General features: G+C 39.8%; 1 protein-coding gene across 1 annotated transcript; it reads right to left on the reverse strand.

Annotated features, from left to right (window-relative positions):
* Window positions 1-48,520: 48,520 nt before the first annotated feature.
* Window positions 48,521-49,515, reverse strand: LOC119248300 (receptor of activated protein C kinase 1-like). The gene is given in 2 exon segments (XM_037515261.2): window positions 48,521-49,403; window positions 49,405-49,515. Coding segments are annotated over 2 exon segments (933 nt in total). The 5' UTR covers window positions 49,494-49,515; the 3' UTR covers window positions 48,521-48,559.
* Window positions 49,516-72,089: the final 22,574 nt, after the last annotated feature.

Genomic DNA, 72,089 nt, shown 5'->3' on the forward strand with positions numbered 1-72,089 from the left:
TCCCTGGCCAGGGAGCTGACCCACATGGCGCAACAGACCTCTCCTGTCTCGCCTGCTGCTCCCCTCAGCAGTGGATTTCAGTTAGTCTGCCTGTTCTGCTCCCCACTCTGTCTCTGGTGAGTCTTCTCACCTCCTGCACCTCTGGCCTGCATCCTCATTCTACGCAAAAACAAAAATAAAAACTTAGGAAAAGTGGAAGTAAGGAGTGAAACAAATAATAAGCATGTTAGAGGAAAGACTTCAGTTTATAATTTCCAGTAATTGTGTTGAACAACCTTCTCTGAACCTCAAGTTTTCCTTCCATTTCACTCCACAGGCCACTGGAGGGTCAGGCTGTCTGATCTGGCTAGCTCTCTGTGGCTGACAGGGCTGTGAGAGCCACTGATTAGAGGGCAACTGATTTCTGCAGCTCATGCTTGAGAAGAGCAGCAAGAGCAGACTGGATTTACGACCTAGGAGGGCAGTAAAGGCCTCCTAAAAAGAGCTCCTCTTTTTATTGCAAGGTCTTTCTTCCATTTAGATCTAACAGAAGATGCTCCTGTGAGAAATATTTTAAACTTGATAATCTATATTTATTTGTTTAAATCATTTACAACCATGTTCTAAAAGGCATTGCCAAGTGCAGATGGATATCTGCTTTGTTTAACATCAAGATTTATTTTCCTAAGAAGTTCCAGAGATATTGATTAGAATGAGGCTGTGATGCTTGAGTCATCTTAGTGCTTTAAAAACTTCTGCATAAAAACCTGCAGGAACTCCCTGTTGAATACTGCGATAGACTGAGGCATCTTTGACTTTATAGACTTCTGGTGCCAGTTTAGCTATCTAACCTTTTCCCTCCCATCAAACACCTACATAAATTTTATTATAAAAAATATTCCTACCTCCGTTCTCACCCTGTAATACACCATTGTTTCCATTGTCCTTGCTTATGTTGGTTTCCCAACCCATTTTCTTTCTTTTTTTTTTAGACTTATTTTTTGTGTAGAAAAACTGGGGTGCAGGCCACAGGCATGGGGGGGGTAAAGAGGATTCCCCAGAGACAGAGTGGGGAGCAGAACAGGTGGATCTAGTGAAATCCATTGCTTAGGGGAGCAGCAGGGGAGACAGGAGTGGTCTGCTGCACCATGTTGGTCAGCTCCCTGGCCAGGGATTGAACTCATGCCAGACCGAACTCATGCCGCAGTGGCTGGTGATAGCTTGAGAGTGCTGAGCCTTTAACCCCTGTGCCACCAGGGAGACCTCAAACATTGGATTTAGATGCCCTTGTGCTCAAAACTTAGCATAGCTATTTATTGAATTTTTGTTTACCTTTCCTCATTTATTTTTTGCCTGTAAAGTGAGAGTGGTAATTGTAGTAGATAGACCTTTAATGTGTTGCTCAAGATCCATGCTGCTTGTGTTCACACTCATGTGTCATTCCCTTCCTCTGCTTGTGGCCAGGAGACCTGTGCCTTAGCCAAAAGAATAGAGCAAGGTTATAGAATAAACTAGGTCACATTTGACTATGTCACATATACATGACTATGTCACATATGATCGAAACATCTGTCTTGCTAAGAAACACTCTTCCTTGGTGTCTCTGCAGAGCCAGAATGCCATTTGTGAGTCGCCATATGGAAAAGGCCATGTAGCAAGGGGCTGACAGCCAGCAAAAAACTGAAGCCCTCAGTTGACAGCTGGGAGGGACAGAATGTTGCCAACAGTCATTGACCTTGGAAGCTGATCCATTCTCTATCAAACCGCAGACAAAAACCCAGTGTTGGCCCACATCTTGATTGCAGCAGACTTGGCTAAACTATGCCGGAACTCCTGACCCATAAAACTATGAGTTAATACATGTGTGTTGCTTTAGGCTGTCATGTTTGTGGTAATACTGGTGTACAGCAGTAGATAAAGCACAAACTCTCTGAGGCCTGCAAGGCCAGATCTACACCCCATTCATCTGATTTAGCCCTTCTCAAAAATATCTGTGAGAGCTTTATTACAAAGGAGGACAGCCAATGTGTGTTTAAAAAGGTGTTCCATAAAACAAGTCATGAAGAAATTGCAAATTAAAGCTTTATACCTCACCAGTATAGGTGCAATGAAAAGACTACCAATATTCAATATTGGCAAATAGGCAGGGCATGCAAAACTTCATCTTAGGTGTGCAGGGTGATTGGTACAGTCTCTCAAAAAACTGCTGTTAGAGCAGATACCTACTTAGCAATTCCACACTTTTGGTATATGCCAACAGAAATGTATGCTCATGTCCACCAAAGATATGTACAAGAATGTTGACAATAGTTTTATTCATATTACTGTAAAACTGGAAAAAATCCCACAAGTTGATCAAAGGAGAGCAGATAAAGTATGGTATATTCACATACTGAAATATTATACTGCAATGAAAAAGAACAAGCTCCTGCTACATGCAATATGGATGACTCTCACAGACATAATCTTGAGTGAAAGAAGCCAGATTTTTCAAGATTAGAATACTCTATGACTTCATTTATAAGAAGTACAGAAACAGCCAAAAGAATCTGTTGTGATAAAAACAGAATACTGGTCACCTTTGGGGTAGTATTGATTGGGGGAAGCATTCTGGAATGCAACAAATTTTTATACTGTTACTTGTCTGGTGATTATGCAGGTATATAGCATTCATATTCATTAAATTCATGAACTATACACCATTAAAATTGGTGTACCTTAAAATAAGTTATACTTCAATAAAACAGTTTAAAAAAACAGTTCTAAAATAGTGTCTATTAAGTTCTAAGCATCTATTTTTCCATCTACCCATATGAAAAACAGAAGATTAATAGGAATTTTGTGGGGACAACACCTGAAAGGAGAAAGCATGCTTTGCACAAAAAAGAACGATGTAAAAAAATATATATATTATATATAATGTTATGTATAATATATAGCCTTTACTTATATAACATATATAAATAAAAAATAAAAATAAATAAATTAAAAAGAATAAAGGAAGTTAGAAAAATCTGTGAAATCAATGAATTAGTTTTCAGTATGCAGATCTTTGACTTTTACATTCTATTCTCCTGTATGTCCTTCACTACTTCATGCCTATTTTATTTTCTACCAAGGTAAAAAGTTAGGGGCCATGCGAAAAGCCCTTGTATAGCCCAAAGCACCTCATAAAAAGCAGGACACATGTATATTCTCAATGACTATTTCCTGAGAGCACCACTAATGACAGGCAAATTATGGTTGCCAGAGTTCTGACGGTCAGCAATCCCTTGTGGAATACAGTAATCTTTATTGCTCTTTAAAAGCACTTTTTTGGGGGCATAATTTTCCCTTAAAATTGACTTAATGTAAACTGAGGTTCTATTTATTTACTCTCCAGTTATCTCTGCCTGACTATCAAAGTGTTGTTTATTTAAATGTCACCAGAGAGATAAGAGAAAATAGATAAAGTCAGATTCCTTTTAAGGCAACTTGGAATATTTTATCTTGGAGACCCTCTCAGAAACAGATGAAGGTAGAACAAAAACAAAACACACAACCCAATAAGAAGAAACTAGAGTCAGATATCAGTTTGATACCCCACGTCAGTTTGTTACTATTCACTGAAGGCTCTTTGGTTGTTTTGATTCCTTAGATACATCTTTGATCCTGGAGGCACATGTCACCCAAAGAACACGTGGATGCAGGTGACCCTGACAGACACAGCTGGTCCCACTCTACTCCCTTTGCAGACATCTCAACTGGGGTTTGAACTTCTGCCCTCACCAAGCATCTTTTATTAACATGGAAAAATAAACGATAACTATTCTTAATTAAAAAATTTTTTTTTTTTTTGCATAGAAGAACTGGGGTGTAGGCCAGAGGTGCAAAGGGTGAGAGGATTCACCAGAGACAGAGAAGGGAACAGAATAGGTGAATTGACTGAAATCCACTGCTGAGGGAAGCAGCGGGTGAGACTGGAGAGGTCTGCTGTGTCCTCTGTGGGTCAGCTCCCTGGCCGAGGATTGAACTGGTAGTCATGATATTAGTGCTGAAACTTAATCTGTAGGCCACCAGGGAGGCCCCGATTATCTCTATTCTTATAGCTATGTGCAAATCCATCAGGGACTCCTTTAGAATAATATGAGCCTTTGAGTATCAACTTTCATACCATCTTCAAGGACCGCAATAGGAATATCTAATGAATAAAGGGACTTTCTCTCTTTTCAACCAAGCAGTAAGTAGGAATGAGAGCAGAAACACTCGTTGGTTCCTCAGGGATGGAATTCCTTTTCCTGCTGTTACTGTTGGCTTCCTAATTCCCCGATTTACTGCCAGTGTCGATTCAGAAGCCTCTGGTGCCTGATGTCACTGTTCCATTAGCATGTTTTGCACATTTTATTGCTAAGCAACAATTAGCAGTGTGAATCCTGCCTCCTGTGATTTCAATTTGGGCTGCACACATGGAATGTTGCTTTCATCTTTGCAACACAGCTATGGTGTTCAGCGATCAGCTGAAATTGCTTTAGGAGGACCTGAGAGAAAAGATTGAGGAGCTGACAGTCGGCTTTTCAGTAGTAGAGTTTTGAAATGTTATGAAAAAACAAAACAAAACAAAACAGTCCCCTCTAGTTAGATACCCTACAATTTGAAAGTAATACTAAAGGTTGGAGATAAACTCAAAGCAATTTGATTTGGCCTTAAGGGAGAACTGATAATGGTGGGGTAATTATGAAAATCCTGAAAGAGAGCAAACTGAAGATCCACAGGATGAAGACAAAAAACTTTTGCCAATTTTTTTCCTCATAATAATGAATGAAAATGCTTTCTTTCCAACCTTGACACTATGCAGAATTATTTTCATTGGATTCATGGAATTTTATGAAAATTTAATGGGAACATATCTTAAAGAAGTAAGAGTAGACAAATGTGGAGGGAGGAGGAACAGACATTGAATTAAGTATAAAATGGTTCTTTTCTACACATAAAGGAAGACAAATGGCCATGTTTTAGCTTAAATATAGCTTTTTTGAAAGTGCATTTTTCTTGGGAAATACTGTTAGAAAAACAAAATTATTGACATTTAAGTATTGGGTAATCACCAAAGCCTGATTTTTCTACATATACAAGAATAACGTTAAAAGAATTCTGCTGATTTCTTCGTACTAGGAAAGTAGGATCTATACATTTTACTCTCTTTATAGTAAGAGGTATAGTTTCTAGTCTCTTCTTGGAGTCTTGAAGAAAGACCTAGGGAGAATCATGAGAGAAGAGCCATAACTGAGTGAAGAGAACAGTAGATTTTGGATTTTCTTATGCTTTTTGAAAAATGCAAAAAAATTTTCTTAAGTGGAACAAGGATTTATAGGGGGTAAAAATTTTCGAGTTAAGAGGACTTAGTCATGGGCATCCAAATTCCCTTAGATGTTATACACTCTGAAAAAACCCACTGAACTCTAAATGTGATTCATCAGCAGTTGATTTTATTTTGAATAGCAATTATGTAAATCTTTAATTTCACTTCCATGTGTTACAGGGCAGGGAAGAGGGGTACCTCAGAACCCCCAAATCTGCCTGCTCTAAATAGGTTCTGCCATCTGCCAAATCAAGACAAAACATATAAGACCTTTAACGGAAAGGAACACTAATAAAATTAGTGTGCAATACAGAAAATACAGAAAATATAGTTCTTAAATCAAGCACCCAAAATTACCCATCCCTTGGTGGGTAAATGTCCAGCCAAACAGGGTTGGCTCAATGCAAGGCCTGAAAGCCTACCACACGTCTAAAGCACCTTCCAGTGGGAAACCATAGAAAAGGATCAGAAATAGTCAAACAAGTCTGAGAAGAAGAGAACAAAATCAAGATAAAAGCTGCCAATGATAACATCCCCATGGGTCTCTCACCCACATCTGTTTCTACCAGTCCAGGACCAAGAAGCGAGCAATTAGTTTCTTCACATGTCTCTCTGCTCCTTGTGCTTCCTCCAGGTCTTGCTCTCCATCTTGCTTCCTTGCCACTCCAATCATCTCTCTAGTTTCTTCTCCTCCCTGCTCAGCTCACTCACCCTTGGGTGGGGCAGGGAACCTGGAACCTCCCCTTTTCCTGGGGACCACCCTGGTACACATTCAGTCTGACATTTATTGAACTTACTATGTTGTTCCGTGTATTTGTGCAGATAAATAAAGGGCTCTCATCCTCAGAGAACTCCAGTGGAAAATCAGACCTTTGTTTAAGTCAAAGATAGAGAATTGGAGCTATGATAGTACGAGAGGAATTTTCTTAGCCCATTCTGAGGGCAGAAGGTCAAGGAAGGAATCCTGGAAGCCATGACATTTGAACTGATGAATTCTGTATGAAACTACAAATTCTGAATCCCGGATGGACACCTAGAGGTGTCCGCATGCATAAATCTGAAGGAGGGGACCCAGCAGGACAGAAAAGGATGGTACAGGGACCCCCAGGGTTTATGCTGTATCCTTCTATACTTTAACAATATGCTTCAGTGAGAATATATTCATTTGCAAGAAAAAGTTCAGAGAGATTTTTAAAAAGGAAAGAGAATTTCTTTTTCCCTTAGAAAGGCCCTGCAAATATTTGAAGATGGTATTTCCTGCTCCAGGCTCAACCCTAGCTCCCAGAACTGAATAGCATAATATATGTGAAATGCTCTGCAAGGTATTTATTACAGGATTTGAATAAATGTTGCTTCAGCAGCTGAAATAAATTAATTCGATCTACATTGGTAACATGGATTGGTCTCAAAAACATTGAGTAATAAAAGCAAGTTGGACACAAAAATAAATAAATGAACAACCAAATAAATGTAGCTTCAACTCTCTTTTGTCTGCTGCCTTCTGCCACCAGAAGAAGGGGATTCTCCAAGCCTTTCTTTTTGGGGTTTTATGACCCCTTTTAAAATTGGCACCCAAACTTGAACCTTTATCTTCAGGGTATCAATAGAGCAAATTTGATCATCGAAAACATGCAGTGATTTAATATGTTGAATAGAGCTGAATGTGATGCCCATGGCCCTTACTTGGGTAGGTTAAATTTGTGGAGACAGAAAACTCCTAAAGGTTAGTAGGAATAAGAATGAAGAAGCTTATTTCTTTTTCATGCAATAGTGTGAGGAGGACATTCCAGGTTGATAAATATCCTTTTGAATGAAACTGGGTAGCAACCATGTATCTCTCTAGATAGAGAGAGGAAAGAGGAAGGAGAACACAGATCCACTGTGGATTTAGACCTACCACATATTACTTTCAATTAGGCAGGAACTTAGCCTTATGAATGTACCCTCTACAAAGAGGGAGATGTAGTCTAGTCAGACAGCCACTTGGCTGCTTACAATTCAGTAACGGTGGAGGAAGGGCAGAATGGATTTTATCAGACAACTAACAATTTCTGCCATACAGCTCATTAACTTACCTTTAAAAAAACTCATATTACTTTATTTAACTCACATTGAGTTTATAATAATTATGTATCACTAAATGATATTTTGGTTTTGTATTTCTTTGGAGTGGCTTATTCGCTCCAAAGTGATTATGCACTTAATTTTACATAAAATACAACCATCCATTTTTATCATTTTGAATTAGTTCTTGATGGCTAGAAAATGCATATTTCTACACTGAAATAATTTGCATGTATGTATCGTTCTTTGTCACTTAACATTTTGTCATATGTAACAATATGCCATATTTTCTTCTAACTTTATAGCCCATATAATTGCTCATGATGCCTTAATATAATACATATTATATATGAAATATTACAAATGTAATATTATATATGGCATACATATTATATATAAAATATAAAATATGCATCATATAATATAAGAATATTGTATATTATATATCATATAAAATATCATATAAAACACAAATCATAAATTATGTTATAAAAAATTATACACTATACACAAACATGTTATATATAAAGCATTATATATTATATATAACATCTTATTATATATAATATTTCATATATAATAATACTCCATTATTTCTATGACTGCATATTTCCAGATATTAATTTTTTTTTGTATTTTCCCTATTCTTTTCTCCAAATCAAGCAAGTAGCCTGGACTCCCCTGTTGCCCTGTTGCCTCAGGATACAGCTAGGTCATGGCAGAAAGTGGAAGCAAGGCATGGAGACATCTGGACTTTGTTTCCAAAAGCTTAACCGCGCAGTGAAAGTTAGAATATTTACTGAGGTAGTACGGGCAAGAAATTTGCCAGAAGAAAAAAAGAAATCCTGCTCCTTAGAGGGAGTTGTTCTTAAAATTTTATTTTTATTATTTTTTTAATATTAATTTCAAAATTTTTTTTACATCATTGTTCATTTTTAAACAATATTTGCTTCCCCCAAGCCCCTCAGGTGTAGTCCCCGTAGAATTTCCTTCACCAATGCACCCGTGCACCATCACCTCAGTCCCCTGCGCTCCTTCCTCCCTCCCTCTATCCCTCTCCCTCCTCCTCCCCTGCAGGACGTCTCTGATTTATAATTATCCGTTTTTGCTTTGTTGTGTTTTGTACTGTTATTATTTTTTTTACACTTATGTCTTATTGGGTTCCCCTATATTCCTGCTACAAGTGAAACCATCCAATATTTTTCTTTTTCCTTCTGGCTTATTTCACTGAGCATAATTCCTTCTAGTTCCATACACATTGCTGTGAATGGCATGAGTTTATCTTTTTTGGTTGCTGAATAGTATTCCATTGTGTATATATGCCACGTCTTCTTGATCCAATCATCTATTTTTGGTCATTTGGGTTGTTTCCAGGTTTTACCTATTGTAAATAGTGCTGCAATAAATCAGTGTTTTTGTGTCCTTTGGGTAGATCCCTAGAGAGGAATTGCCGGGTCATATGGCAGCTCCATTTTTAGCAGGTTGAGGAACCTCCAGACAGCTTTCCATAGTGGTTGGACCTGTTTGCACTCCCACCAGCAATGTAGGAGAGTTCCTTTTTCATCACATCCTCGCCAACGTTTGTTGTTGCTTGTTTTTTTGATCTGTGCCATTCCTACTGGTGTAAGGTGATATCTCAATGTGGTTTTAATTTGCATTTCCCTGATTATCAGGGATGTTGAACATTTTTCATATGCCTGTTGGCCATTTGTATTTCCTTTTTGGAGAAATGTCTTTTAAGTTCTTCTTGAGACATGATTTCTTTAGGTCAAAACGAGGACCAGAGAATGGGAGACAGTAGGAAAAATGAGTCTGTGGGCTCCTGAGTAGAGAGGATCCAGTCCCACTGGATCCAGGCAGGGCCAGGAAGGTGGAAAGTAGGGAAAACGCAGCTACCAGTTCCCAGTCTTCATAGAGACCCAGATGACTGGAGAGACATAGGCATTCTGGGTCCTTAAAGGACATTATAAGGAAAATGATTTAATTGAGGCTCTTTTTCGTCTTCCAAATAACAGACAGCCCATAACCTTGAAATGTATCAGTTATGTTTTCCATTTTTCAGACATCCAGCAAACAACACATGGTTTATAACTTTGAAAGTGCCTCCCATGTACAACAATGTATAGGTTATGTGACTATGGGCATATAAAAGTACAAAGAGGGCTGCTAAAAGTCTCAGTTGCTATTCCGTCTTTCCATTTGTGGGCCTCTCTCTGCCTCCCTGCCTGTGTATCTGTTCCCTGTTCCAGCATTAAAGGCATGTCAGACATACCCAAGGTTCCAAGATTCTTTTTCTGTCTGCCCAAATCAACAGCGAACCTACCTGGCCTGTGATAATTGCACAACAGGAATGCAGATTAATGACCATAGACAGGAGAACACCCTATCTCCCATACATTGCTACTATATGTGGTTTCTGAACCTTCCTGGGGTGGAGAAGAATCTTCAAGAATTGTATTAAGTTTTCTCCCTGCTTGGCAGATTTAGGTCTCAAAGACAGTGTTAAGTTTGGTGACTGACCTATCTAACATATCTGTTGCATAAATGGCTTGCTTGATTGTTCTTTGGTTACACACAGGTTTTTTTTCATAAGCTAACAAGAAAATGGTGTTATTACACTAAATTTATATTATTGAACATTAGAACTTAAATTCAGACTCTATTAAGTCCTGCTAAATTTAATGTTGTTGTTTCTTTGGCATCATTTCCATCTGCTGGAATAATTTCAGAGACTGATTTTGTCATTTGGAATGTTTGTCTCTCCTAGCTTGTTATCTTCAGAAATGACCAACCTGCTCTCTGTTCTCATTGAAATAGTTACTAGAAATGTTGAACAGACCAGAGATGGGGACAGAGTTATGCTCCGGTGATTTCTCCAGCTTTAACACTTACTAATTATTCTTTTCTGGATTTTATTACTTATTAAGTTCTGATTCTACATACCTGTGCTATTTTCCAGCCTATAGTTCTTTTTCTTGATCATAGATACTGAGAATGATGTTGTTTATTGCTTTGGGGATAAACATCTGCTTCTCCATTATCTGCTAATATTAAACCATCAGTGTTTGTGGTGGTGGAGGGAAGAGTATGTGAGTAAATGAAGCATTAATATAATGGCAATGCCCTGAGGGGAGAAATTCTTAAACTCATAAAGTCTAAAAATTCATGGAGTCAGTCACATTCCTAATATGCTTGATAACCTGCCCAGTGAAATTTCATTTCATAAGGTGCAGTTGGAAAACAGCTGAAAATATTTTCTCTGAGAGGGTGGTGTATGTTTGTGGATAATTTATATATTATATATTTCTAAAGCATTTGAATTTTGCATTTGAATTGTATTTACACATCCAGCTACTTATTTGTTCACTCAAAAATATAGTGATTTTTTGTGTGTGCTGGGCATTTGTGATAAGTGTTGAGCAAAGTCAGATTCTGTCCATCCCCTCATGGAGCTTGGTGTCTAGTGACTGAACAGGATAGCCTTTTGGCTAAGAGTTCTGCATAAAATTCAGCAATAAAAACAATAAACAGAAACTCTTCAGTTTGATGTAGTCCCAGATGCTTATTTTTTCCTTCATTTTCTTTGCTTCTGGAGATGAGTTCTCAAAAACTTTTCTGAGGTGTATGGCATGGAGAGTTTTGTCTATGTTTTCTTCCATAAGTTTTATTGTTTCAGGTCTTCAAGTCTTTTAGATAAAGGAACCCTCTTACACTGCTGGGGGGAATGCAAACTATGGAAAGCTGTGTGGAGGACCCTCAAATTATTTCATATGGAGCTATCATATGACCCAGCAAGCAACTCCTAGGAAAACATTAATTCAAAACATTAATTCAAAAATAAACCTGCATGTCTATGTTTATTGCAGCACTATTTATAATAACTAAATATGGATATAATACAAAAGCCCCCAAACAGATGATTGGCTCAAGAAAATGTGGTCTATATACACAATGGAATACTACTCAGCAATCAAAAAAGATAAACTCATGCCATTCGAAGTAACATGGATGGACTCAGAAAAGCTCATTAATCAGAAGAAAAGAAAGGGATCAGGTGGTCTTACTTATAGAAGGAATGTAGGGGAACCAAACAAGGGGTCAGGAATAAAGACAAAACAGCAGGAATGGAGGAGGGAGAGGGGTCAAAACAGGGGAGGGAAGAGCACGAGGGATTATGGTGACAGTTCATGGGTGATATGATGGGAGTTTTATGGGGATTATACCTGAGGGGATAAATCAAACATTGTAAAAAAATGAACAATGATCTGAATTGTACAAACATGCAAACAAGCAAACTAAGTCTCTCCCTCACACATACACAAAAAGAAAAAACAACCCAATTTAAAAATAGGCAGATGATTTGAATAGATACTTCTCAAAAGAAGAAATACAGATGGCCGAATGGCTCATGAAAAGATGTGCATCATCTCTTATTAGGAGAATGCAAATGAAAATGACAATAAGATGTCACCTCACACCTGGGAGAATGCCTGCTATGCAACGACAATAAGCAAGTGTAGGAGAGGATGCAGAGCAGGGACCCTTGTTTATTGTTGGCAGGATTGTAAATTGGTGCAGCCATTACAGAAATCAGTATAAAGAGCCCTCAAAAAAATAAAAATAGAAATTCCATATGATCCAATTACCCCACTCTGTATTTAACCCCCAAATACAAAAACACTAATTTGAAGATACACTCACCACAACTCTCATGTTTATTGCAGCACTATTTACATTAGCCAAGACTGGAAACAACCTAAGTGCCCATCCACTGACAAATGTTTAAAGAAAGTGTGGTGTCATGTGCAATAGAGTATTACACCCTTATGCCACACTGGCCCTTTCTCCCAGCCCTCCTTTCTAATCTCTGAAATTTCACTTATTTATTAGTGAGTGGTAGTTTTTATAAGCATTTTGTTTATCAAATTGTCTGCTAAGTATCCAATATTTGCAGTGTTTGTTATTTGTAAATGGAAACACAATGTCTTTCCTTCTGGCTAAAGAGTATTCCATGGTGTAGACACATCAACCTTCCTCTATGGGCATGTAGGTTATTTAACTCCCACATTTTACTGGGTCAAAAGAGAAGAGAAAGAGGCATATCACAGGCCCACCCAGGGATGTTGAGACTCAGTACCCAGTGCATCATGAGCACATAAACACAGGGAACATGGGTGGTGCAGTGGGGGAAGGTCCCAGCACACCAGGGAGACCAGGGGGCCCTTCTAGTCTTGGGAGTGAGGCCTGGCACAGATCACTTACAGATGAAGAAGGTGGAGGTGAGGTTAACATGTCTTTTTGCTGATAGGGAGACATTCCCTTGTGCAGATGGAAAGAGCGAAGGGATTGCATGGAGGGTGATTTCTTTTTCTATATTTGTAAATTTCAACTTCCACATGGGCATGGAAGGAAGAAGGAAAGTATTTTGTATATTATCAGAAATGGATATGGGAGGCAAGTGTCAATTTACAGACAGGGAAAATGCTGCAGGAGGATCAGTTTACACAGGTTAGTGTTCATAGGCCATTCCATTCCAGGTGACAGAGGGGAGATATTTGCAGGAAAAGGAAAGGTCCCAGGTCTAGAGAACAAAAGAGGTGTACCCCTTGGGCCCCAGCCCTCCACTCCATCCTGTCCACAGCCAGGCCAGGCCTCATCCACAGTGGTGATGACACCAGATCTTCCCCACACCAGCTGGTCAGGTCCTGCAGCGGCTGGTCACAGAGAGCCGGGACTGCTGAATGGGTCTGCACACAGCTGGGTGCTGAGGCCTCAGGCTCCTCAGGGAAAGAGTGGGTGTGGGGAGTGAAGTCCCTGCTTCACCATAGCTAGCATACTCACTGTTGGGTCAGCCAGCAGGAGGATCTCCTGGACTTTCTGCTCTCAGTTTCTGTGACACCCCCAGACTCTCCAGAGTCCAGCTCTCTGCACCTCTGCCCAGAATGCTCCCTCTGGGGGTGCTCAGCTGCGATCCGATCCCCCCAGCCCTAAAGCTGCAGCGCCCCTAGAGGTTTAGACCCAGGAGGCCTGAGACTATTTCTCCCACCAGCTGCCCGGTGTGGGAAAGTTTGAGGGGGCTGAAGGACATAGAGGGGTCTCCCCAGAAGGCTCTGAGCTGGCCAAGCCCCCAATAACCCATGCGGCATGCCCCACCCCTGCCACAGAGCCAGGTGAGTCTGGGGTGGGTCAGCGACCTGAGTGTGCCCAAGGGTAGGTGCTGGTGGTGCTCAGGGTAGGTCGGGATGTGTGTGTGTGGGTGTGTGTGGAGGTGAGTTCTGGCAGCGACTCTGCAGACTGGGCCAGGAGAAGAATCTGGTGGGCAGGCACAGGAATGAGCGGGCCTGCTTCTTCCTGGAGCTTGAAAAACCACAGTCACAGCTGGTCTTGTGGAGGAGGCCCAGGAGGAAGGCATGGAAGCCCATATGGCTGCTGTTCAGGGGGGCAGGTGGCTGACTCGGCCATGGAGGGGGCCTGACCCGGGATGCTGGAGCCATAGGCCAGGGCTGCTCCTTGCTGTCGCTTACAGGGTCCTTCTGCCAGGGCTTCAGCCCATTGGCCACAGGGTGTGGAGGTGGGACAGAGGGTGTCGGCGCTGGGTGCCACACATCCAGGTTCAGCAGGTTATAACCCCACTGACTCTTCAGAACCAAATGCCAAGGGTGGAGGGAGTGGGTACCTGGCAGGGTGAGGAAGGTGCTAATTCTGGGAAAGAGTGAGCATGCAGCAGTGTCAGCTCAGGGTGGCCATGCTGGGCAAGGCCCTCAGCCTGAGGCGAACTGATTTCCACCAGACACAGGCAGCAGCTGCTCTTCTGGGGTACTTGGTGCCCCTACCAGTGCCGCCCAGTGCTGGGCCAGCTGGCCCAGAGGTGGCAGGAACACAGCATTGGCTGCACTTGCACCCCACCCTCCAATAGAAAGCCCTCAAGACTGGGAACCGGTGAACCAGGAGTGGGGGACGGGGTTGAGCGGTGTTGTAGAAGGGGATGGGCCTGAGGCCAACTCTGGTTCCTGCCCTGGGGCCTCCTGGCCAGCCCAGCTGAGTGCCCTGCCCACCAAACATTAAAGTTTTGAGTTGATGGTTTTACGTTTGCATAGGTGACCCAAAGTGGGTCATAAGATAATTCAATTTTTACTTTCACAAGGATAATTCAATTTTTAGTTTCTCTTTCCAAATGAGTCTAACAGTTTACATTTCCACCAGTAGTATAATAAGCTTTCTCTTTCTCTGCATCATCTCCAGCACTGGGATTCTTTGTAATATGTGCCACCAGGGAATGTGAGATGATATCGCCTTGTGGTTTTGACTTATATCTCTCTTACGGAAAGTGATGATGATCATTTCCCCATGAATCTCCTGGTCTTTTGAACATCCTCTTTGGGGAATTGTCTGTTGTCATCTGCTGCCCATTCAGTATTTTCTTTTAATTGTTGAATACATTTTAAATCTTCTTGGATATTAGCCTCTTGGTTGTGTAATATGTAAATATTTTCTCCCATTCAGTAGAATTTTAAAAATTTACTTATATTTTTCTGTTCTGTGTGAACACTTTTTATTTTTTCAGTCATATTTAATTTTTTAGGATTATTTATGCATGTAAGAGCTGGGGTACAGGCCAGAGCTGCGGGGGATAAGAAGATTCATCAGAGACAGAGTGGGGAACAGAACAGGTGGATTGAAATAAACTGCTGAGGGGAGCAACAGGTGAGACAGGAGAGGTCTGCCACGCCATGTGGGTCACCTTCCTGGCAGGGGATCGAACTCGTGCTGCTGTAGTGGATAGCTTTATAGTGCTGATGCTTAACCCCTTGTGCCACCAGGGAAGCCCTATTTTAAAAATTTTTTAGATAAAATTAGCATAATATTAATTTTTGATATAAAACTATCAGATATTTGCATATATCATAAAAATAACCAGTAATATCCATCATCATACATAGTTACAAAATTTTCCTGATGAGAATTTTTAAGTTTACTCTCTCAGCAATTTTCAAATATGCAATACAGGTTTAACACTCATCACTAAGGTGTAATTACGTTACATTCCCAGGACTTATTTTAAAAGTGGAGGTCTGTACATTTTGATTTCCTTCACCCCAATGGCCCACTCCTTATGTCCCCCTTCTCCGATTTCTGGCAGTGACCAATCTGTTTTCTGTATTTATTAACTTGTTTTTTTTTTAAAAAGGATTCCATGTATAAGTGAATTCATAAAAGTATGTATTTCTCTGACTTATTTCACTCAGCATAATGCTTACATATATTTTTTATGGGTTTTCCAAATTAAGGTCCATCCATATCGGTGTAAATGGCAAGGTTGGATTCTTTTTCATGACTGAGGGATATTTCACTGCGTATATATATTTATATATATATATTTATACACACACACACTCACATTTTATTTTCCCATCCATTCACTGATGGACACTTAGATTCTGTTTTCTATATCCTGGCTATTGTAAATAATATTGCACTGATCATGGGGGTACATGTATCTTTCAGAGTTAATGATTTTTGTTTTCTTCAGATAATCACCCAGAAGTAGAAGTTCTGTTGTAAAAGCTTTTTAATTTGCCATAATCTATTTATTTATTTTTGCTTTTATTTCCTTTGATATAGGGGTCAAGTTTCCAAAAATATTTTTATTATTGAGGTCATAAAACATATTGCAAATATGTTCTTCTATATATTTTATTGTTGTTGTCTTATAGCTCAACATTTAATCTATTTTGGGTTTATTTTTGTGCATGGAGTTAGAGAGTGATCCAATTTTACTCTAATATGTGGCCGTTGAGTTTTCCTAGCACCATTTGTAAAAGAGACTCTCCTTTCCCCAGGGTATTATTGTGGCTTCTTTACCATGAATTGGCATTAATATATAGATAAATTTATTTCTAGGCTTTCAGTTCTGTTCTATTGATCCGTGTGTCTATTTTTATTCTAATACCAAATTGTTTTAATTAATGTTGCTTTAGACTACAGTTTAAATTCAGGTAGTGTGATGCCTCTATTTCTCTCATTTTCTCAGGATTGTTTATACTATTGAGAACTTTTATGGTTCACGTAAATTTTACTAGATTTTTCAATTTATTTGAAGATTATTGTTGTTATTTGGATGGGAATTGCATTACATTTATATTTCACCTTTGGTAGAATAGTCATTTTGACTATATTGATTCTTCCCATCCATGAGCATGGAATGTTTTTCCATAGCCTTACATCATGATCTAAATCCTTTAATAACATCTTAGCATTTTCATTGTATAAGTCCTTCACCTCCTCGATTAAGTTGTTTCCTAAGTATTTGATTGATTCTTTTTGAAGTGATTGTGAATGGAATTTTTTTTAATTACTTTTGCTTCTCATTCATTGTTTGTATTTAGAAATGCAGCTGATATTTGTATGTTTATTTGATAACCTCCCATTTTGATGTATTGATTTATTATTTCTAATAGTTTTTGTTGCAGTCTTTTGGGTTTTCCATATGGAGCATCATATTTGCAAATAATGATGGTTTCACTTCTTGTCCAACCTGGATTCTTTTATTTCCTGTTGTCTGACTGCTCAAGCTAATACCTTTAAATTAAACAGCAGTGACAGTGGACATTCACATTATGTTTTTGCTCTTAAAGGAAAAACCTTCCATCTTTCACCATTAAGTATTGTATGGGCTGTAGATTTGTGATATGGCCTTTATTATGTGGAGATAGGCTCCTTCTAGTTAGGATCCCTGGAAAAATTAGGTTAGGAGCAATCATTGACTATTTTACTCTTTGGTGATATTGGCTGGTTATCTGAGGTTTTAGGCAGTGTTCTTTGGTGGATGCTATGAGTGATATGAGAAGCAGAAAATAATTCAAGGGAAAAAGTCAGAAGGAATAAACTGAGAGGAGCTGGAACCCAATATGTTGGTTGCAGTGGGGTGGATTAATTTCCATTTGGGCAGGTTGGATACTTGTACTGAGGTGATGCAGAGACTACAGCTCAATGCTCTCCAAGGCACTTAATACCCTTCTTCTGACATTGGAATATTAGATAAAAGCATAAAGGCACAGGAACTGCAAAATATTTCTAGGCCATAGGTGTTATTGGGGATGAAACTTCTTTTTTTTTTTATATAATTCTTACATCATTTTTCATTTTTGCACAATGTATGCATTTTCATTTTGGTTATATTCCCCATGCAATAGCACCTCCCTCCCCTTATTTTGACCCTAGTCCTTCCTCTCTCCTTTCCCCCATAGTGTGTCTCTGTTTTATACTTGCTTGTTGATTTTGATTTTCACTTTGTATCAATTAGTCTTTTTCCTGGTCCTTTTTTTAGGTTTTCTAAATTCCTACTATGAGTGAGACCATCTGGTATTTTTCTTTTTCTTTCTGACTTATTTCACTGAGCATGATCCCTTCTAACTCCATCCATGTTGCTGAAAACTGCATGTGCTTATCTTTTCTGATTGCTGAGTAATATTCCACTGTGTGTATCTACCACATCTTTTTTTAAAAAATTTTTTAAAAAGATTTATTTATTTATTTATAGAAGCACTGAGTACAGTCAGAAGCACAGGAGGGTGAGAGATTTCACCAGAGCCAGAGCGGGGAACAGAACAGCCAGATCGATGAAGTACACTGCTGAGGGGAGCAGCAGGCGGCAGGAGAGGTCTGTGCACCATGTGGGACCCTCACCTGGAGGCTGGGGATTGAACCGGTGCTGCAGAGGCTGCGGGCAGCTTTGCAACCCAGTGCTCAACTGCTGTGCCAACGGGGAGGTCCTCTACCACATCTTCTTGATCCAGTCATCTATTTTTGGGCATTTGGGTTGTTCCCATAGCTTATCTATTGTAAATAGTGCTGCTATGAATACAGGGGTGCAGGTGCCCTTTGGAATTAATGTTTCTGTGTCATTTGGGTAAATACCTAGGAGTGGAATTGCTGGATCGTATGGAAGCTCTTATCTTTAGTAGGTCAAGAAATCTCCACTCAGCAATCCATAGTGGCTGCACCAGTTGCACTTCCTCCAGCAGTGCAGGAGAGTTCCTTTTTCTCCACAACCTCGCCAACATTTGTTTTTTTTGATATGTGCCATTCTCACTGGTGTAAGATGGTATCTCATTGTAGTTTTGATTTGCATTTCCCTGATTACAAGTGATGTTGAACATTTTTTCATATGCCTGTTGGCCATTTGCATTTCCTCTTCAGAGAAGTTTCTTTTTTAGCTCTTCTGCCCATTTTTTGACTGGATTATTTTCTTTGTTTTTGTTGAGTCTCATCAGCTCTTTGTAGATTTTTGTCATCAGTCCTTTATCATTAGTGTTGTGTGCAAAATTTTTCTATCAATCTGTGGGGTGTCTCTTTGTTTTGGTAATTGTCTCTTTTTCTGTGCAAAAGCACTTTAATTTGTTGTAGTCCCAGCTGTTTATCTTTGCCTTCACTATCACTGCTTTGGGTGATGTGTTTGTAAAGATGTCTTTGAGGTACATGTCATGCAGTGTTTCGCCTGTATTTCCTTCTATGTATTTTATGGTTTCAGGTCTTATGTCTAGTTCTTTAATCCATTTTTGAGTTGGTTTTGTGCATGGTATGAGTTAGTAGTCAAGCTTCATTCTTTTGCATGTAGCAACCCAGTTTTCCCAGCACCATTTATTGCATATTGAATATGCACTTCCTTTGCTCCAGTGCATATTCTTTGCTCATTTGTCAAAGATTATTTGACCATAAATCTGTGGGTTTATTTCTGGATTTTCTATTTGGTTCCATTGATCGGTGTGTCTGTTCTTGTTCCAATACCATGCAGTTTTGATGATTATAGCTTTGCAGTATAGTTTGAAGTCTGGGAGTGTGATGCCTCCATTCCCTTCTTTTTTTTTTTTCAGGAGAGCTTTGGCTATTTGGGGTTTTTGGTGATTCCATATGAATTTCATCAATGTTTGTTCTATTTCTTTGAAGAATGTCATTGAAATTTTTATTGGAATAGCATTGAATCTGTAAATTGCTTTTGGTGGGATGGCCATTTTAATAATGTTAATTCTTCCAAAAATATTTATTTATTTATGCATACAAGAGCTGGGGCACAGGACATAGATGTGGGGGGTGAGAGGATTCACCAGAGACAGAGTGGGGAACAGAACAGGCAGACTGACCGAAGTACACTGCTGAGGGGAGCATCTGGTGAGTCAGGAGAGGTCTGCTGCACCATGTGGGTTGCTCCCTGGCTGGCCGGGGATCGAACTTTTGCTGCAGAGGCTGTGGATTGCTTCATAGTGCGGTGCTTAAGCCCTTCCACCACCAGGGAGGCCCCTAATGTAACTCTTGAAAAATTACACCATGATTACAAATTGACTGGATTTAATGAGATGAAAAGAAACTGTTGAGAAGACGTGGTCCAATTTAAACAAGCTTATTTACTGTAGGCATTTCTAAAACTTTTGCTATGTGAATGAACATTACAAATCTCCTAAGGAGTCTCAAATTTGTGTTACCAGTCCCATTGGTCATGGAATGTCAAGGATATCTTTCAGGGCTAATTACAAGAGGCACACTCTAGAAAATATTATACTATTCTGTCAGGGCTGGCTCTCACTGGTCTTTGGTCAACTGAGCTTTGGAAGGTGTGGGTTGGAGCAGACAAGAACACTATTAAGATTGGAAAAGGCAGGCCTCCCTGGTGGCCTATGGGTTGAGTCTCAGCACTATCACCATGATGGCCTGACTTTGATCCCTGACCAGGGAGCTGACCCATGTAGGGCACAGCCGACGTCACCTGTCTGGTCCACTGACCCCTTAGCAGGATATTTCAGTAGATCCACCTGTTCTGCTCCCTTCTCTGTCTCTAGTGAATCCTTTTACCCCCAAACCTCTGGCCTATACCCCAGCTTTTCTACACAAAAATAAATTAATAAAATCTTAAAAAAATAGATTGGAAAAGGCAGAGACTGCAGAATATTGCTGCAAGTTCAGGGAGGATTTCTGGGGAACAAAGATAGCTCCAGAAAAAACACAATCAACATATGCTTCAATTCTCAATGACAGTCATTGCAGGTAGACTTTGTTGGGACCTTCAGACCAAAGTGCTAGGATCTGTGGGGCCCTGCGTCTAGTTCTTTGTTTCTGTAGTAATATTGAAGAGGGCATAGCTCACATTTAGGGCACTTGAGGTGGGGGGAGGCACAATAAAACTAAGCTTGTTCCTTTTCTGTTCCACTTTCTAGGTTCTCAAAACTCTCAAATCAAGAGTTTTCCTAAGATGTTATGTCCATACATTTAAGAATCTCATCATTTTAAAAACTAGATCTTTTAGCTTCTTTATAACCATAAAAGTATTGCTGATATTACAGGTACTACTGATAATAATGCCTTCATTGAAACTCCTGGGTCAGGAATTTGGACCTCCTTTTTTTTTTTTTTTTTTTAAAGATTTATTTATTTAGCATACAAGATCTGAGGTGTAGGCCAGAGGTTGGGGGAATGAGAGGATTCAGCAGGGACAAGGTAGGGAGCAAAAAAGACACATTTACTGAAATCCAATGCTGAGGCGAGCAGCGGGCAAGACAGGGGAGGTCTGCCGTGCCATGTGCATTAGCTTTCTAGCTGGGGATTGAACTCAGGACATAGCAATGATACCATGACAATGCTGAGACAACCCCTGTGCCACCAGGGAGGTGAATCTGGGCTTCCTTAAATACTGACTTAAATTACTTTATAATGCCCTCAATGTCTTGGGCTTCGATTTTTGTGTTTCTTTTTAGTTTTCCACTTCCATTTTCCAATTATAGTAGTAACAAATGTTCATCATTTGAAAGTTCATGAAAAATATTAGAGAAAGAAAAAGTACCCATTATCTTACCAATCAGAGGCAACCAGTGTTATTATGCCATACAGCCATCTGGTATCTTTTTCTTTGATTTTATTTCTTCATAAATCAAGATTATTTGTGATTCAATTTGTATCCTACTCCCCCCCCTTAATCTTATACCATGTTTTTTCCACCATGCCATTAAGAACTCTTCATAAATATAATATTTAGTGGCTGCATAATATGCTAAAGATGGAAGTATTGTAATTTACTTAGCTGTTCAATTTCCTCTTAACCATATTTGTTCTTTCCCCAATCTGAATGTCTTTTTCTTGTTGAAGATAGAGGCTGTCAAGGATTTGTATTCTTTTTCTCAGTCATATATGACTATTCACAGTCTTTGCCAAAAAAGTGGGCCTATATCTTCCATTTTCATTGATTTATTGAACATAGTTAACCTTTTTGTTGCCTTAACATTTTCTCTTAAGTTTCAGCTCACTATGCTATTTAACTTTCCTGTCTTAATCTTATAGGGACTACTCACTTGCCCTTCTTTCTACCTTTGGTGCAGGTCTTTTCAATAAATCAGTCTATCAGAATATTCTAGTACAGGCCCTCTGGATAGTTCTGGTTAGTATCGAGGAACTTACCTCTTTAGTCCTGCATAAGAAACTTGCATTCATTTTCTTTATAACATATTCCTCATCCATAAAAAGAAAAACCCTAAACAGATCAGGACAAAAACTTGAATCTGCCAGGATTGGGTTGTTTTTTTCCTTCCAGAAAATAGATATACATGTCAACAAAAGAAGCTATGTTGGATGGCCTTAACAAAATGTCACAGATTTAGGGCCCTAAGCAATGGGATTTATTTTCTCTCAGTTCAGAACTAGAAGTCCAAGATCAAGGGGCTGAAAAATTTGGTTTCTGATGAGGTTCTTTCTTTGTATTCACTTGACATTTCTTGCATACATGCCCAGAGAGAGATCAGGCATTGATATCTCTTCATATTAGTACTCCAGTCCTACTGAATTAGGTGCATCCATAGGATCTCATTCACTTAACTTTTATTTTTTTAAGATTTATTTATTTATGCATACAAGAACTGGGGTATAAGCTAGAGGTGCGGGGTGTAAGAGGATTCACCAGAGACAGACTGGGGAAGAGAGCAGGAGGATCCACTGAAATCCACTGCTGAGGAGAATAGTGGGCGAGACAGGAGAGGTCTACTGTGCCATTTGGGTCACCTCTCTGGCTGGGGATCTAACTCATGCCACAGTGGCTGTGGACAGCTTCACAGTGCTGGGATTCAACCACTTGCACCACCAGGGAGGTCCCTCACTTAACTTCCTTAAATGTCCTATTTCCAAATACAGTTGGGAGGTTAAGATATCAATGCAAGAAAAAAAAAGGTATCAACGCAAAGATTGGGGGTGGGAGAAGCACAATTCAGTCACAACAAGAGGTGGTACCATATTGTGATGCTCTGAAGGTGTTTTATTTGCTCTGTGTCATAAGAAGTTCTATTTGCTTACTCAGTGGAATTGTTTTCTGAATGAAAGGAATGAATAATCTGTTCTCTCATTACCATCAAGTAAAAGGATGATGTTGTTAGGGATGTTAGCATTGCTAACCAGATGAAAAATAAAAGACCTATCCTTAACCATAATATTAATAAGTTTAGAAAATTTGATCATGAACAAACTTCTGTTTCTAACTGAAAATAGGAATACAGATTTTAATTGCTTGGCTATCTGAAATATTTCAAGGAAAAACATCATTTGGTTTGGTTCAACCAAATGTAGCATATTAAGAATCCAATTTGGGTTATCTTGAGTATTTACTCATTTTTTTTTTTTTTTTTTGCATAGAAGAGCTGGGGTATAGGCCAGAGGTGCAGAGTAAGAGGACTCACCAGTTAGAGGGGGGAGCAGAACCATTGAATCCACTGAAATCCACTGCTAAGGGGGCAGCGGGCAAGGCAAGAGAGGTCTGCTGCACCAGTTCCCTGGCTGGGGTCCCAACTCAGTCTGTGGTGGTGATAGCGCTGTGACTTAGCCCCTAGGCCACTAGGGAGGCCCATTGGGAAAAGTCATTTGAGAAAGAAACTGAGTGAAACAGGGAATGAGCCAGTCATCTGGGGGAAGTGTTCTGGTGAGATGGATTTGCTGATGAAATGTTTCTGCTCTTTCTCTCTTAGAACTCTTTACTGCTCTCTCATTGTACATAATTACAGTCTGTTATTAAATATAGGATGTTCCTAGTTCTTTGCCAAGAGCTTCCCCCAAGCGTCTCTTCCAATTTTTTAATAAGAACATGAATTTTATTTTATTTTTCTTGTCAGAGATCCTGTGGTCTAGGTGTTTGCAAAACACAAGCATTTTCAGGCACTTAAATAATTTTGTAATAATAATAATTTCAATTTTTGTTTATATAGCGTGAGTCCTCAAGAAAGTTTGCCATTTTCCCTCGCACTCTGAACAGATACTTCCCCAAGCTTGAATTGTGAAATTTCTGTCTACAGAAATTTTCCCCAGTAAAAAGTGCCCTGTGATAAAATGGAGATTATATTATATCCTCCTCTTGGTCACCATAATGGCCCTTAGCCTGGTAAGGGCTCTGAGAAGTCTTAGTAATATTGAATTTTGCTTAATGTTTTTCAAACTCTGGGGCTCTAAATAAGGAACCTCATATTTAGAGTCAATTCTTTAATTAGAGTTTAGTTTTTCTGCACCAAAGGGATATAAAACTTAGCATGGTTCAGCCGTACTATCAATGCAGCTTCACTTAGCAGCTTTATGTCTAATTTGGAGCCTACCACACATTAGTGGCTTTTTAGAAATGGCTCCTCTGAGATAACACATCCAATAGCATCGCCAACACCACTCTATTTAGAAGGACCCATTTGTCTGCGAGGTTCAATACCCTCAAGTCCTCTCCTGGCGGTTTTCTTCATCTGCCTTTCCTATCTCATGCTCTGTTCCCGCATGCTTGTCCCCATGTGACTTCCTTGTTAGCCTTTGGTTAATTTGTTCCTGGGCCTTAATCTTATTCATTTTCACCTTTTCTTATCATCGTCTGGAGTCTCTTGAAGTTTGTTCTGTTGCCATTTCATAGAATAGGTGTGAGGTTGAAGTGAGTCCCTTAACCAGGTCCTGACATGATACTTGAAAAATTTCCTCTAAATCACATCCCAAGATTTCCCGCTGTGGAAGCCGAGAATCCTTTTAACTGATAAAAACTCTTTCTTTTCATAGTTTCTTTATAATGGATCCCTTTCTTTCTGAATTCACTATGATTTTCAGTTATTTTATGCCTATTCTGCATTGTACAATGAGATAGTGAATAAAAAATTTGATATTATTTATCACAGAAGTTGTGATGGTGGAATTTAGTGAAAAAGAGTCTTGGGCAAAATTATAAAGGTGGTTAAGTAGTGGCTTTTATCTATCCTTCCTTTTTAAAATTTCTGTGTTAGAGCTGCCGCGTTCTTTCCCTGGGTACCCAAACCCTTTGCATCATATGCCCCCAGCCTACGTCTGAGATGGCTCGGTCTGTCTGAATCTTTTCATATGTTATCTTTTGCTCCACCAGCCAATGCTTTTTCCTTCCAGCCCCACAGACTTCAAGTGTGCTACAGATAAACTAACATGGGATAACTTATCAGTGACTGATTGCTGTTACAAGGTCTCTTTGATTTTGTACTGAGAAGCTACTCATTTATTTCAGCCTGGGCTTGCCTTAAAATAATATCTAATTTTCTTTATACTTTATACTATACTTTCCTTACTTTCAAATAGCCTTACATTTTCCATCATTTTATTTCAGCTCTTGAACTTAAGTGTTAAGAAAGTCAGATTGTAAAGCACATTATTTTTCTTTAAAATGTTCCCAAAATAAATCCTTGTATGAGTTAGGATAATGTTCAGCTGTGAGCAACAAATATCTAAAAGAAATAGCTTAAATCAAGGTGCATATTATTGTCAGGGCACAGGGGGAAATTTCCCCACCTTTCTGGGTTCTTCTGAGGCTGGATGAATGGATGAAATTAACATGAGACAGAATAGTAGAGAAAAAGAACCAATTTAATGTAATGCACATGCAGAATTTATGTGGTCTAAAGTAATATAGGGTATGCTAAGGGACCTGGGCATCAGGAGAGTAGAAGGGGTTTCACTTGACTAGGAGGGGGGTGACTTAATTTTTACTCTGCGAGTAAAGAAAAGATCCTTTCCGATAAATAGGACAAGTTCACTGATAAACATAGCTGATGATACCTCCTTTTTTTAAAAAAAAAGATTTATTTGTATTTATTTATGCATAGAAGAACTGGGGTGTAGGCCAGAGGTACAGGGGTTGAGAGGATTTCCTGGAGACAGAGTGGGGAGCAGAACAAGCAGATCTACTGAAATCCACTGCTGAGGGGAGCAGCAGGCGAGATAGGAGAGATCTGCAATGTGGGTCAGCTCCCTGGCTGGGTATCAAACTCAGGCCGCAGTGGCTGGTGATAGCTTGATAGCTCCCTTTCCTACTACCTTCTTCTAGGTCTTTAGTGGAACAACAATTACTTTGATTGGGGGTAGGACAAAGGGACTTGGGGAAAGACAAAAAGTTCTCTTTAGCTTCCAGGGTCTAGACTGACCTCAGTTCCTTGTACCAAGGTCACTCGTATTGGAAAACAGCTTAATTTGGACACCTTAGTAAAAGCCCACCTGACTGCTTTGATAAGGATCCCGCATTATTTTTTTCACATGTGGAAGTATCTTAAAAGTGAATGGTCTGGGATATAGTGGGTGTGCGTATGTGTGTTGTATTTCTACTGATAAGGTTCAGCAAAAGTTTCAACCTCCTCACTCCATGCCTTGCCTGTTGCAATTCTGGGGCTCTGCTGGATGGTAGGATATGGGTGCGTGGTGCCATGGGGCAGATGAGGGGCAATAAGGTGGGGCAAATGGTCAGGCACCTCTGGGAGATCGGGGAAACATTTCCTTGGTGGGAAGGCCCTTGGGAGGAGAAGAAGCTGGAGAGAAAACTGGGGATGGAAGGAAGTGTTACAGAGCAACCCCTATATAAAATGGGTTGCCTGACTGTGGGGCCTCACCCGCGTGCTTAAAAAGGACTTATTAATACTCAACTGCATGCACACACAAAAGGTTAATAAAAGGTTTATTTACAAGGGAAGGGAAAATGAGGAAATGTACAGCTCAGGGAGAAAAGAGGGAGATAAACTCCTAAATGCGTCCTACCCTTTCAGCCGACCTGGAATCCTAATGGCACGCTGAGAGCTGGCGGAGAGCCAAGAGCCGTGAAACCAGAGAGAGAGATCCAAGGCCCACGTGTCCAGTTTTATACCAACTCTAGCTTCTTAACTCTGCCCTCAGGTCCCAGCAACCCTCCTTTTGGTGATGATGGGATTTGTCATTTCCACTGTCTTGATGGCTTTGGTCTGGAGTGGGGGTGGAGTCCACAAAGCCTGTATGGAATTAACTCAGGACATCATTTTCCCCAACAGATGGAAGAAGGATGGGGAGCCAGAAGGAGGCCTGGAGGAGGCACATGGAGCAGAGAGACATGTGAAGAAGCTGCCCTTGCCTCTTGGTCCTGGACGGGTTGAAACAGATGCGGGTGAGAGACCCGTGGGGAGGTTAACAGTGGCAGCCTTTATCTTGATTTTGATTTTGCTCTTTTTCTCCCAGACTTGTCTGGTTGTTTCTGACACTTTTATATGGGTCCCCACAGAAGGTGCTTTAGACTGAATCCCCTAGTGGGGCTGAGAAGCACCTGTCTTTCCAGACCTGTGGAGAGCAGCATTCTTGTTGATTTTCTCCTCTGCGGATTTCTTTAAAACACAGCACTAATTATACTGAGAAACAAAATGAGGCTCTTTGTTAGGCAGGGGGGCAAAGAGGGTTTGATTCTTCACCAGTGCTTTCCCCATCCACTTTAAAAATGCAGCAGATCCTCCCCAGTGGCCTAGGGAGTAAGTCTCAGTGCTGGCACCACTGTGGCCTAAGGTAGATCCCTGGCCAGGGAGCTGACCCACAGGGCCAGGGAGCTGACCCACATGGCGCAGCAGACCTCTCCTGTCTCCCTGCTGTTTCCTCAGCAGTGGATTTCAGTAGCTCCATCTGTTCTGCTCCCCATCTGTTTCTTGTGAATCCTCTCACTCCCCACACCTCTGGCTGCACTCCAGCTCTTCTATGCAAAGATAAATAAAATCTTAAAAAAAAAATAAAAATGGTGCAAAAGCCTTTCACAAGGTAGGCTTAGGAATGGTGAGGTATGGTGGTGGGGCTAGTGTCTCTGGGTGTGTACCCACCAATTTCTGATTCCTCAATTCTGAGAGTTTGGTTAGCATCCCAGCTTATTTTTTCAGAGCATTGAGGAGTGAATTTCCAGAAGTTGCATTCTGTTCCCAGTTGCCTTTGGGGCTTCTGGATGCCCAGCTGTGAGCTACCAGACTAGGATGATGCTGTCTTCCTTGGAAAACTTGGAAAACTCTCTCCACAGAATTACAGCTCACTCAGGGAATCTACTGGACAAAATCTTTGCTACTAGGCTCGGTTGAGCTGTTATATCCTTATTTTTACGACCACATTAGTGCATTATTAAAGTTCATTCTGTCAAACCAAATTGAACCAACATATAATTTTTAGGATAATCACACTTTTTTGATTAAAAGTTCTGAAGTTGAATATGAGCAACCTTGATTATCCCCTGGAAAAGCATGGGTTATTTATCAACTGCTTGTGAACAGCATTGAGTTGGACAGAAATTTACACCCTGCCTGGTCCCCAGGAGACCTGTAATACTAAAAATATTATAAAGAAGATGGAGAGATATTCATTATAATCATGAAATACACAAATTCGGAAAGTGAAAGTACGACTGTCATGATGAGATGAATTATTAATAGTATAGATTACAATAAGCTACCTCAAGGTGTTAGGGAGAAAGGATGTCCTGAACAAACTCCACACAGGTTTGGTGGACTCCACCCCCACTCCAGACCAAAGCCATCAAGACACTGAAGGGAGGTTTGCTGGGACCTGGGGTTGGAGTTAAGCAGCCAAGTTTGGTGTGAAACCAGACATGTGGGCCTTGAGGGTCAAGAGGGCCTCTTGGCTTCATTCTTGGCTTTTTGCCTGCTCTCAGTGTGCCATTGGGATTCCAGGTCAGTGGAACTGGTAGGACGCATTCTCACATTTATTTCCACTCTTTCTCCCTGAGTTATTCATTTCTTCATTTTCCCTTCTTTTGTAAATAAACCCTTTGTTAACCTTTTTTTTTTTGTGTGCCTGCAGGTGAATCTTATTATAAGTCCCTTTAAGCATGTGAGTGAGGACCCACAGTCAGGCAACCTATTTTATATCGAGGTTGCCCTGTAACAAAGGCAGGATTTTTTTTTTTGGGGGGGGGGGCATTGTATTTTTTTCTGTATCCCTAGAGGTTCAGAACAAGGCCTGGTGCTGAACACTTCAGTAAGCATTTGTTGAATAACTGAATGTAATAGTGCTTGTCTCCAAATACTTATTTCAACAATCCCGTCATTGCTCAAACTATTTTTTGGAAGGAGCTTTCTTTGGCAATTTTCTCTAGGACTCGAGCCATTCATTCTTTAATTTTTGGATCAAATCAATACACTCTGAAGGAGCGAGTTTCCTTCTGTTATTTATCAGGTATGGATTCAAATAACTTTCTCAGTTCATTCTCAAAGGGTGAATTTACCATTCTTGAAGTTATTAAAAGAATGCCATGGGCTCTGAAAGCAATTCTCCAAGAGGCCTGCCAAAATGTTTGCATTAATAAGAACTTCATTGGAAAACGTGTCTAACTTCCCGAGATGAATACCTTAAAGGGAATAGAACGCACCTGATTTATTTTTGTGTGTTTGATAAAAAATCAATTCCATTACTCATATTTACATTATACTACTGGAAAGAGCTTAAGTGCTTTTGATTGAGTAAAGAAAGACACATGTGAATTGTTTGTTCTTTACCACCACTCTTGCAAAGGTTTTGAGCTGGCTGAGAATAGGGGTTATTGCTTCCTTATTGATTCTACTTCAGTTCTGTCATTTTATCCACTTTTGTTAACCACTAGAAGTTCCAGAATCTTTCACTTTCTCTTGTTTCACTATTCACAAAATAAAAAAAAAATGATTATTTAAGAAATTCACATAATACAGAATTATGTGGAAGAAAATCTTAGTGTATTTGGAATAAAGATAACCTTTTCAACACAACCACAACCCAAATTCCACTATAATGAAAAGAGAGAGATTTTCAAGTATTTCTGTGTGGAAATTGTCCTCATTTATGAAAATGTACTTAAAACAAAGTGTAAAGACTTAATGAATTGTTATAAAGTGAATGTCAAGTAGCCATTACCTGAATCAAGATAGTGAGCCTTGTGGGTACCTTGGAAGTTCCCTGGGGCCTATTCTTTTACTTTCCTTTTCCAACCCACAAAAGAGAGCCAACACTTTCTTTTTTCTTTTCTCCATATTTTTTTCATGTAAGCAGGCATATATAAATATTGTGGATTTGAGGCCTCCCTGGTGGTCTAGAGGTATGTATGTCTCAGCACTATTACCCCTGTGGCCTAAGTTCTATGCCTGCCAGGGAGCTGACCCAAATATAGCACAGCAGATCTCTCCTGTCTCTCCCACTGCTTCCCTTAGTCATGGATTTCAGTCAGTTTGCCTGTTCTGCTCCCAACTCTGTCTCTGGTGAGTCCTTTCCCATGCACACATCTCTGGCCTATACCCCAGTTCTTCTATACATAAATAAATATATAAATAGATCTTTAAAAAACGTAAACACTGTGGATTAGTTTTACTTATTTTTGAACTTTACAGAATTATGCATAAGGTATGTCTTATGCATGTTAGTTTTCTTTATTGCTTAGAATCCCCTTGCATAATATACCACAATTTATTTTTCTCCTGCTGGGGAACATTTGAGCTATTTCCAAATTTTGGCTATTTTGGCCAGTGCTGCTTTGAACATGGTAGTCTATATGCCTTTGGGAGTACATGTGCACATATTCTTACTGGTATACATCTAGGAGTGGAATTACTAGGTCAGTGGGTATTCAGTTCACACGGTAAATACTACAGGAGTTTCTGTTAAACTATATTCTTGTTAATAGTGGGTATTTGCAGTCTTTAATATTTGTGTTACACACCTAGTAGTTTTGTACGCCTTCAATTTTGCTCTCCCTTTTAAACTTGTTTTGGTTTTTCTGGACCCTTTATATTTCAAATAAATTTTAGAACCTGTCAATTTCTACAAAAACATGTTGGTGGAATTTTGAATGGGAATATATTGAATCTCTACATCAATTTGGTGGAGAATTAACATGTTTTTTTCTTTTATATACATTATAAATCATACTTTGCATTGTTATTTTGAAATATGTTAGTCATTACAAATATTTATTTTTTTGTATTGAGATACAACTCATATAACATTAAGTCTCCCATAGGTGTGCAATTCAGTGGTTTTTAGTATGATCATAAGGTTGTACAAATAACCCTCATCACTATCTGATTTCAGAACAGTTTTGTCACCCCCAAAAGAAACTCCGTACCTGTTAGGAGTCATCAGTGTCTTACAAAGGGTATAAACACTAAAAAGTGTTATGCATTTGCTAATGTAGGCATCTCTGTTAGTATTCTTATATTTGTAGGTTCATGTTTCTCTCTTATATTATTTACCATCAGCCTCAACATACCATTTAACATTTTTGGGGGTCTGCTCATAATTTATGCGGAAATTTTGTCTGTCTATAAAGTGTTATTTCCCCATAATTCTTAATCATTTTTGCTGGGCATAGAATTTTGAGTTAATAATTTTCTTTTCTTTTATTGATTTAAAGATGTTACTCCAGAATTTTCTTGTTTGCACTATTTCCAGTAAGAAATCCACAGCCATTCTTTCTTTTCCTTTTTTTGTATATAATGTCTTTTAAAATCTGGTTTCTTTTAAGATTATCTCTTTATAACTGATTTCAAGCAATTTGATTAAAATATGTATTGACATTGTTTTCTTTTTTTGGCATTTAAACTTCCTTGAACTTCTTGGGTTTGTGGGTTTATAATTTTATCAATTCTTAAAACTACTTGACTATTATTCAAATATTTTTATCTCCCTTTTCCTATCTTTACTTTTCTTTTGGAATTCCAGCTACACATTTATTAATCTGCTAAAAATTGTCCCATAAAATACTGATGCTCTTTTCTTTTTTTAATTCTTTGTTTACAAAATTCTTTTTCTGTGTTTCATTTTAGAATATTATAATATTAATATTAGGATGTATCCAAGTCAATTAATTTTTTGTCCTATATTACCTAAACTTCTGTTTATTCAAAAGTGTTCCTGTAAGACATAGTAATTTTAATCTCTTAAATTCAATTTATTGCTTTAAGTTCCATGTCTGTATTAGTATTTTTGAACATATGTAACAACTATACTGTTTGATGTCCTTATCTGCTACTGTTGTTATGTAGTAATAAGACATATATTTTGAACTGTAGAAGACATTATTCATTGACAATCAGTGTTCACTTAAATTTACACATTTACTATTTTTTTTAGCAGTTTTCTATTTATCTTTTGATTTTTTTATAGTTTAAAAATCCTACAGATATTAAATTTGTTATTGGTTGAATGTATCAGTCACTTTCTCTAGGACTCTGTGGGATTCTTTGCATGGCCATCTTAAATCAGCACTTAAAAAAATATTACTGGAGACATTATCAAGGTGGTGAGAGAAATGGCTATTTTCTTCACTCCCAACTAGCCAGAAGGAAATAACACAGAGGATTCCATGGCATAGGATGAGACTGAAGCACCCTCTTTACTACAACATAAAGGAGACACCAAGGGGATTCATGAATCATTGGACAGAGGTGGGTGGAGAGAAACATGTGAAAGAGGCAATCCATAGTGGAGAAGCAGATGGCAGGGCTGCTGGTTCAGCCAGGGGCACTGAGGTGAAGACAGCAGAGACAGTAGGGAGCATGCCCTTTATCCAGGAAAAGCACATACAGAGGAGCTGGGATGCTTCACATGGACTGGGACCCAAGTAAGGAGAACAACAGAGAAGATACTCTAGACTATATTCTCCCTCTCCTACCCCTCAGAACTGATACTGATCTCATGAAGTGCACTGATAGTGGATGCACTGCTGAGTCTCAGATTTGGGCCTCAGGGAAGAAGAACATAAGAGGTGTCACAAACAGGAACCAGGTCCTCCTTGGTATATTTACAAGAGTGGCTACACCCTTCCACAGTGCTCCCCAACCCTGCTGATACAACAAATGCAAATACAGGCTTCAGGACCTACAGAAGCCAGCAAAGGCCAAAAAGTAAAATCAAAAAAAGCCAGAGCACCTCCTGTTGGAAAAGTAGAAGATAAACAACTCAGCTCTTCAAGTTGTAGATCCTGATTAAAAAATAAGCAAACAAATGGGCAGAAAACAAACCAGGGAAATTTGAAGTAGCAAAAAATTGGCAAAGATATAACACATGATACAGAATAACTCTTTAAAATTGCAAAGATATGGTAGACTATATCTCCCAGTTAGATTAATTCAGACTTTTCTTTCATAAAGAAACACAAAAAGGTGCAAGGAAACTCATAAAAGCAAGTCATGGTGATACAAGAGAACTTAGGGTAGCTAATCAAAAGGATACAATAAGATTAAGAAAAAACAAATGAATGAACTCAGAAATATAGTTGATAAGCAGAAGGCAGAAATTGAAGTTGTAAATAAAGAAGAGATATAGTTATGGGAGGAACTCAGTAAAGGAGATCAAATGTTCTATAGAAACTAAGAAAGCAAACTAGACCAATGGAGAAATGGATTAATGTGTATAAAGATAGAAATATACAAGTGACTCAAGTGAAAGAAAAGAAAGAAATGAGATATAAAAATATGAAGAAACATTATGAGAACTATTTAGCTCTATTAGGAAAGGCAACATAACTACAATGGGTATCCCAGAAGAGGAAGAGAGAGAAGAAAACAGAGCTTATTCAAAGAAATAATAGCAGAGAACTTCCTAGACCTGAGGAAGGAATAGATTATACAAGTCCATGAAGGTAACAGACCACCTGGTTATCTAAATGCAAAGAGGTGGACACCAAGACACATAGTAGTAAATCTATAGAGAATTCAAGACACAGAAAGAATATTGAAGGTGGCTAGGGGAAAAAAGACATGTAATTTATAAAGTTTCTTCCTTCAAGTTTTCATCAGATTTCTCAGCAGAAACTGTCTAAACCAGAAGAGCATGAAATAACATATTTAAAATACTCAAATATACCAAGCTAAATATGCCAGCCATGACCATTATATCCTGTAGAACTGTCTTTTAGTTATGAGGGAAAATAATTGAAAAGGAGGGAAAACTTCCAAACATATGAAATATAGGAAGGCAATATTATCCCAATTTCAAACCCAAATAAAGATCTCTCTCTCTCTCTCTCTCTCTCTCTCTCTCTTTCTCTCTCTCTCTTTCACACACACACACACACACACACACACACACACACACACTATAACCCACTATCTCTAATAAACATAGATGCAATATCTTCAACAAAATAATAGCAAACTTAATTCAACAATATATCAAAAGAATCATACATCATAATCCAGTAGGGTTTGTTCCATGGATGCAAGGGTGCTTCAACATATGCTAATCACTAGAGTGTTGATTTTACCTCAACATAATAAAGACCATATATGACATACTTGTAGCCATACTCATACTCATAGCCAACGTCATATTCAATGCTGAAAACCTGAAATTTTTTCCTCCAAAATCAGGAAAAAAACAAACATTTTCACTTTCACCATTATTCAACATGATGTTATACTTTCCAACAAGAATTGGAAAAAAAAAGAGATGAAAGATATCTGAATTGGTAAGGAAAAAGTAAAGGTATCACTATTAGCAGAATAAATGATAATATACATATGTCAAATATATACCAAATGTATCCAATATTTCAGTAAAAAGCTATTAGAAATAATATGGATAAAGTAACATTGCAGACTACAAAATCAATATACAATCGTCTGTTGTTTATATATGCACATAAGCTAACAGAAAAAGAAATCAGGAAATTACCCCACTTACAATTGCATCAAAAGTAATTAAATATTTCCCCTTTGGAGAAGTTTCTTTTTAGTTCTTCTGCCCATTTTTTTTTGAATTATTTATTTATTTATACAAGCACTGGGTACAGTCAGAAACACGGGAGGATGAGAGAATTCACCAGAGCCAGAGCGGGGAGCAGAGCAGGCAGAAGGACGGAAGTACACTGCTGAGGTGAGCAGCAGGCGGCAGGAGAGGTCTGCGCGCCATGTGGGACCTTCACACGGCAGCCGGGCATTGAACTGGCACTGCAGAGGCTGCGGGCACCTTTGCAACCCAGCGCTCAACCGCTGCGCCACTGGAGAGAACCTCTTCTGCCCATTTTTTGACTGGATTATTTTCTTTGTTTTTGTTAAGTCTCATCAGCTCTTTGTAGATTTTTGCAATCAGTCCTTTATCTTTAGTGTTGTGTGCAAAAATTTTCTCCCAGTTGATGGGGTTTCTCCTCATTTTGATTATTGTCTCTTTGCAAATGGCCAACAGGCATATGAAAAAATGTTCAACATCACTTGTAATCAGGGAAATGCAAATCAAAACTACAATGAGATGCCGTCTTACACCAGTGAGAATGGCACATATTAAAAAAAACTAGCAACAACAAACGTTGGCAAGGTTGTGGAGAAAAAGGAACTCTCCTGCACTGTTGGTGGGAGTGCAAACTGGTCCAACCACTATGGAAAGCTGTATGGAGATTCCTCAACCTACTAAAGATAGAGCTTCCATAGGATCCAGCAATTCCACTCCTAGGTATTTACCCAAAGGACACAGAAACATTAATTCCAAAGGGCACCTGCACCCCTATGTTTATAGCAGCACTATTTACAATAGCTGAGCTTCAGAAACAACCCAAATGTCCAAAAATAGATGACTGGATCAAGAAGATGTGGTATATATACACAATGGAATATTACTCAGCAATCCAAAAAGATAAACTCATGCCATTTACAGCAACATGGATGGATGGAGCTGCTCAGTGAAATAAGCCAGAAAGAAAAAGAAAAATACCGATGGTCTCACTCATAGCAGGAGTTTAGAAAACCTAAATAAGGGACCAGGAAAAAGAATAACTATAATAAAGAAAAAATTAAAATCGACAAGCAACTATAAGCCAGAGACATACTACAAGGGGTGGGGCAGGGGTGGGGAGAGGAGGGATTGGGGTCAAAATAATGGGGGTGCAATTGTATGGGGAATATAAACAAGATGAAAATGCATACATTATGCAGAAATGAAAAAATGATCTAAGAAATATATATATATAATATATATATACACAAAAGTAATTAAATACCTTGGAGTAAATTTAACAAAAAAAAAAAAATAAAAGACTTGTAGACTTTAAACTAGAAGCATTAGTTGAAAGAACTAGAAGGCAAAAGAGATGGAGATTTTTCATTTTCATGGATTAGAAGAACCAGCACTATTAAAGTAGGTACAGTATAAAGATTCAATGCTTTCTTTATCAAAATCTCAGTAGTATTCTTCAGGGGAATAAAACAAAAAAAAATCATGAAATTTATTTGGAACTACAAAAGATCCTGAAAGCAAAAACACTCCTGAGAAAAAGGAATAAAAGTGGAGTATCACACTCCCAAATCTAGTGTAAACAGGACATGCTCTCCCTGATGGTTCTAGGAGAGAATCCTCCCTTGCCTCTCTTAGCTTCTGGTGTTTCCTTGGTGATTCTCAACTTGTAGCAGCATCACTTGAAGTCACATGATGGTTTTCTTGTCATGTATCCTCACGTCATTTTCCCTGTATTATGTCTGTATCTGTTTCCAAATTCCTCCTTTTTATAAGGATACGAGTCATGTTGGATGTACCTTAATGGCCTCATTTTAATTTGATTATCTCTGTAAAGATCTTATTTCCAGTTAAGGTCAAAATATGAGGTACTGGGGGCTAGAACTTCAATGTATGAGTTCTTTGGGGAAAATCAACCAATAACAGAGGCACCCAAATTTCTTGGTGGAAAGCTATCCATGTGTAGGAGTAGCTTTGGCTGGTACCGCCACTTCTGCATGAAACACACATGTTACCTGAGCGTGGAAGAGCGCTGAAGATGGTCATGATTATTTGTGTGGTTAAAGAGATTCTGGGTTGAGAACACAATCCAAAATTAAACCCTTCACAATTTCCAGGATTTAACAGGATTAGTTCCTCTTTTTTATAATTTAGCACTCTCTCTCTCTCTCTCTCTCTCTTCCCAAAGATTTTATATATTTTTGTATAGAAGAGCTGGGGTGTAGACCAGAAGTATGGGGATGAGAGGATTCACCAGAGACAGAGTGGGGAGCAGAGCAGGCAGATCTACTGAAATCCACTGCTGAGGGGAGCAGCGGGCGAGACAGGAGAGGTCTGCTGCGCCATGCGGGTCAGCTCCCTGGCTGGGGATAGAACTCATGCCACAGTGGTGATAGTGCTGAGACTTATACTTACGCCACCAGGGAGGCCCAGCTCTATTTTAAAGGGGTTTTGAGGCATCGTGTATGGCTCACTAAATTTCCCCAGGCCTTTTCATTGTCAGCACAACAACGTAAATAAGATCAAGCTCTCAACACACTGGAGCATCTCCAGACTAGGTGTTAACTCACTTGCTTGTTTTTCACAAATCCGGAAGGTTTTTGAGCTTATGAAGGAAGACTCTAGTTCTGTTGTATTGACATTTTGGTATCACAAATTATAGGTCAACTGAAATTTATGAGCTCAAATTCAACATGCTTCATGTGTGATTTGAGTTTGGAAATGAACAGAGGCAGGAAGTGAATTATGAGGTAAGGAACAGTATTCGCCAGGCATTTATGAGATTTCTTGGTCAGCAGATTAGTTGATTCATGGTTAAAAAAGAACTTATTAGACTGTATTTTATGAGGGATTATCTTTTTATTGCTTATATGTAATAGGAATAATCTAATTTTATCATTAGTGCAGAACAAATGTGCTAAGCCTTGAAAGGTGTGCTCACTCAGGAACGGATGAAAACTGTGATTAAGATTGGGTTCATTTGGTGCTATTTGGGAAAATGTTTTAGGTGATTAGTCAGACTCCTGGGTGAAGCCAGCCAACTCCTTGCCATTTATTTTTTACTTAGAAAGAGTATTTTTAAGTAAATATTTTTTTTTTAAAGGACATCATGACAGAAGGGCAGAGTCACCTAAGTAAAATAATGTGCTGAAGTCTCTCATTCTGCAGATGGCTTGTCATAGGTAATTCACTAAAAACGTTGTTTGGTTTGTACTAGGTGGGGAGACTGTCTGCATAGTGGGGGTGCATGCACGATGGACTTACAGTCCTAAATCCAAATTTCAGTGCATCTCTGGGCTCCTTTGAGAAAAATTCTCAATTGAATATCTCAGATTTCTCACTTTTTAAATGTGGTCAATGATATTGTGTGTGGGTAGTCCTCAGGGAAGGGGGAGATTCCAGATTCCTGTCCCACCAAGGGGAGGGTGGAGCTGATAGGGAGGAAGAGAAGCTGGAGAGGAGGTTGGGGAAGAAGCGGGAGAGGAAGGCAAGGGGATCTGGAGGAGGCACGTGGAGCAGAGACATGTGAAGAAGCTGCACTTGCTTCTCGGCCTTGAACTTGTACCAGGGACTTATGGGAAATGGAAGGAGACAGTTGAAAGAAATGTGGGTGAGAGACCTGTGTGGAGGCTGACAATGGCAGCCTTTATCTTGATTTTGATTGCGCTCTTTTCCTTCCAGATTTGTCTGGCCACATTTTCCCCTTTCCTATGGGTCCCCACCAGGAGGTGCCTTAGACATGTGGCAGGCTTTTGGGCCTCAGTGGTCCTGCTTTGGGCCAACCCTATTTTGCTGGACATTTACCCATGAGGGGATGGGTCATTTTGGGCTTTTTATGTGAAAACTATTTTGTCTATCCTTTCTCTTCTCTTTATTGCACACTAATTGTATTAAAGTTACTTTCTATTAAGGTTTTATGTACTAGAGTATGTCTTATCTTGATTCAGCAGATGGCAGAACCTATGTAGAGCAGGTAGGTTTTGGGGTCCCACAGTACCCCTCACCCTGCCCTGTAGCAATCTCTCTCTTGCAGCATTATGAAGTTTAAATCAAATTATAATTATAAAGAATCTTGTCCAAAAGTAATTTTGCAACAAAGTTCATTTCTTATCCTTTTTCTCAAATCCCATTTTGTCTGATTTCATGATCAAAGTATTTGATTTCCCTAACTTTAAAATAAAACCCAGCTCCAAACTGTAGAAAAGTTGAGGCAAATCTAGTTCCTGTCCCATGACTTGTTAGAAAAGAAAACTGTCAAAATTATTTAGGTTCAACCTTTTTTTTTTAAAAACCACCTCTTTGTAGGAGAGACACTGTTATGAAGTATGTTGAGAGAAAGGGCATAAATATCCTAAAATTGTGCCGAGCTCTTGGTCTGGAGAACTACATTAGGTTTATTAAATTACCTGGAGCTGGAGGAACCATCATGTTTTCCCTTCCCTTTTTACTTTCGCCTGGGCCTAGTTCATAAGGGCCAGTTATTGGTCTTTGTTGACTGTTCTGGTGTTAACAGAGAGAAATTTAGTTGGCCAATCTTGGCACAACCAGGATGTTTGGGGAAAGGAGCTCACAGATCATTGCTTTAAATTCACAAAACTTTGTAGCTCTGTTTGGACAGCTCAATTGACAAAAACTGGTGTTCAAAGTGTTTACTGAACCCATCTATTTTGAACAAATTATCTTATAATTAGGAGGAACCAGGCCTGAGTAGATTTTAGAAACAAACTTTTTTTTTTTTAAAGATGTATTTATTGGGCCTCCCTGGTGGCGTAGCGGTTGAGTGCTGGGTTGCGAAGCTGCCCACGGCCTCTGCAGTGCCGGTTCGATCCCCGGCTGCTCCCCGGCCACCAGAGGAGGGTCCCGCATGGTACGCAGACCTCTCCTGCCCCGCCCGCTGCTCCCCTCAGCAGTGTACTTCAGTCCTTCTGCCTGCTCTGCTCCCCGCTCTGGCTCTGGTGAATTCTCTCACCCTCCCGCGCTTCTGACTGTACCCAGTGCATGTATAAATAAATAAAAAAATAAATCTTTAAAAAAATAATAAAGATGTATTTATTTATGCACACAAGAACTGGATTACAGGCCACAGGTACTAGCCGGGGGTGGGGGTGGGGAGTTGGGGGGTGGTGAGAGGATTCACCAGAGACAGAGTGGGGAGCAGAACAGGCAGACCGACTGAAATGCACTGCTGAGGTGAGTAGTGGGTGAGACAGGAGAGGTCTGCTGCGCCATGTGGGTCAGCCCCCTGGCTGGGTATTGAACTGCAGAGGCTGAGGATAGCTTCATAGTGCTGTACTTAACCCCTTGTGCCACCAGCACAGGCCCCAAAACAAACTTTTCATGGGTTGTATTGATGTTGTAATGGCATCAAAATGAAGGAATTGCTTAATGTATGGCTATCACACTGTTTTCTGTGATTCCCCCTACAGCTTTGCTGTAAATGCATGCACACTCGTTTCATTGTTTTACTCACAAACATCTATCTTTGTTTTTAAGATGTGTGTATCTGCATTGCTGGGTGATTCTAACCATCTGTAATCTTCTCCATTTCACAATAAAGAAATGCTATTGAATGTCAAACAATTAATTGCTTAGCAACATAGGATTTTCAAGCAAGCTGCTGCTTTTCAGGATCAGGGGAAAGAAAACCCATCCATGCACTTGGTCTATGATTAGGATAGAATTTTGCTATCCATAGCTCTTCTTTACAGCAATGGATGCCAGCAGGTTTATAACTTCATCTCTAGATTTATTGCCCCCAGAAATAATATTTCAATTGTAGCTATCTCAGTGAGATATCTCTATAAAGATTCTCTTTTACCTTGTGCTTTGAAACATACTGTCAATGAACCAACTTTTATGGCCACACGGTCAATAATGTAGACGGCAGAGGTGCATACATCAGTTGTTTCTTTTCAAGTGAAATATTGAATGAAAACAATGAAGTCTTCTAGAAAACATCCCAATATCTATGCTTAAGATTTTTGTAAAATCTATATCTGGCCAGCAAGTGTTTGAGGTAATGTGGAATATCTTTTGTTTTCGTTCAGTGATTTTCCACCCAAAGATAGTAGCACAATGCTGAAAACTATAAGTTGCTCTGGTGATCTATGGAAGTCTTAACTTAGGCATATTGTACAAATGAGCACTGCCTTCTCCACTAAGTGTTGCTTAAGTGGGTGTGTTTTAAGGAAAAGTGTGGCGTAAGCTGATCCATTGTTATAAACGTGTGAAATAGTAAGTACATAATACAAGGGGTTAAAGCTTAAATCTGTTGAATACTTGCTATATAATTTCCTGAGAAGTTATTAGTAATTAATCTCTGATGTTTCTGAGAAATGATCATTTATCTGCATCTTTTTTGGGTTTCTTAAATAGTTTTAGATGATTGCGATAGACACATAGAATTACTGTTGTTCTTCTGAGGTCTGTCTGAAGAGGGAATGGTTTTCCTTGTTCCTAATTCTGTAGCAGTAAGAACAATATTTTGCACACATGAGACTCCATTTCTCAGTTTCAAAGCACTTTACAAATATCAATTAATTGCTTTGAATGGGGAACGCTGCAGCTGCTGGGGGGAAAAGAGCACAGTGATTGGCCATTATCTCTTACAGCTGTTCCTCAAAGAAATAATTACAGGTTTTCATATATATTTAAGGAAGAAAGGATCAGGGTGAAGGCTACTAAGGGTCTTTTTTAACAAACGACTCTTGTCTTTGTATTGTTTTGAGAGCAGCAATTTTATTGCAAACAATTATTCCTCCTTGGACAAAAAAAGAAGTGCTGTAATACCCCCTCACCAAGAAGATGCAAGATAGCAAATCCTCTTTATAAAAATCTCAGTCTCACCACTTTTCAATTTTGGGCTATTTAGAATTTTGTTTATCCGTAGTAGTGTTACAGGGCAGGGAGAGGTGGCCTGAAACCTCCCACTTTCCTGGGGACCACCCTGTTACAGTAGGACTGCTTCTGGACTTCACTAGATGTAGCCTCACTTAATGTCTGATCCAATATTGCTTTGTCCGGCTTTAATTATGCATGAGAACAGAACAAGTAGACAATAATTGATAGTTCTTCTTGCATTGTTTTCAACAGCATTATCACCATGGGTTCCTCCCACCCCCCAAACTATCCAAACTGTCTCCCCTGTCACTGGGAAGAAATACCGGCAGTCTCACCCATGGAAACACATCTCTTTCCTTTTATTTTCTTTTTCACTCTTTTTTCTTCCCTTCTCTTCTTTTTCATAATGTGAATCTCCTGGTTGGGCAGATAAGCTGCTAATTCTATTAATTTTCTTATCAAAATCAGCAAGGTAAGTGAAGCTTCCCATTTAGTGATTTATTATCCTGAGCCAGCTGAGCGGAGTGCCCCTTTCATATTCTGTAATTGGCACTAGAGGGGAAGAGACTTTCAAGGGAGACACACTCAGCTAACCGTTTCCATTTCAATCGACTATTGAGCAAACAAATGGAGTGTCCTTTCATTGGCTTAAATCATTTAAAATGATAAAGCTTGCAATTCTGCATTTGAATATATGCCATTGGATGTCTGTGCTCAAGATGCTGACCCCTAAGACATTAAAATATGGGCATAATAACATCCCTTTATAGGATTTTGTCATCAATAAAATATCCAAGTCGGATATGTTAATTGACATGCAAAGGCCAAAATTGATCACACATGTAATCTGACCCTTATTATTACACCATCCCCCAAGTCCCTGAAATCTTTCCTTTGCATGCTGAGTGCTGGATTCTTTTGTATATGAAAGGAGACTGCATATCTAGTAGAGTCCCATATGTAAACATTGAAATAGGAACCAGTATCAAAGTCCACCATCAGCTGGAAAGGAACTTAAGTTATTGAAGAGTTCAATGCCAGCGCTAGGAGGAACTTATTCAGGTATAGATATAGAAGGGGACTAGATTTTGGTGGAAAACTGGGTGTTTTTTCGTTACTGTGTTAACTGAAAATAAAGTCTCACTGATAGATAATTTATTTATTAGATGAAGTGAGGGTTTGAATATGGGAAGCAGTCTTGTTACTGGGCAGGGTGAGGGGCACCCCAGGCCCACAAACCTGCTCTAAATGGTTCTGCCATCCTCCGCATCTACACAAAAACATACTCTAGTGCATAAGATCTTTAATGGAAAGGGACATTAATACTATTAGTGTGCAATAAAGACAAGAGAAGGGAAAGAATAGATAAAACAGTTTCCCAATTAAGCTTCACCCCCTTGTGGGTAAATGCCCAGTCAGACAGGATTGGCCCAAAGCAGGGCCACTGAGGCCTGAAAGCCTGCCACAGTCTAAGTCACTTTCTGGTGGGGACCCACAGGAAAGGGGCAGAAGCAGCCATGCAAGTGTGGATGTAAAAGAGCAAAATAAAAATCAAGATAAAGGCTGCCATTGTCAGCCTCTCCACAGGTCTCTCACCCATATCTCTTGCAAGTGTCTCCTTCCATGTCCCCCAAATCCCTGGTACAAGTTCAAGGCTGAGAAGTAAGTGCCGCTTCTTTATGTCTCTTTGCTCCATGTGCCTCCTCCAGATCTCCTTCTTGCTCCCCTTCTTCCTTCCTTCCCCAGTCTCCCCTCCAGCTTCTCCCATCCCCCTGCTCAGTTCCACCCTCCCTTTGGTGGGGCAGGGAACCTGGAACCTCCTCTTTCCCTAGGGATCACCCTGTTAAGTCCGACAGATTTTACTCCGTGAGAGCTAGTCAATCAAAGTTTGACTTTAGATATAGGTAGTGAAAGGTTTGGTGCAGTAAGGAAAAGGAGAGCCAGGCCAAGTTTCTCAAAGGAAGGGAAAATTTATTGCACCCTGGGTGGACTTCACGGACCCAAGGTGGGGGTCAGTAAAGTTACGCACATTGTCAGGGGGAGGCAGGTTTTATAGGGTGAGGAGAGGTCAGGTGGGAAACTGAATTGGTATGGCGGGAAAGAATTTGTAGGGTGCGAAAAGATTTGTAAGGCGGGGGGAGTTTCTTTGAGAAAAGATTTGTTGGGGGGGGGGTTGGGATTTGTTGGTGGGAGTTTCATTGTCTGAATTCTCTAGGCAGGCTTCTGCATTCCTGTTCCCAGGTGGGCTGCCTGGTGGGTTTTTGCATTCCGGCCTCCTGCATTGACCTTTCAGATAGGAACAGTGATTCATTGACATTATGAATGTAATTATTATATCTGGGGTGTTGCCTGAATAGGAAGGACTTCTAGTTCTTAAATATCCTAACCTAAATGTTTGCTGATGCTAGAGAGAAGCAATGAAGGATTTAAACTTTTTCCTTGCTAATAAATGCACTGCAGGGATGCAAAAGCTGGGGACCCATTGTTAACTCTTTTATTCTGAAAAGACTGACTTTACCTTCAGGCAACATATTCCTGCACACAGGGTAGAGCCTATAAAGATAGTTTTGCTCTCTTGCCTGCTAGTCCAGGGACAGGGTACCCGGGGTGTTGTACTATATGTTTACAAAAGTCATGTCAGAAACCTACAAAGTCTTCTCTGTCCCAAACATTACTCTCAGTTAAATAGAAACATGAATTGTAAGCATCTGTTTATTACCACAATCTTTCCTTAAACCACATTTTATATAATAATCGCTATCTACTAGTAATGATTGCAAATTACACACGCACACATTTTGCTTTTATTGGGACAGAGGAGAATTTATCCCTTTCCTCTGCATGTTCTTCTCAGTCCAGTCCTGCAAATAAATTAACATCGGGCAGATTAGTAGGGCAAAAAGAACAAATTGAATTACATATGTATGGAGCATTTACATGGCTGTAAATTCTAGAGTACATAGGGCAGACTGAGGGTTTTTATACTGAACTAAAGAATGGAATAGGAGCCTGAGACATTAAGGTCAGAGAAGGGGACCTCAAATGACCAGAAAAGGGTGACTCCTATGAGCAAACTCCATACCCTGCAGTAGTCTAGTTGTCTGCCATGTAGATAAGCTTTTCTGATAAGAAATTTTGTTATGGAGACATATCCATAAAAGGAAGGTGGGGTATGATTTCCCTGCCCTCTCTTCACTAAGGGTGGAGCTGAGCAGCCAGGTGAGGGTGTATAACATGGAAGACAGGGGGCTCTGGAGGAAGAAAGAGGAGCCCTTGCTTCTGTAGCAGCCCAGCTATCATCCTGGTACTGCTGGAAGGAGACATGGAAGTAGAGACACGTGGGGAGGCTGACAATGGCAACCTTTATCTTTATTTGGTTTCTCCTTTTGTCCCAGCTTTCTGGGACCTGCTTCAGAACCTCTTTCCTATGGTTCCCTGGCAGAAGGTGCCTTAGAATGTGGCAGGTTTTCAGGCCTCAGTGGCCCTCTTTAGGTCAACCCCATTGGGCCGGGTATTTACTCATGAGTGGATGGATAACTTTGGGTTTTTAATTGGAAAAAAATACCCTTTCTCCTCTTCTTTTTCAATGCACACAAATCCTATTAAAGATCTTTCACACTAAAAGTCTCCTTTACCTTTGTACACATGGATGGCCCTCTAGGGCATCAACTCTGGGGGTCCCTGGGTACCCCTCAGTCATGCATGAGCAGATTATTTCTGGAGATGATCTTAACTCTGGGTAACCTTCATTTTTCTAGGTTGTTAGGGTAACAGTCCTCAGGGTCTTGATTGACATTAGCTCTAAATGTCATGTGTTGGAAAAATCCTGTTCTGGTTATCTTGGGGAGGCTTATCTGAACTTTTTTTGGGGGGATCTATTCTTTATTGTTTGTAAATGTAAAAGCAAATTGTTAATATCCCCCCTTTACAATATATGATGCTTAGAGAGAATTGAGGTATTAATTCATAGAGGTTCTGGGGTGTTGCCTGAAATAAAAGCTCAATGATACTTAGGCAAAGAGCTTACTAGATAATGAAAGTGAGGATCCAAACCTGGGAAGCATCTTACAGGTTTTACTCTGTGGGAAATATTCTAACACACACAAGTTTGAATTTAGTTTATACAGGTAGGAACAGTGAGTCATTGACATTAAAAATGTAATTTATTCTCGATAGGGGGGCTTCTGGTCCTAAGTTGTTTTGACCTGAAGGGATCTAGATGCTATCTATGCTCAGAGGAAGGCAAATTTAATCTCTTCTTTATGCACTATAGAGATACACAGAAAGGGTATCCATTGTTCAATCTTCTGTACCGTTTCCTTAGTCATTAGTGGGATGTTGAAAAGACAGATAGCCTGCAGCCAGGAGATTTTGCAAAACTCTATGCGAAACTCTATGCAAATGGTGTTCCCTATTGTCTGCTAGAACAGAGAGGGCTGTTCCCAGTGCATTTCCTAGCCTATCCATAGAGGTTAAGTAACTTGTCTAATTTAATTCGGTTAGAATGTGTTCAAGGTGGAACTTGAATTCAGAACCATGATATATGAAACTGTTCTCTAATCATGGGACCGTTTTTCCTCTAGACTCATGTTGCCTGAAGAAATAACATTCCGGGTCCTTAAATCTTTAATATGAATGACACCTTGAATTATGTCATACATACCCTAACTCTTGAATTAGTTTTTGGTACTTAAAACTTGAAGGAAAACTCATATTAAAAATTGAATCTCAGTTTTTCATGAAATATAGTTTTGACAATTTGGAACTTCCCTCTTAATTCTTTGGGGTCTTTTCTTTATCTTTCCTGGGAGGAACAAGTCAGAGACTCCTCCCCACAAAGCCCCCCTACCCGTAGAATGCTGTCCATGGTGCTGAGAGCTGGGACTTGCACTGCAGTAGCGGGCACAATGATTTAGACATTTGTGTGGGCTTTTAATCTTTTCTCATCTACACGCCCCACCAAAATAAAAACCAGTGATGTATGTATCCTATAAATCTGCTTGTTCTCTCACTCCTCAGAAATATTTCAGGGAGAACTTGACACTTGTAATCAGAACTGGGTATGGACGCTGCCTCCCTTTGATTCAGAAGCCCTGCACCCTTTCCTGTTCCATTTTAACTGCATGAAAATAGTGGAGGCCATAAAGGTCTGGGCTGGGACAGTGTGGCTGCTGAAAGGATGTAAAATCTACTTATGTGAGATGAATATCCACTTGACTTCAAGTGTGTAGATACTGAGTTAAGAGAAGAACATGCTGAAGAGGCAGTAAGTGTAGATTATACAGATGGAGCGAAGCCATGGGACTTCAAGGGAGAGTGGGGGAAAGAGAGGTGGATGCAACAGTGATATAGGATAAATGTTCTTTGATGGAATCACACAAGGCCTTTGGAGATTATTTACAAACAAAGGGATTTGACAATAATCAGTAAGACTTGGGTATAAAGAAAGACTATAGGGGAACTTACTGAAAACAAAAGAGGAAAGTAGATTAAAAACTATCATGTGATAATTGTTTGGGTTGCTAGGAGGTAGGAAACATGTAAGAGTGAGAAGAAAAACTCAATTTTGGGAGGGGAAATGTGGAAAAGTGGGTGAAAGGCAGGAGAAAAAAACAAAAATATGTGATAATTTTTTATTTTTGCCAAGTTTTTCTACTTGCCAAACATGATGATCATGCGCTGTGATATATAATTTCCATGTGTTACAAGATCAATATTTTCATTTTTATGGGTATTTTCAATTTATGAAGAAGCAGTCTTTGATATAAATTGTTGTGCAGGGAATTAACCAATGTGATAAATTTTAGAACTTTTGTATGTCTATGTCTATTATTAGGGGTGCTGTCTAAGCTAGAAAGGCAGGAATGCTGTGGATAAAAAAATGTATGTAATGAATAAAAATCTTTGAGAACAGTTAGTCCATTGGCTTGAATAATGAACTATGATTATATAAACCCTGATTACTAATGATGGAATTGTTAGCAGAATTAAACAGAAATTCTCTGATCTTCAGTGGAAGATGGAATAAAGTATCTCCTGTTATCTTCACAAACCATTTTGAAAATAATCAAAATAAGTATAGTAAGGCAAAGTCTAATTGTAAAGAAAGACATTTGTGATTTTAAAATTATCACAAATGTGCTTTTCATGGCTGGAGGATGCTTCATAAAGCTTGCTAGGATCAAACTAGAACCCTCTTCTGTTTGCTCCCAATCTTCCATCCGTACTTTCTATGTACTAAGGTGACTTTGACTTCAAAGGGCAATGGGAATTGGATCTGGTATGAAAATGGAACTAGAAAATATATGGTCTTTCAGGAAAAGGTCATCACATACTATACAGAAGCTCAACTTTTATTTTGATTAAATACTTTTTTCAGTGGGATTTACTAGCTAATTACTTCCCCAGCTTTGTAACTTCACAAGACTTACCTGATCTATAATGTCTACTGAAAGGCTTTGAAGCCTCAAGGTTTGCGTGCTTTTATGTAAAATTATTAATATTAATAATAATTAACTGTAAGTCATAACCAGAGTGGGCCAGATGGCCTTTCCTTCTTTCAAAAACTTCTTTATGTCTAGTTTCAGAAGGTAGAGGCGGTAACACAAAGATACAAGTGACATATTAAATGAAATTCTTGATCTTAGAGTGAAGTTTAAATAATTCACTCAAAAAGGGAACTGACTTTCCTTTGTATCAAATTGGGAGTTCTAAATACCATCTGCTTACAAGGCTGGTAAACTTTTTGTCTGTCGTAGTCATGCTGACTTTGGGCCTCCTGTTGACCTCATTTTTAAGACCCTCGTCCATTAATCTTACTAGGTATTAGTTGCTACCACTGTAATTAGTCTTTTAAGTTACATCCAGATGGAATGTATAAATTATTAGAAGTTTCCTGCCAGGCACAAGTGGAGATGATTCATGGACTCACAGTACTTTCTCCTGCTCTGTCTTGGATAAGAAACTCTGAATGGTACACGGTAGAAAGACTTCATACTTTGTCTTGATTTCAGCAATGGCTGGTAGCTATGTGTCTGTTTGGAAACACAACAGCCAGAGTTCTTTTTAAAAGTTTTAGACTGGCTTGATATCCTTTAATCCTCCCCTCTTTTGTTACTTCTCCATTCTTATTTCTTTAATATCAGTAGTGTGTCTCTCCAGAAGCAACTTTGTCTGCAGTGAAGGTAATATTGACAGAAATCTTGCCTTTTCCAATGACAGTAGAAATGGGGTTTGTGGGGGTCAGAGAAGTGAGCAGATTAGATTTTTCTCAAAGGGAATTTATTTTTTTTTTATTTTAATTTTTTAAACTCAGAAAACCAGTTTATTTCTAATACTCTGCCATATATTTTAGCGGGTGCCAATGGTCACCTGCCAGACTCGCACCAGGTTGTCTGTGTAGCCAGCAAATAGTGTCTGGCCATCAGCAGACCAGGCCAGAGAGGTGCACTGGGGTGGTTCTGCCTTGCTGCTGGTACTAATAACTTCTTGTTTCGGTTCATCTACAATGATCTTGCCTTCCAAATCCCAGATCTTGATGCTAGGGCCTGTGGCAGCACAGAGCCAGTAGCGGTTGGGGCTGAAGCACAGGGCATTGATGATGTCTCCACCATCCAGTGTATAAAGGTGCTTGCCTTTGTTGAGGTCCCACAGCATGGCCTGGCCATCCCTGTCTCCAGAAGCACATAAAGATCCATCTGGAGAGACCGTCACAGTGTTCAGATAGCCCGTGTGGCCAATGTGATTGGTCTTCAGTTTACAATTTGCCAGGTTCCACACCTTGACCAGCTTGTCCCAGCCACAAGATACTATGATAGGATTGCTGCTGTTGGGTGAGAAGCGAACACAAGAAACCCATTCCGAGTGGCTCTCATCCTGCACAGTGTATTTGCATACACCCAGGGTATTCCATAACTTGATGGTCTTATCTCGGGAGCCAGAGACAATCTGCCGGTTGTCAGAGGAGAAGGCCACACTCAGCACATCCTTGGTATGGCCTGCAAATCGGCGGGTGGTGGTGCCCGTTGTGAGATCCCAGAGGCGCAGGGTTCCATCCCAGGAGCCTGAGAAGGCAAACTGGCCATCTGAGGAGATGACTACATCACTAATGAAGTGGGAGTGACCCCAAAGAGCACGCTGTGGGATGCCATAGTTGGTCTCATCCCTGGTGAGCTTCCACATGACGATGGTCTTGCATGTCTGGGAACTGTGGAGTGGTGGCGATCTGAGTTACCCACCTGTTGTGGCCCTTGAGGGTACCATGAACGGTCATCTGCTCAGTCATTTTGACGGAGGGTACGGGAGTCGCCGCAGCGATGAGGATGAACCTGGATAGCTCAGAGAGATGTGCAAGCAGCCGCTCCTGCCACGGTCCTGCCGAAGAAAAAAAAAAAAAAAAAGAAAGCTCAAAGGGAATTTAGCCCTGTCTTTGTGGGTCATCCCAATCCCCAGGTACCTGAGATCTGGCACATAGATTAAAGGCAGGAAAGTTGGCGATGAGGCTTATGTTAACTCTCTTATACATTTTTTCCATTTATTGTTACTTTCCTGGCAAAAAATCCCTTCCCATAGATAAGAACTGGTAGCCACCTGCATTTTCCCACATCTACATTCAAGGAATTTCTAGAAAAAGTGAGATGAGGGGCTGTGTAGAACTACAGACTTATGATTACTATGTAATTCATGTATATATTAGAAATTCAACTTAAGGTAGCTTAAGCAAAGTGGAAATTTATTGGCTTATGTAACTGGAAAGCTGAAGAGGTGACCAATCTTTAGGCAGGACTGGACTAGACTTATTAATTAATTAATTAATTGTAGAAGAACTGGGGTGTAGGCCAGAGGTGTGGGGCTTGAAAGGATTCACCAGAGACAGGGTGGGGAACAGAACAGGAAGACTGACTGAAATACACTGCTGAAGTGAGTAGCAGGTGAGACAGGAGGGGTCTACTGTGCCATGTGGGTCAGCTTTCTGGCCAGGGTTGGAACTCAGGCCACAGTGGGGCTAGTGCTGAGACTTAATCCCTCAGCCACCAGGGAGTCCCTGGATCTAGACATTTAAGAAGAATTTTGCCATTCCATTTGATGATAAGGTATCTAGCAACCTTACCTAAGCTTACATTCCTTTTGTGATTTCAATAGCAATGAAGAGAAAAGAATTTCCTTTCTGGTAAGTGGCGTTTTTAGAGTGTATACTGGTTGGACAAACTTACATCACACGACTTACTTACACCAATAATGCCAATGTCAATCCTAAGGATTCCCTTAAGAGTCGGGTTTAGGCTAGGCTCACTTAAATCTCATGGGCTGAGCAGTAGAATGTGGAAGGGAACTTCAAATGAATAAACTCAAAAGTGTTGTTAGAACTGCTTGGCTCCTGAAACCAACTTCTGGTTTAGTTGCACTTTCACTCTTAACATCTGTTTTAAACCATCTCTATGGCTATCAAACCTCTGATCTCCCCTCTCTTCCCATTTGCTCTGACTCTCGGTGATGAATGGCCTTTTCTTCTATCTTACGGAGAAAAATCACATGAACAAGTGGAAAGCCCCACCATCAATTTTCTGTTACCTAACACTCACATGCAAAGGTTTAAGTCTGTATTTCCCCTTTTTCCTTCTGTTGTTCTGGAACTTTCCAATGGCCAGTCCCTTTATCTGTACTTTTCCTTCCTTCTAACATCTATATATCAACCATCTTCTATCGCTCATGCACATTCTATCACGTTTTCATAACTGAAACATTCTAGTTCTCTTTCTCCTTTAACTTTTAATATAACTCTCCAGAGACCCTACATTGCATCTCTTTCCTGCCTTCAAATCAAATATCTTATTACTAAGACTAAGACAATCCTTGGCATATACATTTCCTTACTCTCCTTTATTTCTCAATCCACTTCAGCTTCCACCAAAAGCAAGCCCATGATGTCCCTTTTGCTTAAAACTCTTCAATGTTTGTCTACTGCTTAACGGTAAAAATAAAAATTCTCAAAACAGCTTAGAGAGCCCTAGATCATGTGACTCCTGTGGAGATTTCCAGCTACAACTTGAAACCACTCTTCTCATTTTCCATTATGGCGTCATTGTCCAGTTTCTCAAACACACATAGTTACACTTTCCCATCAGGAACTAGCTGGGTGACCAACTGTGCAATTGAGGAGTATTTATGAGCTCCCTTCCCCCAATGCAAAGTATAGTCAGGGTTAAGAGAACTAGCAAGAGATGATGAAGCCTCTGAAAGCTGCTACCAAGCAGGTAGGTCACTGCAGGAACCAGAGGAAGAAATGATTACAGGTTCCTGAAATAGCCCTAACTGTAGCTGCGGGATGAGACTACCCAGCAGGAGCTCTGCTCTCAGAGACCATCACAATGCCTGCAATGTATGGTGAAAACTAGTAGGATAAATACCCACATGATTGCTTAAAACTTAGCAGAATCTAGAGGGCAAGGACCTGATTGTTACATCGAGGTCAGCCCTTTGGGGTGCAGAAGAGGGTAGAGGATGATAGAGCATGGATGAGGGAGGCTAATTGGTCATCTCCAGCTTATTCTCACACAGCAGTTAACCACATTTGTTTCCTCCATCCAGACACCCCCCCTTTGACATTGATCCCCTTAAGCAAATTAGTTCTTTTTCACCCTTCAAACCTCAGCTCCAGTGTCTGTTTCTTGGGAAACTATCCTTACCCAGCTCACAGATCAAGGTCAAGGTGTATCATTTATATGCTCTCACAGAATCTGGTTCTTTTTCTTCTCAGCTCATATCTCAGTTTATAATGTTGGGGCACAGGAGGAAAATTTCCCCACCCCATCTGGGTTCTTCTGGAAGATGAACAAATTAACATAATACAGGTTCTTAGGAGAAAATGCCAACACTTAATAACATATAGGAGAAATTTACATGGTTGTACATTCTGAAAATAACAGAACAGAAGGGAAATATTCAGTCTATATATCAGGATCTGGGGCATCAGGAGGGGAATGGGAGACTCCACATGTCAGACAAGCAGGGGGGTCACCTCGTCCTTACTCTGTAGATAAAAAGGACTTGTTCACTGATGAACCTAAACTGGCTGAGATCCCCCATGACATTTGTCTAGGTCTCAACAGGTAGAGATTTTGCTTCTTTGATATGGAAATGAGCAGAAATTTAGTGGGTGATGGTTTCTTCCTCAGTTAGGGAAGGAGGAAGGACAGATCTCCTCCTCAGTCTCTGGGGCTCTCACTGCTCTCAACTTAAAACAATCTACCTCTTTTTTTTTTTTTTTAAAGAATTATTTATTTATTTATACAAGCACTGGGTACAGTCAGAAGTGTGGGAGGGTGAGAGAATTCACCAGAGCCAGAGCGGGGAACAGAACAGGCAGACTGACGAAATACACTGCTGAGGGGAGCAGTAGGCGGGGCAGGAGAGGTCTGTTGCACCATATGGGACCCTTGCTGGTGGCCGGGGATTGAACCAGCGCTGCAGAGGCTGCGGGCAGCTTCGCAGCCCAGTGCTCAACCACTGCGCCACCAGGGGAGGCCCACCAATCTACCTGTTTTAAAGAACAGTAGCCCCCCCGAGCCTCACAGGGCCTTTGCTGACTTCTAGTTCCCTATCATAGTGAAGAGGCTAACTCTGGACACATTGGGGAAAGCCTACCTGGCTCTTTTGGGGAGCCCTACCCCACGGTAATTATTCTGCTGTTAGTGTGATAATTTAATTGATGTCTGTCTCTTCCCTAAGACTCTGCTCCTCAAGACTGGGTTATGTCTGATCTGATTTATGTTGCCAACCGTAGGCCCTGCTGCACAAAACAGAACTTGCTGGGTGAATGAATGAAGTGGAGATGTCATCAAAGCACTGAAAACTGTGTGATATCATTGCTAAACTTAACAATTAAGTCACCATTCTTTGACTGGCAGGCAGGGTCGAGAGGCTTAAATGGATCTTGTGGGTGAATAGAACTGCCCTGGAAAACGTGGGCCATTAAGTTAATAATCCCTTAATCTGATGACCCCTTATGCAAATTTGTATCATCAGTCTGGACCCACCTGCGACAGCCACCCTAACCAAATCCATGAATATAGAGCCTCCGGATCTACATGGAGCAAAGCAGACCTCCCCTGCCTTGCCTGCTGCTTCCCTCAGCAGTGTATTTCAACAAATCCACCTCTTCTGTTCTCCACTCCATCTCTGCTGAGTTATTACACTCCTGCGCCTCTGGCCTACACCTAATTCTGTCTCATGACAAAAACAGGTACCCAATTTTATTGACAGGAGCTTTGCAATTCTGTTACAGGGCAGAGGGAGGGGCAGCCCAGACCCCGCAAACCTGCCTGCTCTAAATAGGTTCTGCCATCCACTGCATCAACACAAAAACATATGAGACTTTAATGAAAAGGAACTTTAATACAATTAGTAAACAATACAAGAAAGGCAAGAATATAGTTTCTAAATCAAGCACCCAAAGTTACCCATCCCCTCGTGGGTAAAACTCCATCCAAACAGGATTAGCCCAGAGCAAGGCCCAAAAGCCTGCCACAGTTCTAAGGCACCTTTCAGTGGGGACCCACAGAAAAGGATCAGAAACAACCAGACAAGTTTGGGAGGAAAAGAGCAAAATCAAGATAAAAGCTGCCATTGTTTCCCCATGGGTCTCTCGTCCACATCTGTTTCAGGACCAAAAGGCAAGCCTAGTTTCTTCACATTACTCTAGGCTCCACGTGCCTCCTCAAGGTCTCCTTCTGGCTCTTCACCCTGCTTCCTTCCTTCTCAGTCTCCCCTGCAGCTTCTTTTCTTCTCTTTAGCTCACCCTTCTTTGGGTGGGGCAGGGAACCTGGAACCTCCTCCTTTCCTGGGGACCACCCTGTTACAATTCTATTTCATTCTCTTGTATGGGATCCCCAGCCCTCCTTGTTCTCGGGGCTATTGTGTTGATCCCCAGAGTTCTTGCTGGTCAGCTAGATATACGGTGAGACAGGGGCCTCTCAACAAGGACAAAAGTCCTGGTTTGAGGAACATAGTGGAAAACCAGTATCCACTGAAAGCAGCAGGCAGACATTATGGCCAGATTAGCAACATCAGCTAAATACTTGACTTGCAAGGATTAGCAGAGAGTTAGATAAGAATAGGGAATAGAAATAATATGCTTTAACTAGAAGGACAATGGAGTCCACCAGGCAGTAGCCCCTCGTCACCCCACCCCAGGTTATATCATCACCATAAAGCATCCCCCATGCTTGCACACTCCCTACATGCTTGCCCCACCTTTGTACTTGATTCTGATAAACATGAGACTGCCTTTGGATGGGCTGCATGTTACTGTCTGGTGTAGACTGCTAGGCCTCTTATTGCTCCAACCTACCTGGACTTTGATCTTTCCCTCCTGCGCTGCTCCCAACATTGCCCTCTGTGAGGAGACTCTCTTGTCTTTGATCTATGCACATGTTGCTGGGCTCAGCTTAGTTCACCCAATGTGACCTGACTGTGGGTCCTCACCTATGTGCCTAAAGGGACTTATAATGAGACTCAACTGCAGGCACACACAAAAAGGTTAATAAAGGGCTTGTTTACAAAAAAAGGGGAAAATGAAGAAAGAAATCACTCAGGGAGAGAGAGAGAGTTAAATTGGTGAATGTGTCCTACCAGTTCCGCTGAGCTGGGACCCCAAAAGCGTGATGAAATCACAAAAAAAAAGAGACCCCCAAGGCCCACAGTTTGGTTATATACCAAAACCCTGCTGCTTAACTCCACCCTCAGTTCCCAGCATCCTCCCTGTGGTGGTGATGGCATCATGGGGCTTGTAGTCCTTGGTGCCTTGGATCTCTTTGGTCTAGGACGGGGGTGGAGTCCATAAAACCTATCTGTGGAGTTTGCTCAGGACATCTCTTTTCCCCAAAAGGCTGACAAGTCTTCAGACCTTGGCCAGATGACTGTAATATTGTTTCTTAGCAAGGAAGCTCGAGACTTGTGATACTTCTATGACTTTTTAGATAAATACATTGTTTTTAATAAATACATTGTTAAACTTGTTCTTGGTGAATTACCTTTCATCAAATGCAAAATGTCTGCTTGACATTAGCACACCTTTTGTAGAAAAGAATGTTATGCCTTAAAAATGACCCAAATGATGGGCTTAACAGACATCTATAGAACACTAAACCCAAAAAAAACGGAGTACACATTTTTCTCAAGCGCACACGGATCATTCTCCAGGATCGATCACATACTGGGGCACAAGACAAACATCAACAGATACACCAAGATTGAAATCATACCAACCATCTTTTCTGACCACGAAGGCATCAAACTAGAAATAAATCATAAAAAGAAGGCAAGGAACTATCCTACCTCATGGAGATTAAAAGCCACACTACTGGAAGACCACTGGACTAACGAGGAGATCAAAGAAGAAATTAAAAAATTCTTTGAATTGAATGACAAGGAGGACACCAATATCCTAAATGTATGGGATGCAGCAAAAGCAGTAATAAGAGGAAAATATATAGCAATAGAAGCTCACATCAAAAAACAAGAAAGAACTCAAAGAAACAACCTAATCTCGAAGCTCAAAGATCTAGAAAAAGAACAACAAAAAAACCCCAGAACCAGTAGAAGAAAAGAAATAATAAAAACCAAAGCAGAAATAAATGAAATTGAAACTAAAAAAACAATCCAAAAGATCAATGAAACCAAGAGCTGGTTCTTTGAAAAAATCAATAAAATAGACAAACCCCTAGCCAGGCTCACAAAGGAAAAAAGGGAGAAAGCACAAATACACAGAATCATAAATGAAAGAGGAGAAATCACAACGGACACAGCAGAAATCAAAAGAATAATCAGTAACTACTATGAACAGTTATATGGAAACAAGTTCAACAATCTAGAGGAGATGGACAAATTCCTACAACTCTACAATCACCCAAAGCTAGATAAAGAAGAAATAGAACACCTAAACAGACCAATTACAAGCAGCGAAATTGAAATGGTAATTAAAAACCTCCCCAAAAACAAAAGCCCAGGACCTGATGGATTTACAAATGAATTCTACCAAACATTCAGAGACGAATTAGTGCCTATCCTTCACAAACTCTTCCAAAAAATTGAGAAGGAAGGGACAATACCAAACACGTTCTATGAAGCCAATATTACACTAATACCAAAACCGAATAAGGACAACACAAAAAAGGAAAACTATAGGCCAATCTCCCTAATGAACACTGATGCAAAAATCCTCAATAAAATTTTAGCTATCAGAATCCAACAATGTATCCATAAGATAATTCACCACGACCAAGTTGGATTCATTCCAGGGGCACAAGGATGGTTTAACATCCGAAAATCAATCAACGTTATCCAACACATCAACAAAAAGAAATATAAAAACCATATGATAATATCAATAGATGCTGAGAAAGCTTTCGACAAAGTGCAACACCCATTCATGATAAAAGCCCTTGAAATTCTTGGGATACAAGGAACATACCTCAACATCATAAAGGCCATCTATGACAAGCCAACAGCCAGTATCATTCTCAATGGTGAAAAGCTGAAAGCAATTCCATTAAGATCTGGAACAAGACAGGATGTCCACTCTCACCACTGCTTTTCAATATAATACTGGAAGTCCTAGCCAGAGCAATAAGACAAGAGAAAGACATCCAAGGAATCCAAATAGGAAAAGAAGAAGTCAAACTATCACTATTTGCAGATGATATGATAATATACATAGAGAACCCCAAAATCTCCACAGAAAAACTAATTCAACTCATCAATCAATTCAGTAAAGTGGCAGGATACAAAATCAACACGCAAAAGTCAGTAGCCTTCCTATACACAAACAATAAATCTGAAGAAGAAGAAATCAAAAAAACCACCCCTTTTATTATCGAAACAAAAAAAATCAAATATTTGGGAATAAATCTAACAAAAGAGGTAAAGGACCTATACAAAGAAAACTATAAAACACTGTTAAAAGAAATAGAAGAAGACACAAAGAAATGGAAAGACATCCCCTGCTCATGGATTGGAAGAATAAACATTATTAAAATGGCCATCCTACCAAAAGCAATATACAGATTCAATGCTATTCCAATCAAAATCTCAATGGTATTCTTCAAAGAAATAGAAAAATTATTGATGAAATTCATATGGAATCACCAAAAACCCCGAATAGCCAAAGCTCTACTGAAAAAAAAAGAAGGAAATGGAGGCATCACACTCCCAGACTTCAAACTCTACTACAAAGCCATAATCATCAAAACTGCATGGTATTGGAACAAGAACAGACATACAGACCAATGGAATCGAATAGAAAATCCAGAAATAAACCCACAGATTTATGGTCAACTAATCTTTGACAAAGGAGCAAAGACTATGCATTGGAGCAAAGAAAGTTTGTTCAATAAATGGTGCTGGGAAAACTGGGTCGCTACATGCAAAAGAATGAAGCTTGACCACTACCTCACACCATACACAAAAATCAACTCAAAATGGATTAAAGAACTAGACATAAGACCTGAAACCATAAAATACATAGAAGGAAATATAGGCGAAACACTACAGGATTTGCACATCAAAGACATCTTTACAGACACATCACCCAAAGCAGTGATAGTGAAGAGAAAGATAAACAGCTGGGACTACATCAAATTAAGAGCTTCTGCACAGCAAAAGAGACAATAACAAAAACAAAGAGAAACCCCACCAACTGGGAGAACATTTTTGCACCCAACACTAATGATAAAGGACTGATCACAAAAATCTGCAAAGAGCTGATGAGACTCAACAACAACAAAGAAAATAATCCAGTCAAAAAATGGGCAGAAGAGCTAAAAAGAAACTTCTCTGAAGAGGAAATGCAAATGGCCAACAGACATATGAAAAAATGTTCAACATCACTTGTAATCAGGGAAATGCAAATCAAAACTACCATGAGATACCATCTCACACCAGTGAGAATGGCACATATTAAAAAAACTAGCAACAACAAATGTTGGTGAGGATGTGGAGAAAAAGGAACTCTTGTGCACTGTTGGTGGGAGTGCAAACTGGTCCAACCACTATGGAGAGCTGTGTGGAGATTTCTGGACCTACTAAACATAGAGCTTCCATATGATCCAGCAATTCCACTCCTAGGTATTTACCCAAAGGACACAGAAACATCAATTCCAAAGAGCACCTGCACTCCTATGTTTATAGCAGCACTGTTTACAATAGCTAAGCTTTGGAAACAACCCAAATGCCCAAAAATAGATGACTGGATCAAGAAGATGTGGTACATATATACCATGGAATATTACTCAGCATTCAAAAAAGATAAACACATGCAATTTGCAGCAACATGGATGGCACTGGAAGGGATCATGCTCAGCGAAATAAGCCAAAAAGAAAAAGAAAAATACCGGATGGTCTCACTCATAGCAGGAATCTAGAAAACTTAAATAAGGGACCAGGAAAATGAATATAAGAAAGTGAAAATCAAAATCAACAAAAAACTATGAACCAGAGACACTTTTTGGGGGTGGGGGGGGGAGGGGAAGGATTGGGGTCAGAATGGGGCGTTTGCAATTGTATGGGGGAATATAAAAATAAAATTTAATATTTAAAAAAAAAAAAATGACCCAAATGAGCAGTGTGACTTGTTCTGACTTCTCTACCACCTCAGTTCAGCTTAGGCAACACACACTTATTGAGTGCCTGCTCTGCACCAATATTAAGTATTGGAGTTGCAAAGATGAATAGGGCACAATCCTACTTTTAAGAAGTTTTGATTCTGGGGCCTCCCCAGTGGCGCAGCGGTTGAGCACTGGGCTGCGAAGCTGCCCACAGCCTCTGCATTGCCAGTTCGATCCCAGCCACAGGGCGAGGGTCCCACATGGCGCGCAGACCTCTTCTGCCGCCCACTGCTCCCCTCAGCAATGTACTTCGTCAGTCTGCCTGTTCTGCTCTCTGCTCTGGCTTTGGTGAATTCTCTCACCCTCCCCTGCTTCTGACTGTACCCCAGTGTTTGTATAAATAAATAAACAAATCTTTAAAAAAAATTTTTGATTCTGGAAGGTGAAACAGACAATTAGTTAATACAACGTATTATCTGCTAAGTGCAGTGATTAGAAATATGTTTTCAGTGGAATTAATGGGGCTCATGCTTCAGAATTCTCCATTGCTGGGGCTGTTTCGAAGCTGTAGCAATGTGTTTGTATTATCATATGTTTTGATGAAACTTTGAAATTTGCAAATGTTAGCTAGTTTCACTGTACTCAGGTAGATGTGCATTGCCTTTTTAGTCTACCTTTCCTTGTGTGCAATAGCATAGGACTGGTAACAGGCATTTTGGGGATTTGGAGAAGCGGAAGTAGCATTGAGGATACATTCTGTTTGGTTTTAATGGAATGTATTTGTGTTTTTCAGCCACTCCCATGTATTTAAACAATTGCTAGTCATCCTGGCATAGAGTTAGAGTCTGAAGGATAATATGAATGTGTTCCCCAGTCCTGGAACAAAAAGAACATGGATGGGGAAAAAAACTACATGTGAAATAAATGGAACCAGAAAGTAGCTTGTGGAAAATTCTTAGTCATTCAATATGCAAAACTACAAACAAAGGTTTTGATTTCTATTTATGTCTAGTTAAAATAGTAGATCTTTCTTTGTAATTATAAATGCACCATAATGTTGTTTTCATGTGAAATAGAATTTATCAGAAATTTTGTGTTTGTAGGAATATAGTTTGCCCATGTGTAACATGTTTTATGAAGCCCAACAATCAATAATATAAAACAAATATTGATCAACAGTGGCAAAGGGAAGACTGAATTATATTTCTTCTCTCTCAATGGAAAATGACATTGTGAAAATCATTGTCATACAAAAAGGTGAGAAAAAACAGGACATCGCATCGAAAAAAGTATTCTAAAGGTATCAGAGAATTAAGTAAATATGATGTTATAGTTTAAGTATTTTTGTAGTGTATATATTTGCAATCTGATGTGATATTCCTCATTGTAAATGACACCTACTTTTAGTTTCCAATCCTGGCATTTGTCACCACATGGATGGAACTGGAGAGGATTATGCTACGTGAAATAAGTCGGAAGACAAAGGCACATACTGAATGCTGTTCATTCATATGTGGAAATGAAGCAGAGGAACAGACAAAGCCAAACTAATGCAAATCCTTGGATCCTGACTGCCTGGCTGAGGTTACCAGAGGGAGAACGCGTGGGGAAAACGTGGTGGAGGGCTATTGGTGCTTTGGCTTTGGGTATGGTGTGGTAGCAAACATTTGAAGAGATGTGATCATGTACTTCTAAAACATGTACAGTGTTGTAAACCAATGTCACCTCAATGAAAAAAAAAAGGAAAAAAAATAAGGTGTAGCTACAAAAACCTTTAGAACTCAACAGTGTGGAATTGGCATAGAATTCTTGGGAACAGACTAAAGAGCCCAGAAATAAAACAAAAAGAAGAAAGTGTGGTTTTCAAGTCTGTTGAGGGAACTGCTGTGAACTAGAATGAAGAGAGGCAATTTTTTGAAGGCAGGTGAAACTTACGGTGGAAATAACGGATGAGGCTGCTGAAGGCAAGTGGGGCGACCGAGATGGGCAGCAGTCCAAGAGTGGGATTTTAGGGAATATCTCACACTTTTGTGAGCAGAGGTATGGGGACCTTTAGAGGGCCAGAGGTGTATAAAAAACTTCTTTGTTATTTTCTTGTGTTGTGGGCAAATGTGGAGTTGCTGAGCCTCACTTATTCATTCAGGAAATATTTATTAAAATCCCTGAATATGTCGCAACATTTCTCTCTAATTACTTGCTGACTAGCGTCAGATGTCCAGATGGTTGTACTGTGGAAAACACATATGATTAACTCCTTGGTGGGAAGCAATGGCTCTAAATAAGGTCCCCTGGCCCATGGCGGGAAGGCCCAAGACATGGAGCGTGAAGTCAGCAGAGCTGTTGTGAAGACAGCCAGATGGGGCTGGGGATCCGGGAATGTGTGCCGAGCAGGCCAGCCTGGGGGAGGCCACGTGTTGGACGCTGGAGGCACGCTGTGCAGCTTCTGTCACTGAACCACAGGCCTGTCTGCTCAGGGCTGGCAGGTCCCGCCTCCAGCACCAGAGCCTGAATCCTTCCCTAAGCCGTGAGGCTGCAATGCAGGTTTCCTCCCCCAAAGCAGGCTTCACAATCTGTTCTGTGCCATCTCTGTGCTTGGGGGGATGTGTGGGAAAATGAGGAGTAAGCGTGTGTGAGGCTCCGGCCAGGAAAGAACTCACGTCCTACTTTTTTTGTTTCTTTTAAAGATTTATTTTTATTTATTCATGCATAGAAGAACTGGGGTGTAAGCAGAACGGAGGTGGGAGCAGAACAGGCCGATATACTGAAATCCACTGCTGAGTGGAGCAGCGGGTGAGACAGGAGAGGACAGTGGCCGATGATAGACTGATAGCACTGAGACTTTAACCCTTGCACCACCAGGGAGGCTCTCACATCCTACTTTTGAAAATGAGGAAGAAAGGAAAAAAATGATCAGTTTACAAGTCGAGTTTAATTGCGATACTAGTAAGCAGACACCTCTCATCTTGGCAGGGATTGCAAAGTGATAAAATTCTGAATGGAAAGTGGTAAGGCATATGAAGAGCGTCACAAATCAGGTCTGTGGAAGGAACTGCTGGGGACTAGAGGTGGACATTGACAATAATTGGAAAGCTGGTGATACTGAGAGTGGAAGCGACAGATGAAATATGAAACCAAAAAAAGTAAGAAATGTCTCAATAAAGACTCAGAGACAAATTTTGGACATTTTTGCTTTTTAAAGAAAAAGTAAGATAAAGATTTTTTTTTTAAAAGAAGTGACCAGCCACGTTGGATCCCTTTTCAAAGTTTTATATAGCAGTTTGCCCTGTGTTATCTGCTTTCAAATGATTCACTTTATCCTCAGATACTTAGGCATTAGCATTATTATTTCTACTCTACCAACAACAAAATAGAAATTTAGAATATTTGCAGTGCTCTTTGCTGAAAGGTGCCAAGTGGCAGGACGGGCATCTGAAAAAAAAGTAGAGCTCAGTCTTGGTCCTTCTACCTTCTGCCACAGCTGCGCTTGGATTTGGGGGTGATGCCTCCTAGTCAATGCTATATCTGAATCAATAACTGGGTCATGGGGTGGCCTCCCTGGTGGCCTAGGGGATAAGTGTCAGCACTAGCACCACTACCACCTGAGTTTGATCCCTGGCCAGGGAGCTGACCCACATGTGTTACAGCAAACTGCTCCTGTCTCGCCTGCTGCTCCCCTCAGCAGTGGATTTCAGTAGATCTGCCTGTTCTGCTGCCCACTCTGCCTCTGGTAGATCTGCTGAACCCTCACACCTCTGGCCTACACCCTAATTCTTGTATGCATAACTAAATCAAAATAAACTTTTATTTATTTATTTATTTATTTGTTTATTTATTTATACAACAGCTGGGGTGTAGGCCAGGGGTGCAGGGGGTAAGAGAAGTCACCAGAGATGAGTGGGGAGCAGAACAGGCAGATCTACTGAAATCCACTGCTGAGGGGAGGTGGGCAAACAACAGGAGATGTCTGCTGTGCCATGTGGCTCAGCTCCCTGGCCGGGGTTTGAACTCATGCTGCAGTGCCTGCTGATAGCTTCATAGTGCTGAGAATTACCCCTTGTGCCACCATGGAGGCCCAAAAAAATCTTAAAAAAAAAAAAGATCTGGGTAATGGAAAAGTCATGATGCATGGTGACCTAAATACTTTGGTGGTCTTACATGTTGGGGGAGGTTTGTGGTTTTGGAGCGGGGATATTTTGTTTATTTCTACCTTGGGACACTGTGAGTGGTGGGATGGGAGGTGGAGGGGCAGGACCCACTGTCACACTTGGCCACTAAATGATGACCGTGGCTGCACGGGCAGGATTTAGAAGGTTCTTGTGCTTGGCTCCTTAGGGTAAACCAGGTCAAGGCCCTTTTTTAGTCTTCCAGTTGAATCAAGGAAGGAAAAATCAGACCAATAAGGAGGCATCTAAATTTGTGTCAGCATTCCATTTCAGTAGAGCTGTTCCTGTTGGACAGTAGAACTTAACTGACAGCTTACATTGTGTCTCTAATTAGATGCCATCACCTGCTTCCCCTGTTAGTGACAGCACTGGGTGGCATGTTGATGGCAGTGGGAGAGTTCTCAAAGTGGATGGATCTTTGATTTTTATGTTGTCTTGGCTCATTCCCTGTCACAAGACAATTCTGCTTACAGAATTGTCACAAGAAGACATGGTTTGTCTAGGCTTGCCCTCAGTTCTTGATGAAGTTATATGATGAAATGTCAAATAAATGATGAGCTAAATATGTGTTTATTTCATTCCAAAACTTAAGTGTACATTCTGGTGCTTGCTGAAGCTCTGTTTAAAAAGTCATAATTCTGTGAACATCATCAAGATGCATAGTAATTGCTTTCAATGCTAAGCCTGTGGCAGAAATTACCTACTGTCCCGTGGAACAGTTGATTGAGCTAGTTGAGTTATAATGCATCTCGGTGAAGTCTGTGGCCCTTGTAACCCTTCATAGTTCTAAAAAAATGTGATTTGATAAGTTTTTTTCCCTGTTATTTCTGTTTGCAAACTGAATAGATGATGTGGTTTTGCAGATCTGATGGAAAGAAATTGGCTGGCTTCCATACTCATTTCAAAATCACGATTGGTACCTCTGCTGGAGGGGTTTTCAATTCTCCATCTCTAATCTGTCCTTCTAAGAGATTTAGTGACCAGATGTCCAGGATCAGTGATGAAGATCTTGCCTGCCAGAATCAATATTTCCCCCCTATCATCCTGCTGGCCCAGGAATTTGAAAATCCCCATTGAGAATACCTAGCTGTAGCTATCACTAGTGGAAGTATTGCTTGCCAGATTCTAGATTACTTGACTAACCAGTTCTAATATAATTAAAATTCATTTGACATTTTCATTGTGATAAATTCTTCTTTTTATCAACTTTTTTTGAATTTTTATTTTTATTTATTTTTAAAGATTTATTTATTTTTATACAAGAATTGGGATACAGGCCAGAGATGTGGGGATTGAGAACATTCACCAGAGACAGAGCAGGGAATAGAACAGGCAGACAGACTGAAGTACACTGCTGAGGGGAGCAGTGGGCGAGACAGGAGAGGTCTGTCCTGCCATGTGGGTTTCTCCCTGGCCGGTTGGGAATCGAACTCATGCTGCCGTGGCTGTGGATTGCTTCATAGGCTGTGTCTTAATCCCTGTGCCACCAGGGAGGCCCTCAACTTTCTTTTTTGACTGCATTTTCTGTTCTCCTGTTACAAATCTATTCATACCGTTCGTAATCTTTGACTTTAATTCTTCCTACGTAATGAGATACTTCTACTATCCTTCCATTTTGCTATTTATCTACTTTCCTATTGTAGTCTAGCCAACCAAATCATCTTGATACGCAAAGTGTGGTCTGTGGATCACCAGTATCAGCATCACCTATGAGCCTATTACAAGTGTATGGGGAAGTGGGATATTGGTGAAGGGAATAGTGTTTTAATTTCACAAGATGAATAATTTCTAGAGCTCTAATGTATAGTAAAGTAATTATAGTTAACAGTATTGTATATTTGTAATTTTCTAAAAGGGTGCATCTTATGTGATTTCACCATACATATATGTGATTTCACCATACATAATAACCATTTCTGTTTGTATGTGCACATGTTTGCATATGTGCACATATGTGCACACACAAACAGAAATGGTAATTATGTGAGCTGATACATATGTTAATTAACTTGATTGTGGTGATTATTTTACAAGGTATTTATTAAACAAAGCATCAAGTTGCATACCTTAAATAGATATACTTTTCTTTTATTAATTGCATCTCAAAAAAGCTATTAAAACCAGAAAAAGAGAAAACAAGTCAGCCTTCACTTCATATCTTTTGATTTTGAATGTGTGTCTTCGTAAGATCCCTGGTAATACATATGATCTAAGTTTGAGAAGCTCTGTTCCGGTGGTCTTACGAAGTCAATTTCTTCTAGAAACATGGGCACAAACTGGACAGTTATCAAATATTTTTCACTTTGTTGATGTCCTGGGGTAACCATTGATACTTGCAGTTGTGGAAGGGGCTACCAGAGGAAAAACCTGCTCCACTAATTGGAACTATGTTCTCAAGGCAAACCGTCCTGCTGTGGCTCTTGATAAGTGGATTATCTGCTGATTTTCATTATCTGCACAATCCTTTCCTACTTGCACAACAAGACAATGAAAAGCACTGTGGTCTGAAACTATATTTCAAAGGAGAAAAAAATGTGTCACTTTAGAGCAAGAATGGCGGGGAGAAAAACAGATGTCTCAATTTCAACTGCGTGTACTAAGTGACACATGTCACAAGGCAACCAGATGCTCTGCTTCATCCGTGTAACAGTTATTCCCCAGGAGATGGGTAAGTGGGTGAACAAGTCCCTGCACTCTGGGGATGAAGAGTGCCTCAGTATGACAGCCTTGTTACAGCAAGTAAGGGTTTATACATATATATATATTTTCAGGTATATATAACATAACCATTTCAACAGTTATATATCTACATTTCCATAGACTGCTGGAGGTCCACAGAAATTTACCATGGAGGTACAAATCAAATTTTAATATGAAGTTTAAAGGCATATGTACTTCTTGGGTGTCTTGATAAAAGTGCAGGTTCTGATTCTGTAGGTCTGAGATGAGATTTGAAGTTTTGTATTTCTCCCAGGCTCCGAGGTCATGATGATGTAACACTTGGAGTAACGAGGGACCATAGAAAGGTCTTGCCTGTTCTTTTCCTAATAGGAATTTCAAACTGAAGAACAATTAACATTACCAAATGCACTTGGGTTACCTTTTTATTTTGGGATGAATTTATGAAATTTATCAAGATTTAGGAGAGTAATGGTAGTGCTGCATTTTCTTTTTTAAAAATTAAACATCCTATCTCTTGCTACCATGGATTCATCCAGAACAGAAGATAAAGCACATTAGCCTTCAGTATCTTTTGCCTCCAATCTATCCAGCGTACTGTCACCAACATAATCTTTCTGAAACACCGCTTTTACGATGTCACGTCTCTGCTCCAAAATTTATGGTTGTTTCCTATTTCCTATTGGACAAGTCTAAATTCATCTGCCAGGCTTCAAGGATACTCATAACTTGGCTTTACTCTATTAATTCAATCTTATTTATTTCTATTCCTCAGCTAGAACTCTGTCAGTCAGGCCCTGCCTCTGAGTCCCTCCCCTTCCAGAGCCAGAGCACGAGAGCCCATTATCCAATGGCTAAGCTTTCGTTTAATTCCAATAGCCAAACAACGCAATCCTTAATTTAAACTTAATATTGCCTGTGCACTGGGTTGAGTATTGTTCTCCGTCCAATTCTCATGTACCTGAAAACTCAAATATAGCCTCATTTGCAATTTACAAATAATATATTTTTGCAGGTATAATTAGTTAAGATGAAATCTGGCTTAGAGTGGGTCCTAAATCCAGTGACTGGTGTCTATAAAAGAAGGGTAGGCTTACAGAGGCATACACTGGGAAGAAAGGCATGTAAAGACAGAGACAGGAATAGGAGTGATGCTGCTATAAGCTAAGAAACACTAGGAGACTCCAGGAACCTTGGAAGATACTAGGAAGCTTCTTCCCCTAGAACTCTTGGAGGAAGTGTTGTCCTCCAAACATGTCTTTACCTTTCTGGGCTCAGAACTGTGGGAGAATAAATTTCCATTGTTAAAGTCATCAGATTTGTTGTATCAACTGTAAGAAAATAATATGACTTAGATTCACTTCTTTAATATATGTATGTTAGCATTGTTTGGCTTTGTATTAGAGTAATGTTGGCTTCATAAAACATGTTTGAAAGTGTTTCTTCTTTTTCAATTTTTTGGAAGAGCTTGAGCAGGAGAGGTATTAGTATATCTTTGAAGGTTCAATATAACTCATTTGGGAATCCATCTGGTCTTGGACTTCTGTCTTTTTTTGGGGGGAGGGCAGGGGGCAGAGTTTTGAGTACAGTTTCAATTCCCTTGCTTATGATTATGTTTGTTCAGGATTTCTGTTTCTTCCTTATTCAGTCTCAGATGTATAATTCTAAGAATTTGTCCATCCTTCTAGGTTATTGAATGTGTTGGTGTATAAATGTTCATAGTAGTCTCTACTTAGCCTCTAAATTTCTGCAACAACTGATGTAAGATTTTCTGTATTGTTTTTCATCCTGTATATTTGTGATTTCTTCCTTGTTTTCTTAGTGAGTCTTGGTGGTGGTTTGTTTATTTTGTTCATTTTTCTAAGAACCTGCTTTGGTTTCATTAATCTTTTGCACTGTCTTCTTAAAATTTCTATTTCATTTATTTCTCCTTTGATTTTTATGATTTCTGTTCTTCTGTTGACTTAAGGATTTGTTTGTTCTTTTTCCAATTCCTCCAGTTGAGAGGTAAGATTATATATTTGAGCCCTTTCTTATTTCTTGATGTATTATTTTATACTGTATTACTATATACTTCCTTCTTAGTACTGCTTTTGCTGTGTTCCATAAGTACTACAATGTTGTATCCTCATTTCTATTTGTTTGTTTCTCCTTCGATTTCCTCATTAAGCCAATAGTCTTTTTTTTTTTTAAAGATTTATTTATGTATTTTGTACAAGCACTGGGTACAGTCAAAAATGCCAGAGGGTGAGAGAATTCACCAGAACCAGAGTGGAGGGCAGAACAGGCAGACTGATGAAGTACACTGCTGAGGGGAGTAGCAGGCGCGGCAGGAGGGGTCTGTGCGTCATGTTGGACCCTTGCCGGAGGTCAGGAATTGAACTGGAGCTGCAGAGGCTGCGGGCAGCTTTGCAGCCCAGGGCTCAACCTCTGCGTCACTGGGGGAGGCCCCCCAATAGTCTTTCCATAGTGTGTTTTTTAGTCTTCACATATTGAAGGATCTCCCTGTTTTCTTTTGATAGCCTATATTAGAGAAGATGCTAGATATGATTTTACTTTTTGTGAATTTATTGGTATTTGTTTTGTGACCCAGTATGTGGTCTCTTCTGGAGAATGTTCCATGTGCATTTGAGAAAAATGTCCATTTTACTTTTGTGGAGTGTAGTGTCCTCTAAATGTCTCTTAGGCCCTTGTATTCTAACTCCTTGTTTAAGACTATTGGGGTCGAGGGGCCTCCCCGGTGGCACAGCTGTTAAGAGCCGCACTGTGAAGCTGTCTGCAGTTTCTGCAGCATTGGTTCAATTCCTTGCCAGCCAGGGAGAACCCCACATGGCTTGGCAGACCTCTCCTGCCTTGCTGGCTGCTCTCCTCAGCAGTGTCCTTGGTCCGTTTGCCGGTTCCGCTCCTCGCTCTGGTTCTAGTGAATTCTCTCACCCTCCCATGCTTCTGACCTGTACCTCAGTTCTTGTATAAATAAATAAATAAATAAATAAATATTTTTTAAAAAAGACTGTTGGGTTCGAGATGAAAATGCATACATTGTACAAAAATGAAAAATGATGTAAAAATATATATTAAAAAATGTTCCAAGAAAGACTGTTGGGTTCTTGTTTAGGTTCTGTGTAGTTAATATATCCATTGATGAAAGTGGGGTGTTGAAAGTCTCTGCCTAAATTGTGATGTTGGCAATGTTTGCTTTCAGAGTAAATAGTAATTGTATAGTGTATTTTCATGCTCCTTCATTTGTGAGCATACATTGTTGAGTGTTGTGTCTTCTTGATTATTGTTAATTATATAATGTCCTTAATCTTCATATAATGTTCTCTTAGTCATTACATAATGTCCCTTCCTTTCTCTTGTTAGCATTTTTAACTGGAATTCAATTTCATCTGATAATTTGTTGGTCAGAGGTTTATGGATTTTTAAAGAGTAAACTTCAATATGTTAAATGTTTTATTAATTAAGAGTAAAGCATAAGCAGGAACATTTCCCAGTTTCCCAGAGCCCTCACTACTTCCATTCCAATATGGCCCACACCAAAACAGCCCTCCTCCAGTGTGGCAATGAGTGGATGAGGAGCTACAAAGACCTATCCCCACCTGAGTTAAAATGGGGTGATTATAAATGGAGCAGCTATTTTTCCATTACAGTTCAACATTCCTTGTTAGGAAAGAAGTACATTTATTGCCACACAAAATGAATCCTTGCCCTGAGACATCAGAGTAGTGCCCAGAGTATGGACTTCTTTACTTTGTGCCTTGTTTGTGATTTTCAAGATGTCATATTTATGAATGTTGCTTTAGAAATTATATTTTTCATCTATATTACTTGAGAACATTACTATAAATTTCAAATTTGTACATTTAAAATACATTACAAATAACTTGCATGCTCTTCATATTCCACTTAATACATATTGGACCAGCAACAAATTAGCTAATAGTACATTAGAAAGGTTTATTTTGGGTAATTCACTCATAAGATCAATAATGGAAAAGAGAAGAACCTCCTAGTTAATTTAACAGCATGTGAAATGATTTAACAGTAAATTTGACAGGGCTTCCAGAGTAAATAATTACCATTTCCATCTCTGTTTAAGATAGCTGTTAGGTACAAAATATGTGAGTAGTTAGATATCATGAATTACCTATTGTTTGAACCCTTCTTTGGGTCAAAGGATAATTCCTTATGCCAAAAGGTTGAGGCAGGAAAAAGATGTATTCAATGCTGGAGATGCGGCTAATAACACACAGAGAACAAAAGGTCTCAGCTAAGACTGTGGGAAAGTAGTGACTGCAAAATAATTACATTTCTGGAACAAAAAAGGGTTAATGAAATGAACCCTTATAAAACCAGTAAGAACATTATTAGAGAAGAGTCTTAAAAACCCAGGCAAAGGGTAATGAGATAATGAAAGGATAAACTGCTGTACTGAACACACAGGACTGTGGGTCTTAAAAACGCATTAGAGGGTAACCTGATGTGGAATATAGGGGAGAGCTCCCTATTTCTAGATTGACAGGCAAATGCACCTCATTTGCTCATTGTCTTCATAAAGTATGAAAATCCAATATCTTGCCTTTTCCATTATTATCCAATATTTTAGTGATTTTTTAATTGGTTTGGATAAGTTTCTAATTGATATAATTTATATTATATGTAGATTTCAGAACTTAGACATTCTTGTGTTCATTTACTTCCTGCTGGGCTCCTTCCCTAGTTTCCCCTCATCCACACACTTGCATACCGATGTTTCCCCAAGGCTCACCCACTTCCCTTTCTCTTGATCATACTCTCTTCCCTGGGCAACCTTGTTCAATCATTTATTTGACTTTGAATGATAGTTTATCCTGGTGATTTTCAAAACCACAGTTACAGTTCCGGTCTCTTTTGTTAATAAAACTAAATTTCCAATTCCTTTCTGGCCATATAGATGTTGTTTGCTTCTAATAACAGGTTTGTTGAATTCACCCTCAAACTGATTCCCCCTCTTGTGTTTTAGAATCTGCTTTTGAGCCCCACCTTCCTAGTCCTCCTTTATCTTGCTAGCATCTCAAAGCAGTTTCACTTTTCTAATACACCATGTTGTTGATCCTATTCCCTGTATCTCTTTAGTTATGCTACTGCAGCCCTTCAATTCCTACCACTGCTTTCATTTTTCCTAGCTCATTCATATACCAGTGAAATATTTTAAGAGCTTAATTATTACCCTTCTTTCTATTGTTTCAATTCCTTTATTCAATAAATCTTTATGAAACTATTAATGGTCTTATGATAGGCTTTAGGAATATAGTTTTAAAAAAACAGACAAAAATTTTCTCCCATTAAAAAGCTTATACTACAGTTGGGCAGTGGAGGCAACATACAAAACAAGAAAATTCATGTTATATTAGAGAGTGATGAGCCTTACAGAGAAAACTTATATGGGGCAGACAGGGAGGGAATACCAGAGAGCCAAGTTTGCTGTTTTATTCACATCCTCAAAAGCATCATTGATAGGTGGGTTTTGAGCAGACACCTAAAATGCAGTGAGGGGATGAACCATCACATATTTGGAGAAATAACAGAGGTGGATCCAGGTCTGGCATGTTCATTTTCCACCTCTACTTTCTAAAACAGGCAGGTTGAGTTGGCTGGAGGGGGATGAATGAGGGCTGAGGGAAGAGAGGGCTTATATTTTTGTTTTGAGCAAGGTGGGACACTATTTAACTTACAAATAATCATTGACATACTCTAGAGAGAGGGAATTATCAATTATGCCAAATAAAGTTAATCCATTGAGTAAGAATGGTACTGAACATTGCCATTCAGGGCTAAGGCTTTGGGTATCATTTGTGACCAAGAACTATTTTGGTAGAGAGTTGTGTATGAAAATTTTATTGGAGTAAGTTTTCAGAGAGAACAAAATTGGAGTCTGAAACAAGTCTAGAGGATTATTTATAGGAGTTTTGCTATAGTAGAGGAAATGTATAGTAAATAGAATGTTAGGTTCAAGAGAAACTGATAGAGGTTTGGGTGCATGTCACTTGTACAGGGAATGCAAAGGAATCAGGAGAAGATAAGCTATGAGTTAATGAAGAATGATATTTCAGCAGGAGTCTGCATCACCCCGATACCCTGGAGAACTTAAGAGCATGAATTTCACCCCAAGTTAGTTCTTCCTTGTATATGGCACTATTCTTCTGTGCTCCCAAGTACATCAATATGGTGGTGAACGATTGCTCATGGGGGCCGGAATGGAAGGGAAGGCACCGTACCCAGTACAGGAATCTGCACATATATACTGCATATGTGATTAATAAACTTTGAACTAAAACACTAGTTTTTTTTTTTAAATGAAAATTAGTATTCCTTTTTTAAAGATTTATTTATTTATACAAGAACCAGGGTACAGGCCAGATACACGGGAGGGTGAGAGGATTCACCAGAGACATAGCG

The sequence above is a fragment of the Talpa occidentalis genome, unplaced genomic scaffold, assembly GCF_014898055.3.
Source record: "Talpa occidentalis isolate TD23 unplaced genomic scaffold, MPIMG_talOcc4v2.1 talOcc4.16, whole genome shotgun sequence".
NCBI classification, from domain to species: Eukaryota; Metazoa; Chordata; class Mammalia; order Eulipotyphla; family Talpidae; genus Talpa; species Talpa occidentalis.